At 36.3% G+C, this 72,089-nt stretch overlaps 1 protein-coding gene across 1 annotated transcript; it reads right to left on the reverse strand.

Annotated features, from left to right (window-relative positions):
- Positions 1–15,332: 15,332 nt before the first annotated feature.
- LOC145693741 (uncharacterized) lies at positions 15,333–50,298 on the reverse strand. Its single transcript, XM_081770038.1, is given in 4 exon segments — positions 15,333–16,751; positions 16,753–17,799; positions 42,507–43,060; positions 49,833–50,298. Coding segments are annotated over 3 exon segments (1,917 nt in total). The 5' UTR covers positions 42,995–43,060; positions 49,833–50,298; the 3' UTR covers positions 15,333–16,369.
- Positions 50,299–72,089: the final 21,791 nt, after the last annotated feature.

Here is a 72,089-nt window from a genome sequence, read left to right on the forward strand (position 1 = left end):
AAGAGGTGATATTTCCGATGTGGATATGTCCAAGGTTGACCCTATTGGAATGAGGTCATACGGGGAACCAGTGAAGACTTCAGGACAATTCCTTTTTAGTACGTTTCAATACACTGCGGGTGAAAAGTGATAATGCACAAATACTGACATCACACTCGGAAAAATAGGAGATATAACTTCTGGGGAAACATTACTAACTGCTCACTCTCTAAAACTTTCACTGCTTTGCAGGGGCGTAGACAAGGCTTTTTGAGGGCATGTTTTACTAAAATGTCTATCATCATCTCTAAAATTAGATATAATTTACAGAAAATAGTGATTTCGTGGGGCAGGAGCTCTGGATTGCAAAGGCCTTCATTCTGTGTATGTCCGTGCTGCTCTGAATTGTCATAAGCTCCTCTTCAAATGTAAGACGTAAAATGTAAATAAGAAACGTATAACATAGAATACAATATATATATAGAAAATATGTTATTATAAATAAGAAATATACAGTAGAAAATAATTATAAAACATAATGTTGAAGGACGAGCTTTTTATTTAACAATCATACTTGAATGTAAAATATATTTTTAAAACAATTTTCCATTTATGCAAGATTACAAACAAGTGAGGAGTGCCATCTGGTAGCCACTATTCATCTCTTCGAACCAGAAAATTATGAATTTCACGCCAATATTTTTCGTATTCTATTACTTTTCTTTATTTATAACCCCTTTCCCTCTCTGCAATGGTTTCAGTGTCTTAGCTCCCACAGTAGATTCTTGAGATGCTAATTTATACGTATAGTAAATTCATTTGAAATTCCTCCAAGAGTCAATGTTGCACTGTACGTTTTCTCCTGAGTCAAACTTTCTAATATATATACATACATTACAGTAACAACTGGATTTTGTATTAACGCCTGACTGTCGTCGTTGTGCAATTATTCATGATGATTTGCCGTAGGGAAGTGAGTTACATTAATGTTGTAAGATTTAATATCAAGTTTGAAACTCGCAAGTTAAAGAAACGCATGTAATAACAAATATCATATTTGAAAATAATTTCGAATTAAACTAGTTGTGACTACATTACTTGAAAATTGAACTTGTGGAATGCACAGTATGAGCGTAGCACAAAGAAAATAATCAATAAGAATGGTCTTGATTCGAAGCTCGGACCATACACGTAGGAGTAACTTACATTAACCATTCACCTAACAGACAATTGCGCACTACTTTATCACATGGTTCTGTCAAAGGTAACATAATTAACAGAATAGTAACAAAGTTTACTCCCCTAAAAAGTATTCTGAACAAGAAGAAGTCCATTATGCACATTGTAACTAAGTTACAAGAGGTTTATATCCTATCAGAACGGCGCATCCACCAAGTCAACTTTTGGAATATCCCATTAAGATAGCTTTCAACGTAGCTAAAGTAAACGTATGTGCATGAGTATAGAGTTCTCCGTAGCAGGATGGATAAAGTCATGGTTCGATAACTACAAGGTTCGCGGTTCGAAACCCGTGTCGGAAGCTGCAGATTTTTTAAATTCTTAATTCCTCAGCTCTCAAGATCTTTCTCTCCATTCGTAATCATCTTATGCTCTCAAAAGTGTTCTCCACCTTAATTCGACAACTGCCATTTTGATCCCGCAGTTCGAAACCTTCCCTTCTTCTGTTTAACAAAATCACAATTTTCGTCATAATACGAATGCTGTCCGATCATTTTCCCCCAGTTCTAAATCTGTGTATATAAATCATTCCTCTCTGTCTCCATATTAAATCTCTCTCTCCTGTGTGTCTCTCTCAATGTCGCCCAGGAACTCATATGGTTTGAGATCAAACCTTCGACGCTTGAAACCAAATGTATGCTCTCTAGCAATGTGCTATCGTAACTCTATAGGTTTGTTGCTAAAACCAGCGTCATTTTAGATTTTATTCGGGGGGGGGAGGGGGGAGTCTCCGCCGACAAAACTTTTCACTTTTTTATTAGTGTATTACTATGCATTTGCTAAAACAATATGTATTTATGAAGCTCAAGGGAGGGGAAATTACACCCTCCTGTCCTGCCCAAATGACGCTCTTGGAACATTTGCTTGCAATTACTGAAAAGAAATGAAATGAATCATTGAATAAAACTCATTTCTGTCAGTAGATATTCTCGAGCTCTGTGCTTGCATTACAGACTTTAGGAAGCACAAAACTTACTGCCGTTATTGGCAATTTCCAGAGATTTCTTAGGGAGCATCTTACTAGCTTGCAGTCTTTAAAGAAGGGAAAGAATGAAATTAAGGTATTAATGAAGCTATGCGAAGTTTGTGTGACTTTTTTTAAAAAAGAGTAGGCTTTTAAAAGATATTTCAGAACAAACGAATGAAAAAGACAATTTTATAGCTATAACATTATAACTCAATCCGTTTTTTTCGTCTGAATGGAGTGTACTACGTCACACACTGCTTTAGACAAGGAGAGGTGGAGGAGGAGAGGAGTTGAAGTTGGATCGTACTAGAAGCAACTAATCGATTGAGACATGTATTTCTGGATGCATAAGAAAACGGGGCAAGAGGTTCGTTATTAATTTGGACGTAGAAATTTGTAACAATTTTTATGCCGCGAAGTGTACCAACGGTGTCAAGTATGAGCCTCTGATCGATCTAGCCAAGGTGCTGCTCCACCTCTTCATATTAAGTTGGGCCTCATGAAGAATTTCGTAAAAGCAATGGACAAAGAAAGTGAAGAATTTAAGTATCTTAGACAATGTTTTCTAAAACTAAGTGATAGTAAATTAAAATGAGGAGTTTTAACAGGACCGGACATTCGCAACTTATCCATGACGAATTGTTTGAACAGAGTTTAAACCTCAAAGAGTTAAATGCTTGGCGTGCTTTTGTTCAAGTTGTAAAACGTTTTTTGGGTAATCTAAAGTTCATAATGACGAGGCACTGGTGCAGCAACTTCTGGTCGCATATAAAGCTCTGGGATGTCGCATGTCTTTGAAAATCCTCTTTCTGCACTCCCACCTTAACTTCTTTCCAGAAAATCTTGCAGATGTAAGCGACGAAATGGGAGAACGGTTTCACCAGGATTTAAGAACGATGGAAACTCGATATCAAGGACGTTGGGACCCTGCAATGATGGGGAACTATTGCTGGTGGGTGAAGAGAGAGGATCCAACATTTATTAAAAAAAAAGTAAAGCAGATGGTGTTATTTGCAGCTCTAAACACTAAGCTTTATAAATTACTCTGTGTATGTAAATAGCACTAACAGAATATATATATTTAGTGCTAATACATAAACAGAACATATAGTTTTTAACTGGTTTGATTCAACAAATTTTAAGAATTTTTAAAACTGAATGTCGTTCTTGACCAGCTGTCGAAATGAAGTTGATTCCCTTTTGGTGCGCAAACAGCTTATTGGCCGGTATATTTCATGATAGCTCATTTTCCCTATTATGATAAATCTGGAAACTATGCGTTACAAAAAATGCGAGCTAATGTAGTAAAATGGATATTATATTCATATTCAGAGACCTAAAATTAGTCAGATTCAGTAAGTTTTGTTTCTGTAACTTTTCAAAAGTTTAAAAATGCCGTCCTGTGTAATAGTTACCAGCGATGAAGGAAGATGGCACAACGCAAATCACCAGAGAGATATATTACTGTCCCACACCGCACATTTTCCCCCTATCTTTGTATTGGCTTACTGACACGGAATTTTATAAAAAATTCATTATCTGAAAGTGCCAACGGGGTACATATTTGGCAAGATTTTACTTTCGGTCTCACAGCGACTTCAGTCTTGTGATAAAGATATAAAACAACGAACTCTACGGGGCTTCAAGACATAAATTACCTATAAAACATCCCTTAGAAATAACATTATAAGTGAAATTATAACGCAAATGTATGGCACAAGTTTGTTTTAGCTAGCTGTTGCTAGCCACCCGCTCGAGGGTTACGCCATCCATGGGAGAAAGAGAAGTAAAGGTTAGTGCGAAAAAGGAGTTAGAGATGGTCTAAGGGATTTTCAACATTTTATTATAACTTTATGTCATAAATAACGTAAGTAAATAGGACATTACGGTCTTTACAATCGTAACCATAATCAGGTTGGAGAAAGGAAATTGTACAATGAATTATACACATCATGATGAAAGTATTTGGGTTTACATTTTAATATATTGTTGCAAACAGTGAAATATCGATGAGATGAGGTACACTTTGACGAGACAAACTATACGATTTTGTAAAATGACCGATGTAGGTTAATTTTCTTCCTTTGGGGCTGCTCCAAGCAATAATCAGAAAGAATGGTAAGCTCTGTTAGTGACAGAGGAAGTTTTGTGTAAAATATGAGGGTATAATGTTGGGCGGAGGATGATAGAAAAGAATCATTCTGCTGAGCAGATCTGGATAATTTGGTGATGAGGAATAATGTTACATTGTAAAGAGGAGGAAAAGATAGAATGACTGATGGGGTGAACGATATACAAATTGAAGTGGGCGTTGATGGAAACGGCGAGGAGGGGATGATTAGATTGGAGCGTTGCTGGAAGTATTTGAGGCAAACTTTTTCTACATGGAACCAAATGTATGGAAAAGTCACGCGAGCAAAAAACCTCTGGAGCAGAGCTCGGGAGTTTGATGTGGTATAGAATTCTGAGTGTGTGATGTTCGAGAACCTTAAGTTTTTTTTATACAAGGGATTAGCTGCCTAGACCTAACGGTATGGCCGTAACTAAGCGCAAGTCGAAAGAAGACCATATAAAAGTTTAAGAGTTGCTTTGCAGAAATACTTCAGGTTGTGCCAGTAAGTTGTTTTAATAGATTGAGTCGATTGTATGCCTTTTTGGCAATTTCCTGGACATAAGTCTTCCATCTAAGATGCCTATCTATCTAAGGCGAGTCCTAAGTATTAACGGTTTTGGAGATTTTAAGACGATTGTCGTAACAGTGATGGAAGTAAGCGTGAATGCTGTAGTTTGGGTTTTAGCAGCATTGAAATTCAGCGCCGAGCGTCATTTCAGATTTTGCTTGGGGGGGGGGAGGCAAGATCCCTTGATATAAGTAAAATTTCGCAGTTTTCACTGGTTTTCTACTATTTTATTGATATCATCTGTATAAATCTCAAACGCAAGAGGGCAATTGCCCCTGCCTTCCCTCTAAATGTTGCCCTTGGTTTATTGTACCACAGAACAAAAGTGTTTATTGTTGGTTGTAATGCGTTGTTGACTTAATGTATAATACTTAATATATAACATTTTGCGGGAGAAGAGGCATGTGAACAACATAAAGTAGATATAATAAGGGTGATAGTAAAGAGCCTTATATACGCCTGAGTGCATAAATATGGTTTAATATGACTGTTGATTAATGTATTCTTAAATACGGTGGCCAAACAAGAAATTGTAAATGAAACGGATATATGCGATAAGAAGGCAAACATTTAGCAGTTTTGAATGCAAATCCTAACGTCATACGTCATTAAATGCCTTCTCTAAATCAAAGAGTACGAGATAGGATGGCTTGGTGGTATTATACTGCATTATGGATGTAATTGAGGAGACGCAGAAGCTAATCGTTGATGCTAAATTGTAGGCGGTAGCCTGCTTGATGGTGTGGTAAATGATGGTAATGAGAAAGATGAACATGAAGTTATTTGACGATATTTTTTCTAGAATTTTGGTGGATTCTGATGAGCTGTATCGGATGGTATTCTTGATTTTAAGGAACAAGAGAAATTTGGATGTTTTTTAATGAGCTGGTAAATATTCACTCCGGGCAATAAATGTGTAAATATGACCAAGAAGATTGAGGAGTATTGGTGGATTGTCTTACATGTCGATAAATGTTATAGATTCCAGGGGCATTATAACTTTTATGATAGATGACATTAGTAATTTCTGTGGTAGAAATGAAGGTAGTGAGTGCTCTGTGAGTAGATATGTTGTGCGCCATGTTGCGTTGAAGATGAATATGTGGTGAATTGAAGTTGAAATGGTCTACAGGATGATAGTTAAAATGCTAACTGAATGATAGAGGTCTGAAAATCTCCTATAATTAGGAAGTAAAGGAGATAGCTTTTTCTTGGTCTCTGCGGAATGCGTGATCGAGATTTAAGAGAGGATGTTTTGGTAAATTTACCAACTAATGCGTTGAAACGCATCTAATATTGCGAAGGGTGTGACATGGCAGAAATTGTTTCAGGTTTTAATCCACTGTCGTAATTTGTATACTTTAAGATGATTACACACTGTTAGATAGAGGGCGCTATGATGTTGAAGAGTGTCGGTTGCCAGTGCCAACATATTTTGTATAGATTTGACGTGAGTGTTTAACCAGAGGAAGGTAGCGCGGAGGAATTTTAGGATGATGAGGGATGATCATTTTTGAGGGATGAATTGCTTGGTTGCGAGTTGAATGCTTGGTGATAGAGATTAGAGTGGATTAAAATTCATTTCAGTAAACGGGGGATAGGTCGCTGACAATGGTCGATGTATGAGTTTAGTAAATTTAGTAGCGAATTATTAGCCGAGGGAGGGATGAGACAGAGGAGGAAGTAGTGGAAACTTTTAGAGTGAGTGAGATGGGCACATGTTCACTACCCAGAGGATCTAGGGTGTAGATGAAAACATTGTGTGCGAGATGTGAAGTGATCACTGTGTCGGGAGTAGTGTTAGATCAGGGACGGGTTGGTTTTGGTAATGGGTGAATGAAGACTGCAGTTTCGGCAGTAATAAAATTGTTAAAAGCTGATTTCTCTCGGTCTGAGCGGCTATGGATGTTAATATTGGAAGAGATCAGGTAATGTCGGAAATTATTAGAAATATACTAGAAGAATGGGAAGGGAATAGGACGAGCTGGTCGAACATACATGGTTGCCATTGTGACATAAAGATTTGTAATAAAGAGTTATGATTAGATGTTTTGGAATATTAACGAATGATAGGGAGTGAAGACAATAGAATGTGTGAGGAGAAAATACTATTGTCACGCCGCCGGTGGTGCGTCGAGCCGGAAGCTTGTTATCGTGTCGAATGAGTTGTTTGCCGGGAAATTTCCAACTGAGTTTGGGAGTGAGATGCGTTTTACTGATACGTAATGTGTGAAATTGTTCCTCGTGTAATAGTTGTTCAAATGTGAGTTTATGAGGTAAGTACAAGAGAATGTTGAGTAATAGAAATAAAAGTCATAGTCAAATACCTAGGTACATGATCACTATGAAGTTAAATAGTTGTTGCGAGTTGTGTTGCATGAAAGTGCACGTACGAACCATTGTAAGTAACATGAAAATCGAGGTGAACAATGTTACGAGCTGCGTGCTGAACGTGTTGTAATATTAATGGTCGTGTATACAATGAACGTTTTGTAGAGTGCGGGTGACAAATGCTAAGAGTTTATGAATATAAACAAATAGATTAGTCTCTCGTGAACTCTCGTCTTTTCGATTTTAAACATAATGAGTTAATAGTGGTCTACAAGTTTCGGCTTCAGTTCTTCTGGAGCAAGCCAAGACTTACACTTCTAACTGTATGTCGGGTGCGGGAATTGATGCCAAGTGTTGTAGTTTGGAGCTTGTTGCAGATTCGGACAGCTTTTCATAGAATGAGAACAAGTGTGCACCTGTTAGCAAGCACTCAGGATCACTCACACATCACAATCAATGCTGGCCGTTTAATCTTCCCACCTGGTGTGTACTCGTGTGTGTTTTCGGCCATCCATCTCGAATACAGCTGGCGTGCATGACCCTTGAAAGGTTTGTTGACTGAAACGTCAAGGGGCTGCAACATTGATGCCAATCCCCCAGGAATCACAGCCATGTCTGTTTTCGCTTCTTCAAGGCGGGACTTTAATGTGTCAATAAGATGGCCCCGGAAACTATCCAGCACGAGAAGGGACTTTGGGCGAAGCAGTGCACCTGGTCGACGTTTCCAGACTTTTTCGACCCAATCCAACATGAGTTCGCTAGTCATCCACCCTTTCTTCTGTGCCAACATATATATACCAGCAGGGAACTTTAACCCTTTAGGTAAAGTTTTCCTTCGAAAAATCACATATGGCGGTAATTTACTTCCGTCAGCAGTAATAGCTAACATCACAGTGCACCGCTGTTTTTCTGCACCTGATGTTATTATCGGTACACTTGATGCTCCTTTCTCTTCTATTGTCGTATTACTCGGCATGTCGAAGTATACGGGTGTCTGATCTGCATTGCCAATTTGTGACAACAGATATCCATTCTGTTGACGTAGTCGAATTACGTACTTGTGAAATTCCACAACTTTGTCGGTATAATCACGTGGCAGTTTCTGGCATAAAGTTGTACGTCTTCTCAGGGACAAGTTCTTTCTTCTCATGAAGCGTGTAACCCATGCCCTACTCGCTTTGAAGTCACGGTGTGGAATTCCTTTTGAACGTGCGATTTCCCTTGCGCGACACTGGAGCATTTCGTGGCTGACTGCATTGCCATCATTACGCAATTCCTGCACATAACGCAAAAGCTTATCTTCCACTTCTGGATATTTTCCGTCTTTTGGACCTCGAAAACCACGGCAAGAACTTTTTGCGGTGGTTAATGACGCTTTTTGTTTCCTCCAATACCTCACGTGAGATTCGGAAATACCAAAATCCCTCTGAGCTGTTCGGTTCCCTTTCTCTTCGGCGAAATTAATAACGCGAAGTTTAAAGGCCGCAGTGTAGCTGTTGTACTTCTGCACTTTCGACATTTTTTTTCTCCACACACAAACACACGCTCTCTGATAAACACTACGCTTAACACGAGCTTGTAACTGGAAGTGGGATGAGGAAAAGATAAGACGCGCGAAACAAGCTCCTTCGCACAGCAAACGAAATGAAATGAAATCTTTAAGTTTTACGTCCCACGGTTATGCCGGTTAGGTGATGATGAGAGATGAGTGAAATGGTGGAATGAAGAAAGTGGGAGGAAACGGGAGAACCCCGAGAAAACCCACGAGCACGGTGTTTGTCCACCACAAAGTTCACTTGGCGGGGGATGGGATCGAACCCGGGATCCCAAGCACCAGAGGTGAACACTCTACCACTGAGCCACCGCGCCCCCCGCACAGCAGACGAGGGGTTGGGAAAGTGGAGGGGGTGAGTACGGAAGTTTTTGTTTTGTTGACAGGGCTCAATGGAATGCAACAATGGCTTTGCTGCGTTGCCAATTGTTCATTAGCTACCGTACAATTCCTGGAAAAATGCTTTTCACAAAAAGTTTCCGCGTGCGCAAATTACGCGAGGAAAATAAAATATACAGAAAATGCCCTTCAAAATTGGGATGCGAAAATTATGCGAGGGCGAAAATTACGCGCGTATTTACGGTACGTGTCTTTCAAGATTTTGCTCATCCACTTTCTTATTAAAAATAGTGATTTTCGTCCGAATTTCATTAGCCCATAACTCGAAGACAAGATTTTTTCTGGGAAAAACTTGTTTGCAGGTTTCATATCTCCAACAGGGTTACCAAATATGTTTTTTCAAAAAAATCAGAAATATTCACCTAGTCAATTTTAAATGTACCTACCTGAATTGAGGTGGAACGGGCCAGGGCGAAGCAAGAAGCACAAGTGGGAGGTTATAAAGTTTAAACGATAATGTTTAGAGCAATGGTTCCCAACCGTGTTTACCTTGCGCCTCCTTATTAAACACTGTATTTTCTCGCTAACCTCCCTCCTTCTCATTGGCCCTTTTTTGTCTGACTCATTTATGATTTCACATTCAGGATTGAAATCTCAAATCTTCAATATGATAATACAATAACCATATCTTCATCTTTAGTTCCCTCGTAGCTATATGATTAGCATAGACGTCTTCGGCATGGGAGACCTGAGGTCATGGGCGGAGTTAGGAATTGTCTGCTGGGGGGCAGCATTTAGGTCGGTCTCGGACCTGCGGAATATTTCCTACGCGAGTGTGGAGTTGATATGAATAACTCATTTTTGTCAAAAAGTTGGAGGGTAATGCTCCCATAGCTCCGCGCATGCCTGAGTTTAATTCCCGGCAAGAACTTACGTAGTTAGGATTTTACGTTAAGCTGATGTTATTAATCAGACCAAGACGTTTTTAATTTTGCATCAACGAGTGGAACCCAAGTTCTGTATGTAAATTTGAAATTAGAAGGTGTTCCATTGCAAAGTGCACAGTTTCTGCAAAAGCCAGTGCATTTATTGTATTGTGAGCACCATCAGCTAATATGTGATCTAACAAAAATATTAAAATATATTGTAGACAGCAATAACATTCATGTGTAGTGCGTTTTTTAAAACTTTTTAAGAACGAAGACTTATTTAACGATAGTATATTTGTATCGCGTAAAAAGTGAACATAAATAAAAAATTATAATGCAATGTATTTCACAAGTAAAAATATTGATAATCTTTTCTCTCTTTTTTTAAACACGCACACACAGAAAACGGAAAAACGAAAGCAACAAGCATAGTAGCAGGTTGAACTTGAAACTTTGTGACGTCATAGGCACGTAGCCAATAAGAGTGTTACTTCAGCCATGTATTCGACAAACCTCTTGGGATCGGCGAAAATGCATGCTGGACGGCACGTCTGAATGTTGAGGAATGCTGGGGGCAAGATGGAACTGGAGTGGAGATAATTTGGGCTATAATGTCCTTAAAGAAATTCCGTTTTCTTTCCCATTTTTTGCGATTTGATTACGTTGATACACATACGGAAAGAAAATACTTAGACAGATTAGCCACAATTCGTGACTTTTTTTAATTATATGTAAACAACTACAACAAGTTTTTAATTGGTATGTTAGCAACTTTGGATGAGTCACTTGTCGGTTTCCGGGGAAGATATGGATTCCGTATGTATATGTCCCAAAGACCTGCAAAATATGGAATTAAAATTTTTAGTCTTGTTGAGGAATCATTATACTACACAGCAAATATGGAAGTGTATGTGGGGACACAACCAGAAGGTCCGTTGCCGATAGATAACATACCTGAGGAAGTAGTGAAGAGATTGTGTCAACCGATTAATGGTTCATCTCGCAACGTGACCTTAGATAATTGGTTTACAAGCTGCAAATTAGTTAAAGGAATGGAATGGAACAATAAGTTAACAATTATAGGGACAATTCCTAAAAACAAGAAAGAATTGCCCCTCGCGTTTGTGAATGCCAAAAGGATGAAATAATGCAGTAGTGTATTTGGTTTTCAGGAGAACTACACCATTGTCATCTACGCATCTAAGAAAAATCGGTGTGTAGTGCTGATCTCAAGTATGCACAATCACAACAAATTAGATGAGAGTACCGGGGATAAGAGGAAGCCAGAGATCGTCACATTTTACAGTGATACTAAAGGTGGGGTGGACACAGTAGACCAGATGCTTACTGAATATGACGATGGCAGAAACACTAGACGATGGCCAATGGCGTTATTTTATCACTTCTTAAATGTAGAAGCGATCAATGGTAATGTTATACATTCAGTGAACACAGCGAATAGATTCCAACATCGAAAATACCTAAAGCAACTGGGAAAAGGTGGATTCAAACAGAGCACTGAATAAACGAAATCCCACAGAACTTCGAAAATCGGCGGCAAGGTTTTCTGGATTGATTCCAGAAAAAGATGTTCCTGTACCTCCTCAATGAGGAAAACGAGGACGGTGTTTCATGTGTAAACACAGTAAGAACAGATACATTTGCCAAAAGTGCTGTAACTGGTTTTGCCTAAGTCACGGATAAATGATGTGTGGAGACTGCTGCAAAATTGAAACGTGAATTTCCCTACATGTAAAACACAGCTATTAGGAGAAATACTGGTTTATTTCTGAGTGCCTGTATTTAAGCAATAAAATAATCACATTGGTATCGAACTTAATTGTAACAAGAAAGATATTGCTTCAATAAAAAGGAATTTACAATTTCGCTTAAAGTGTATTCACTGTCTGGTGTTGTTTGTATTTAGTATTGTAAATAAAGTTTTAAATCTTAGTTCACATGATCAGGAATAAATGTTTCTGGATCCAGGAGGCAAAATGTTACCACTCATGAGATTTTCTTTCACGTTACGACTGTAGGTTTAAGAACGACGAATCTTGCGACGGTAAAGTGTATTGATAGAGCATAAACATTAGGGAAAAGCGGTATGCTGATAGTGATTTGGTGTGGGGTGTAAAGTGAGGTACTAGACACTGCACGGACAAAGGGTGCTGAGTTTGGAAGGGTTTGTTGATATAGTTGAAATTTAGTTTTTCGATATAGTACTGTAATGTGGGGAAAGTTATGCGTTGGTATAGCTCCAGGGTGGGACTAGGTAATCGAACACGGAAAGCTATTTGGAAAACTTATTGTTAGAGGATCAAAAGCTTTTGATAGATTGTGGATGATGCGGCTATCCACACCGTAAATCTGTATGTTAAGTTTGGCCGTAACAAAACTTTGTATGTACTTAGGATCGTCTATGCATAAAGTTAGAAAAAAGAATTGCATTAAACCGTAGAAATGTGGAAGTTCATGCTCCTATTTCGGGAAGAATATTTGTGCTATATCTATGCTTAATCATTTCCATTGTGAACCCAGTAGTAAGGTTACGCCTAGAGTCTGCGTTTGGCAATGTATCGCACGATCTCTCCAGCTGGAAATGCAGTGAAATACCGTTATTTTTTGTTGTAACAGGACACTTCATTAATATATTTTAGAATGTTCAACACAGATGGTAAGAAAAGAGTGAGAGTGACTTGGACTCTGATCTCACGTTGCAGAAGTGTGCCAAATCAGGTACTCCATACTCTGTGTTTAATGTGGTGATGTACAGAAGAATGCTGGTCAAAAGTGCAGTGAACAGAAAACCATGTTTAAAGTATACTACCAAAATATACAAAGCATTAAAAACAATTTTACGGACTGTGCTATTAACATTAGTTTGTTGCTGCAATATGGGTCTTTAGTGGTGAGTGAAAAATGGCTGAAGAAAACGGTAAGGAACAGTGGAATGCCGTTTCTCTTCCAATTCTCTATATAGAGAAACGACCGCAAGACAATAGGGGCGAAATATATATTAAAATATATGGGGCAGTAGAGCACAGAATGATCTCGTACGTAAGTGTGAAATTATTTGAGTCGAGGTAAGTCTGTCCAAAAAACCCAAACTTCGTCGGGTGTTTCTGCAGACCACATAGAAACAGTCATCAAAATTTACTTGAAACATGCCACGAATCACTTCCAGATGCCGTCACAAGGTGACAAAATTTTCTCACTTTGGTGACTATAACTTGGCCTTAGATATGGATCGACAGTAAACATGGGATAACATCAGACACAAATGACACCCCTTTGTCGACTATTCTATTCAAGGACTAGGGATAGTACAATATTCATAACGCGCATAAAAGTAACAGCTTAGATTATGTCATCTCTATTTTTCCGACAGAATGTGACATCTCATATAAAACGTTGGTTCTCTCCATGAGTTCCCCGTTCCCTATGTTACTCCCAACCCCACCAGCCAGCAATCCAACTAAAAAAAAAAGCTTGTACCTGAATGGAGGAAGGCTCCTTTGGGTGAAATTTGTAAAGTATTACAGGTGTTACAGCGGACACTTTTACTAGATGGAACAGTAGGCGAGGCACTGGGTTCTTTCGCCGATGTTTTTAATGCAACAATAAAGATTTTGTACCGTTCAAAAAAGCAAATACAATGAAATTTTCAACATGACACGGCGAACAGAGTCGCCACACATTCCGAAAACAAGGCTTGGGAACTCTGACGTTCATATCCAAATGAATACATATCTTGAAACGAATTTCTGATATCGGACTTCGTATAAAAAAGCTATTGAGATGTAGTAAACACCTAGAGTATATTTCAAAAAAATCAGACACCAGCAACAACAACACTAAACAACTATGGTCTCTTATCAGATCTAGGTCTAAAATTTCTAGCATACCTCTTGTGACGTACAATGATGTATCAGGTGCAGAAGATGAAGAAAGAAGAGAAAATTTCCATGAATACTGTTGTAACAAATTCTCAAATGCATAATCAACGTACTTCCCTGTTCAATCCGATGGCTCGTCCACTTTATCTCATTTATCTTTCACTCCTCCAGAGGATGAGTTACTCTTATTTTCACTCCGGCATAAGAGCCTCTGGCCAGAACAATATAAGCTAGACCTTGCTGCGTTCGACATCATCCTTTTCCTTTCCCACTTTCGCTCATTTTTGATAGATGTTTCAAGGAAACCTATTTTCCCTGTTCTTCGAAAACAGCCCGTGTCTCCATTTATAAATCTGGATTACGAAATTATGTCATCCTAAGGCAATACTTCGCTAGTCTCAAACATATCAATCTTCTGCGAGAAAATTATCAAAGACATTAATTATTTCCGGTTCAGTAATTCCAAATTTGGTAGTGGAGGGTGGACAGGCGATCTGTCGTCAGAGCGAGCCAAAATCGTCGCTGGGAAGCGTCACTCAAACCTTTCTGGGCATCAGCCATCTTTTCACTGTGCAGCAACACCTGTGGAGGCAAAGCAAAAGCGCCGCTCGCAGAGTAGATGCGGAACGAATTTGCCCTAACATCTGCATCCAAATACGGACTTCACCAACTTTTCTTCTAAACCTACATTCCGCTACCAAGGGCAGGTACGTCATTTTAAGGACATAACGCCGTCTGATCCGTTTACTATTTAATACTATTGTAGACCTCTATTGCAGTATATATATATATATATATATATATATATATATATATATATATATATATATATATATATATCTCGTGCACTTAAGATTTCCTCCAAAACTTAACAACTTGTGAGTGCGTCAAATCCCTTTCCACATGCTATGTCTAGTAACATGCCTTGCCAAAGCGGAATACAAACTAAATCCTTTTGGACACTCTCACCTCTGTGTTTTAACATGCGATTTGCCAAATGTGAACTGCCAGTAAATATCTTTCTACACTCTCCGCACGTTTGAGATTTCTGTCCTGTCTGGATTAACATGTGATTTGCCATGTGTGGACTTTGAGCAAATGCCATGCTATGCTCTTCCCATGTTTTTTTCATTTATGTGTATTAAAATGTTTTGCAAGTTTTAGGCGTAAACTATACCCTTTTCCACATCTTTTGCCCGTGTGAGATTTGCTTCTGTTTGGATTAACATGTCCGTAGCCAAAATTAAACGTCAATTAAATGCCTTTCCACACTCTTGCCATGTGTAGTGCTTTTCTCCTGTGTGGATTAACATGTGTGTAGCCAAATTTGGACGTTGATTCAATGCCCTACCACACTCTTGGCATGTGTAATGTTTAGCTTTTGTGTGGATTAACATGTGAGTAGCCAAACTTGAACCTTAACAGGTTGACTGCCATGAGCATCATATGTGGTGCTCACCTTATTTTTATGTGGGACCCATGCTCGATATCCCAAATTACTAACTTATTTAGGTTCTTGAGTATCATATATGATGCTCATTGTCACAAATTACTGTGAAACCATGAGCATGACATATAGTGCTCGGATCCCATTAGTAAATTTTCGGGAGAAGCAAAATATCGCGAAAAAAATGTGACATGACTATCGATAATTGAGCAAACGTAAGAAGAAATTTATGGCCTCCAGGGACCAGTACCTTCAAATCACCTTGGCAGTCAACCCTTTTACATGTCTTACCACACTCTTGGCATGTTAGTAGCTTTGCTTCTTTATGGGTAAGATGTGTGTTGTGAGGTACGAACATAGACTAAATCCTTTACCAGACTTGGCATATGCAACGTTTTCTTCACTGTGGAGTAAATGGGTGTAGCCAAATTTGAGCGTAGATTAAATCCTTTCTCACACTATTGGCATGTGTAATGCTTTTCTCCTGTATGGACTAACCTGTGTGTAACCAAACTTGCATGTTGATTAAATGCCTATCCACAATCTTGACAAGTGTAATGTTTTTCACCTGTGTGGCTTTACGTGTCTAGCCAAACTTGAACGTCGATTAAATGCCCTACCACACTCTTGTTATGAATATCACTTTTCTCTTGTGTGGATTAACATATGTGGAGCCAAATTTGAACGTTGATTAAATGACTTAACACACTCTTCGCATTTATGTCTTTCTCCTATGTTAATTAACATGCGGTTAGCTAAACTTCAACGTTGAACAAATTCCTTAGAACACTCTTCGGATACGTAAGGTTTATCTCCTGTGGGGGTTAACATGTGCGTTATAGACTAAATCCCTTTCCACACTCTTGGCACGCATAACGATTTTCTCTTGTGTGGATTAGCATGTGTGTAGCCAAATTTGAACGGTGATTAAATCCCTTACCACACTCTTTGCATTTGTGGTGTTTTTCTCATGTGTGTAACCAAACTTGGACGTTCATTAAATGCGTTACCACAATCTTGGCAAGTGTAGTGCTTTTTCTCCTGTGTGGATTAACATGTGTGTAGCCAAAGTTGAACGTCGATTAAATGCCTTACCACACTCTTCGCATATGTGATGTTTTTCGCCTGTGTGAATTAACATGTGTCTAGCCAAATTTGAACGTTGATTAAATGTCTCACTACACTCTTCGCATTTATGATGTTTTTCGCCTGTGTGAATTAACATGTGTCTAGCCAAACTTGAACGTTGATTAAATGATTTACCACAACCTTGGCACGAGTAACGTTTTTCTCCTGTGTGAATTAACATGTGTCTAGCTAAATTTGAACGGTGATTAAATGCCTTACCACACTTTTCGCATATGTGATGTGTTTCTGCTGTGTGCAGCTAAACTTGAACGGTGACTAAATGCCTTACCACACTCTTCGCATTTATATTTTTCTCCTGTGTGAATTAACATGTGTGTAGCCAAATTTGAACGTTGATTAAATGTCTTACTACACTCTTCGCATTTATGATGTTTTTCGCCTGTGTGAATTAACATGTGTCTAGCCAAATTTGAACGTCGATTAAATGTCTTACCACACTTTTCGCATATGTGATGTGTTTCTTCTGTGTGGATTAACATGTGTCTAGCTAAACTTGAACGGTGATTAAATGCCTTACCACACTTTTCGCATATGTGATGTGTTTCTCCTGTGTGAATTAACATGTGTATAGCTAAACTTAAACGGTGATTAAATGCCTTACCACACTCTTCGCATTTATATTTTTCTCCTGTGTGAATTAACATGTGTGTAGCCAAATTTGAACGTTGATTAAATGCTTTACCACAACCTTGGCACGAGTAACGTTTTTCTCCTGTGTGAATTAACATGTGTGTAACCAAATTTGAACGTTGATGAAATGCTTTACCACAATCTTGGCATGAGTAACGCTTTTCTCGTGTGTGAATTAACATGTGTGTAACCAAATTTGAACGTTGATGAAATGCTTTATCACAATCTTGGCATGAGTAACGTTTTTCTCCTGCGTGAATTAACATGTGTGTAGCCAAATTTGAACGTTGACTAAATGCTTTACCACACTCTTGGCATGAGTAATGTTTTTCTCCTGTGTGGATTAACATGTACTTAGCTGAACATGAACACACACTAATTTCCTTTCCACACACCCCGCAGGTGCGGGCTTTCTCACCTGTTTGTACTGACTTACCGCTCGAAAAAGTTGAACTTTGACTAAACCGTTTATCACTCTTTTGGTACGTATGACGCTTTTCATTTGCCTGTGTTAGCGTATGTCTTGACAAACGTGATCGATTAAATCCTTTGCCAAACTGGTTCGAAGTATAAGATTCCTCATCTGAATAAGAAATGGGTTCTTTTAATGTAATAAGCGTATTCCCTTCTCCGTGAAAAGCAAATACGCTATCATGCCTGCAACAATTTCAACAAACAAGGAAATGTGAATGGAGATAATAATTAAGTACCAACATATATATGAAATCATTCGCTATATTTCATGATAAAATTAAGTTTCTTTTTGTTCAATTAAATGAAATATGTTAAAAATATGAAACGGAGTAAGATTGAGAAGTATCCATATATCTCTATTCTCAAATAAGAGGTTCACTCATCTCTCATAATCACCGTCTCCTTTAGCGTAACCGGCATAACAGTGGGACGTAAAACTTAAGGATTTCATTTTATTTCAAATAAGAGGATGTAATTTGTTTTACTATGTCAAATTGAACAATCATTTGTATAGGGGCGGACATAAGTCTTTGGCCAGGTAATGGCGACTGCTTCCAAACATGTGCAGAGTATGAGAATTAAATCTGTCATATCTGTAGTTTCGTGTGGAGAAGAAACACAATGCGAACCAAAGGTTTAAAAACAACTCAAGCTTTTAATATAAACTCTGCCGAAGATTACTCACTTATATCATTACAAAAGAAACACGAAAGACTATTTGAAACGAAGAAAAGTAACATATACCTTCCCAAGCGGAGGCAAAGAAACATAACGTAATCGACTAAGGACGAATCGTTTACCGCACATAGTGATGGTGGTTCTGTGGTCAAGGCGCTTGACCTGTAATTTGGATGTTCCTGGATCGAATCCACGTCGGGCATTATTTTTTACTTCAGGAATTTTGATGGCGGCGATGACACACGTTTTATTATCTTCAGAAATTTGAATACTCGGATGTTACAATACTTGAACTATCAAATCTACAGGAATAATAATACTAATAATAAGAATTATCTCGTAGAAGATTAAAAATTAGAAACTTATTATCGCCCAGGTCATACCATTACAAACAGAAACGTGACATTAAGGAGAAAAAGCATTTGGGTTTGGTTTAATGTTGATCATGACAAGAGGAATATCTCAACTCGATTCTAAAACAAACTAAACAATATCGGGATGAAACTTAACATTTTACATTCTAGACGGGAGAAGGCTATGTCAAATTATCGGCACGCTTTGGAAATGAGAATGGAGACGAGACAAAAAGAATCGTAAACATTTATCGTTTTATCTCGATTCTCGAAATTATGTATGCCACTTTTTAAGTAACAATTGCTCTCTTGACTCAATCTTATACGTTATTTTGTTACATTGTATTTCAGAGCTCATTGAATTATGGTCTGTGTATATATTTTTGTAGCAAACCTTTTATAATTACATGTGTAAACTCTAAAAGTTAGTACATTATATCACTTACTCTTCAAAGATATTCAGTTTTTTTATAGTTATTTTCCTTATAACGTACAGTGGAATGTTTTCTATATGAAACTTTACTGAAAAGCTTTCGTTTAAATTTGAGTAGCTGCAGAGGTATCTCATGAAGGTTGTAACTGTACGGTCTAGTTGATCGATTATTAATGAAAAAAATTTTTAACTTTTTAAATGAACCTCGCATTATAGTGCTCCCAAAAATTTTTCTCTCAGCCAACGAACGGATGTGCATATATGTATGTGCGTCTCGTTTGCGACGGAAATCGTAGAGTTCCTCTCTCCTTCCCAAATAAGGAGCTAAAATTCAGCACAAAGAACAATCGTCGTCTCAAAACATTCCTATCCATAAGCTGTCATAGCTATTTTTAGCTTCTGACATCACCAAACTGCGTAGCAAACCGATTTTTTGCCTAGCAACAGGAAGAGACGGGAAGAAAGGTAAAGTTAGTGTTAGAGACACACCCGGAGAAGCAACCATGTTGAGTCTGGTGCGCGCAACTAAAATGAAGAAACAATTTGAAATAACGTTTAATTTTCGTTAGTGCGAAACACAATAACTTTAGAACCAATGCCGTGATAATGACGATAATTAACAATTTTAAAATGTTCATTTACAAGTAAATGTAAAAGTCATTGCAGCGACATGGTGTAGGCAAGCAGCAAAGACCACCTGTTCATCAAAAAGAAGGTGAGAGGAAACCAACCCGCAAACTTCTAGACAGACCCTCTGGAGCCGCCAATAACAATTTCTCTTCGATTGTCACAGTGAGTAAAGAGTGCTAGTGAATAACAAAAATCAACCATGTGATGAAATATAACAAATAATTCGTGTCAACCGCGACATCCGCGCCTATCATATTAAATGGGCCTAAATTATTGGTTATCTAAAGTGAAGTGTTATTGTTAATGTAATATTTGTTCGTGAAGTTCAAGTGTTAATTAAACCTAAATTCGAAATTTGAGTATCCTTTCAAAATAACAATCATGGTCTAAATTCTTATATGTTAATTTTAAGAAATGACCTAATTCATTTTTCTTTACAGCACGAGTGACTAGCGCCTATGCAACTTAGTAATTCATACATTAATAAATTGCATTAGCGCTAAAGAATACAATCAGAGTTAGCTTTGTGCCGGTTTCCCGAAACGTTCTGACCGAACTCTGAACCTGTTGTCCAGCGGGTATATGGTCAGTTTTGATGGTCGATCTAACCCACTAGTTAATGCTAAAGAAGACGTTCGAACGGTGGAGAATCGAACCCAGACCATAGTAAAAGCGCAAGCCCACTTTGGGACTGTAGGACACGAACCATACAGTAATAAAAGGGTTTATCCCAATAGGGAGTGAGACGTACCTGGATCGAACCCTGATACTGTCATAATATGGCTTTCCCGAACAGGGACAAACGAGAATCGAACCCAGGACTGTCATAAGGTATGGAACCCCTTCCCCGAAATCCCTACATTTAAGTAAGGTTTGCAACTTTAAAACTTTTAGTACCATTATTATTATTGTCATTATTATTATTATTATTACTGACGTGTTGTCAATTTTATGGTTCACCCTGTTTCACCCAGCTCCCGGGTAGTGGATATTGTGCTGAACAAACAACGCGTGTATAGGTTTTCCCCGGGTTCCGCTTCCTCCTACTTTCTTTATTCCAATATTTCTTTCATTCTCATCTCCGACGTCTTCTGTAGCTTAGCCGGCATAACAATTAGTTAAAAACAAATTTTCTTACGGCTCTTTTCTGAGTTCAGGATCCCTGCCTTCTACACGGAATTTGCCTCGAAACTTTCGTTTTAATATTTAGATAGTTGTAGGGACGTATGCAGAGGGTATGTCCTGACACTTCTCTCCAATTTCGACTATTTTGTAACTTCTTCCTAACGATACGGCGATTTTACAGATTTTAATACAATGTGTCCTCATACCGAATTTGTCGTCTATATTATTACTATTATTACTGAATATTTCAGACCTAAATACTAAGTACTATTCCAGTGCAAATAAGCATACGGAAGATAAGGAAATGAAAATAATGTTTTTGGACCTTCTATCAGAATGAATTGTCTTATAAGAGATACTGTGGAAAGAAATCAGGAGGAAAAGGTGTCAGCTACTGGATAATATGAAAATCGAACCTTCGGAAGCCTTAACAAACTAAGTAGGATTTGTGTATCACGATACCCTTTCGATGTAACACCCATTCTTTAGGTAAGAGACATTAGATTATGTATGCTTTATATTGATATTTTAACATAATATACAAACAAATATAAAAAGAATAGTTCCCATTTATCAATTTATATTGAACGAATATATGGAACGTGTTGAAAATGGCGAACGAAAATATTATTATTTCTAACAAGAGTAGAAGAACACAGTAACAATTCCAGAATAACGTTTCATTCAAATTCATGACTCATACTAGCCCTAGTGGATTAGCCGTTTGTATCCATGAATTGTTTACGAAACACGTGAAGATTTCAAACAGTAGGAATCGAGATTGTAGACTGACGTCATGTTAGTTTTCCCTGTGAAGGAAGTCGTTTGAACTTTAACATTTAGGAACGAGAGAAATTGACTATTATTCATTTCATTATACATCAGAAATATCAACATTTAAATTATAATTTTTTTCTGAATATCCTTGGAGAGAATCGAACCGCGGACCCCTAACTCACGAAGCGAATGCTCAAGCCATTATCCTAAGACCGCTCTTTTTAAGTAACAGTCAAGAAACACTCGCCTATGTAGCAAATTGCTAACGTTTACGATTCCAATATTTTATTAACGATGAAACACTGATTTCGGTAATGATAAAATACTGTAGTCTAGAGAATTCAAGTTTAAATTTTTTAAAAAGGACCGAAAGTAGCTCCGTAATGTATCTCTTTATATTCGTTATTCTCGTTTTACAGGTATTTCCAGTTAACCTGAATGGCAGGGACACGAACAGAGATACATCGAAGAAATGTAACATTTCAAAGACTTTCCCACCGGGAATCGAAAACGCCAACTAAATTATCCGATGGTTGGTTCCCAAGGCAAGTAAGCTTGAGACGGACAACATCGAGTTCGTGGGTTTTCTCCGGCCACTCGCACAATTTCATTTCACCAATTCGTTCATCATAATTCACTTTCATCAATCATAGTCTTCCTTAACCTAAGAGGCATAACCGTCGGACATTAAACGTAACGATTCCATTTTCAAGTTGTTAACCCAAACCAATCCATATCGAAAAAAGTTGTATTTTATATTGCTCATTAACGTTTTTTAAAAAAAATATGTAGAAAAAATCATGGCGAAACGTAATTCCATTCAAAAGTAAAACAGCAGGCTCATAATACATTAATCTAAATTAAAACCATTACACATCGTTTGGAACTTTTCCAAAATATGTACGGTTATTCTGAAAAGTGCTAGAGTTGTTTTAAGTCAGTGAGTTGGCGGGTCAGTGGTCGTGGGTCAACAGCATGTGACCCACTGCGACCCATCACTCACCATGGCCCACTGCGGCCCACCACGCAGCGACCCACTCTGCTCACTATATTGTAGACAGCATCGTCTGAACAGCATGTTTCTTTTAACACTCGACTCTAACCATAGAAACTAAAAACACGTTTCTGATTCGTTGCAGTTTGTGATTCTCCAAACCAGGCCCGCAATCAGAGGGGGGAGAGGGGACGTGGGCCCCTAAATGTTTCGTGGCACCTGCAGACCTCAACACAGGAAACACAATTTAGATATGTGTAAGATAATTTTTAATCATTTGTTCCCCTCTTAACATATTCATGGACCCTATAAATCTCTGTGGCTGGTTGCGGGCCTGGTCCAAACCTTCTGGTGTATGTATTGTGTATTATAGTTGTAACAGAAGAAAATTGTCACCTTGTTGGGGTTGAAGAAAATCGAAGAAGCAGCTGAGGTAAAATTTATACCATGGCAGCCAAGGTGGAACAAAATGAACCCTGCGGGGCTTCTAATCCGTTCCTACTACTACTACTTATACAGTAGAATCGTATAGTAAAACTGCACGCATAACGTAAGTAAATCACAATTTGAGTATTATTTTATTTATAAAAATAGAAAAATTCTTGGCCCGGGTTTGAACCCACGCCAAAAGAAATTATAATTTCTAGCGCATTGCGCCAATACGCATAACTACGAAGACCGACAGTAACAGTTATTTTATTTCTGCTGTATCTATATACCCTACGTGGCGAGAAACTGATAACTGCAACTAACCACCTCCTATGACTAGGGTTGAGTGTGATTTAAAAATATGCTTCTGAATACGGGTGAATTTGTCTACGTTTTACTTTCAAGGTTTTCATTGCCCTTTTTCACTTGTTTCTGTTTACTTACCTGAGATGAGTATCTTTACATGAAAAAAGAGCTTGAGGTATTCTTGGATATTGATACTTGTAATTGTAATAATAGAAATAGGACTTATACTACTACTCGAACTACTTCGAAACTATGAGTTTTTAGAGGAAAAATACATTTTTGAATCACTGCGATATATAAATTAATATATAAGAAAAGGAGTAACTAGTGTGAGTAATTCTTACGGCCAAATTGAAGTCAAATGAAATGAATTTCGGTATATAGTTAGGCCTTGATTCAAACTAGGATGCTATCATATTGCTTTCATTATAATAATATCCTAAAGTATAGTGAGAATCCGAATTTTTGCGAAAAATAATTGAGTATCTTACAAGCCGTTCAACTTACGGAGCTGAAATTCACTATATTAACTCTTTATTGAAAATTAACAGAACGTCTCCTACCATTTTCTATTACTTCTCCTTTATGAAGTATTTTCTACTACTCTATTACTTCTCCTTATTACTTCGGCATTCTGAAAATATGGTAAATTGATACTGGGTTAGTTTGTAAAAATAATCGAAAACGATCGATATTAATTGAGGCACAAACAATACAGTGCATCATATATCCATATATGCTTACCATCAGGGCCGGATCCAGGGCGAACTTCTGCTGGGGCGGTGGGATGTAATACTGATACTTAGGGCTACATTTAAGAGCTCCAAACTCTGGGATTTATTTTTATATACAAAATAAGGAAATTTCTTGTTTTGAAGAGCTTTTTCTCTTCTGAGGGGCGTACTTCCCCCAGGATCCACCCCTGGTTACCATGCGGTTTATACTACAATAATTGCTGAAGCTTGTTTTTTTTATATGGAGCGCTTACAGCACAGGACAATCAACCCATAAAGCTGTGAGAAAAAACGACATAAAAGTTGTAATATAAGCTTCTGTGCGTTGGTCTACCGACCTTGATTTGGAACTTAAAAAATTTCACCAATTTTTCCACTGAAAAGTATCGATAATTCAACAAGGAAATAATTAGACCATGACAATTTAATTGAAATTCATCGTAATTTTATATCGTAAAGGTCAGATCCATCGTTATTGTAACAGAGTGGTGTTGAACGATTGACGGTAGAAATTCAAACACCGATTTGTTACAATTTCACAACTTGGTTTCGCAAGTGTAAACCCTTTAGTCGGTAAGGAAGCCGTGCATCATGTGTCAGAGTTGAGGATGATGCGTTTTGATGTCAGTGCTTCATGGTGATTGGTGGGTCGGAGTGGGTCAGAGAGGTTCACGGTGAGTGGTGGGTCGTGGGTCATGGCGGGTGCTGGGTCAATGGGTCATGGGTGAAGGTTTCATACACTAGCTTTGTTACTTTAAAAAATTGTCGCGTGCAGCAGTGTTTTCGGAAATACAACATTCAAGAGAGAGAAGACGAATAATCTGCATATTATACCTCAGTACAGAAATTTGACATCAACCTAATCTGGCATTAGCTAAAGAAATGGCTGAATCGATTGAAATTAAATTTTATACTGCATTTAGCCATTTACTGTATCTCATTTAGAAAACTTTTTTTCCTTTCTTACGTTACTGTCACTAGAATGAACATCCTACGAGTAACAGAACAGATTTAAATTTTACGCATCTGATGAGTGGCTCATGTTTAGGAGGTGAAATTTGTCATTAAAAAAAATCTTTACTCAATACCAGTGAGTAAGTGATCTACGCCTTACGAGACGAAAACGGGCAACTTCCGCAAATTTCTTAATACAAAAATTTACCATATGATATAAAATTAATATGCAATGTACAGAACTCGAAAACGCATTGTCTGATGCACTCAAGTGATCACAATTTTGCTAGCATACAAGAAATTTGAGGAAACCTACGTTTTCAAGTAGATAATGTGAAATTAAGCTGTAAACTTGAAATCAACTTATAGACATCTTTAGATGTTTTAACAAAAGCAACGTCAAAAACAGCAAAATAGCTTGTAGTATACGACTTAAAAACTACTTACTGGGAAACAAAGTATTTTCATCATTTTTCTTTCAAGCAACGCCTTTATCCTTTGCGAACGTGCTTCTTTACTTATATGGAGAAGTATATTCTCGTACTTTTTGGGAAAAAATATTGAAGAATCACTATTTATTCCTCCGTAATTCACATTAATATTACCTCTTTCATTCTCACGTTACTACAATACAATACTCACGGAACAACACTTACGGACACTCTTCACTAAGTATATCTACGTACTTTTGACGGCGTTAAACATAATATACCTTCTTTAAACACAAACTTGGAGGAATAAAATTACATAACACTATATGTCTAATGTCATGAACACTGGACATTTATAAACCCTTACAACGTAAAAATTACAAAATAATAATAATAATAATTATTATTATTTAAAATAAATTTTGAAGAAAATTTTTTCCCGATTTTACCATTGCATTTCGAAGAAAATATACATTTTATTTATACTATCTCAGTCAAGGTCTATTTTCTTCGCATAAATGCGTCTTGAAACTAGTCCACATCTCATTAAAGTACGAGTTAAGATCAAGATCCTGCACAAATCGTGAACCAGGGACAATAAGCATAAGCTTGCTCCCGGTTCAATTTACTGAACGATCTGTAAAAATTTCGAAGTTGAAGTTAAGCATTGGTTTTCTGCACATTCTGATGCAGAGGTAGCACCCTCGTGATCAGGTGTATGTTCCGCTGGTTACAAGCCGGTAGAGGATAGTGAGCACACGTTCGAGGAATTGTGAATGAGAAAGAGTCAATTTTTGCAAAAAACGTGACCATCATTTGAAGTTTTCATAGTAATTTTCACTGTGTAATTTTAGCAGCAAATATTAAAGGCTCAAGAAGTAAAATATTTACTTCCCTTTAAATTTTAGTATACATTTAAAAATATACGAAACTTATTCAATCAGTGATTAACCAAACCCGAAGTGCCACACATCATATATTTAACTTCTCAACTGGATACCATCCTGCATTAAACCATGCCAACTTGGATTAATATCAGCCATTCTTAGGGTATCGTATTGTATAATATTATCTTATCCTTTTTGACATACAAACCTTTCACAAACGTTTTACAGTTCACATGAACTGACGCAAGCGACGTGACTCGTCTATCGTAGACGTATCAATTTCGTTATTTGTGTAAAAATATGTGATGCCTTCCTATTGTAAATGTTAACCATATACATATAGCACGTAAACTTTCTTTCCGTTCATCTCACGCTAAATAAGTTATTCAAAATTTAACTTCTTTTTCCTGCTTGCTAATAGCTATCTTTAAGCCTTTCAGCCCTGACCTACACAATTGTGCAGATAGATAGAATAAAAAATATATACAATACCGGCCGAACATGCACAATTGTGCAATTTAATTTTTCCGAAAGCTACTACTTTCAAAAAAATCTAAATCATGTTTATGAGGATTAGTAGATCAAACTAAGTTATGAAAACCACTACTCTTTCTTTTTTTATGCCCATGATTATGCCCGTTAGGCTAAGGGAACTGAGGATTAAAGCAAGTGAATGATGATGGAATTGGTGGGAGGAAACGGAAGTACTCCGAAAAAAACATAGACACGATATTGTCCACCACAAATGAATTGTCTCTTTGTTAATTGATTTAAATTTATTTTCGGGAAAGAACCGCCTTGCTAGTGCTAGAGAAATTCCCGTAATTGAAAACGCAAAGTATCGGAAGTGAACTTCAACAATAAAACGATTTATTTTAAGTTTGGAAATATTTGCCATGTAAGACATTTCGAAACATTTATTTTATAATACATGAGTTACATCTTTGTTTTAAATAATTATACTTGATATTCATATTCGGCAAACGTTACTAAGGCTCCTGGAATGACTCGATCTACATTTGTTCGTTTGCCTATACCACATACACATTACAGGGAACAACTTTCGGTCTTTTAAGTTTAAATTTTCAGAGTAGAAGCACGAGACACTCTAAATTAGCTGTATATATATTTTGGCGGCGATCAAATGTAAAATTTCAAAATGGCGACCATTTTTCAATTAGTGGGCAGGTTGCAATTTTCGGACTTTTAAGTTGAAATTTTGAGGGTAGAAGCAGAGACATTCTAAATTTGCTGTATAGATTTTCTCAGCGATCCAATGTAAAATTTCAAAATGGCGGCCATTTTTTCAAAACAGTAGTGACCCCAAAGACATTGATATATTTCGAAAAAACCAACTAAACCTGAAAAATCTCAATCAAACCCGAAAAAACTTATATGGATCCAGGTGGGTTGGGTTTTTTCAAACCCTGATCACAACACGATTTGCATTGTTCACTTTGCCATAATTCACTGTCATGATTACTAGGGGTACGCGCGTTTATATTATCCTGACAAATGACCAGCTCTTCTCTACTTTTCGCGATAGCACTCCATGATCTGCTTCAACTCGGGTTAATTCTTGTTGCATAATTGTCATGTCATTGTTTCCCTTATCTTATCGAATATACTGGCAGAATGAATTCTGAAAGTGATTCCCTGGATAAGGAAGTTCCAAATTGCGACATACTAAAAAAAGCTTTTCATGCAGATGGCGAAGAATTTAAATCAAGGACTGGTAGAGCCTATGAGAAAAAGTAATGTGCAGGAGAGGAATCTCACAGAAGAAATGAGCACACCCAGGTAACATATCAGTAAAAAGCGATGCACAGGAGAGGAACCTCACTCAAAAAATAAACATGCAGGTAGATAACTTATCAGGAAAAGTACATGCGCAAAAGAAATAAATAAATATTCAGGTAAATGTCTTGGTAGGAAAGATAAACCAAGAGAAAGAAATGATAGAGCAGATAACAACAACGAGTGGTACTTGTTTCATCAACACGTTGGAATAATTGTTGGGTTACCTTACATACTTGTTTATTCATATTGCTTATATTCTTCAGTAACTCACTTTCTATACTCCAAACATGTTCTCACCTCTTGAATACATGTGGTCACTTCACCTTTTATTTCATCCACTCGTTTAGTTCCTTCTTACTTCTTTATCTACTTTATTATTTCTTCCTCTTGTTGGTTTGTCTTACCTGAATATGTATTTATTTCTTCTGCGCATTTACTTTTTCTGATAAGTTATACAACGAGATACTTTGTATCGATCGATAATTACCTGTATCTTGGGCAGAAAGTGCTTCTACACAAGCACTATACCTGATATAATGTTACTTAAAGATAACAAAAGAAGAATGTTTTTAAGATATAAGAAATATACATTATTATTGTATAGTTGGTTGCTATGTAGTTGTTTATGGATATATAATTAACATGTATGATTGCAAGACAGTTTGTGTGAATATACGTTAAAAGAGAATCAACGAATAAATTATCTAACACTTATCATGGACTTGTAATTTCCGTAGAAAAGGTGATAATACTAGTGAATATAATTACGGAAGATATTTTAAGGTGTAAACGATTACTGCCACTAAAGATTTACTTATATTATTAGCCGAACCAGGGTTGATGACTACCTTTGGTGCGTCGTTGTAAAATTTTTGGTTTACCTCACCCGGGATTCTTGTAAATTCATATCCCGAAGTCTAAAGTAAGGGTGAATTTACCTCTGTAAGAAGGTTCATGAATACGAACTCAACTATTCTCAGAAGTGGCAGAGTAAACACAAGAAAAATTATGATTGGTGAGATAGTAGAAAATGAAACTGTTGACAGTGTTAACAACGAGCAAAATATAGCTCCCATTACACCCGAAATGTTGACATTAGAAGACAAAATTTTAATGGCATTACAGCGACAGGAACAAAGCCGAAAAGACGATTTAGAAGCCATGAAGCAAAATTTGACTCAGATGTCCAACGAATTAAAACAGACGGTACAGCAGAAATCCGAAGAATCAAGTAGACAATATGAAGAATTAAGTAGACGATTGGAGCAAATAGATCAAAAATCAGAAGAGACGAAACAATCTGTTATCCAGGCTGTGAGAGACATCACATTACAGTTTGATGAAAAGCTAAAAAGATTATCTGAAGATTGCCAGGATAATTACAACCTTGTAATCCAAGAAGTCAATTGTGTAAAAAAGGATTTGGAAGTAATAGAATCTTCTGTTCGTCAGCAAAAGATTCAGGTCACAGATAATTCTAACCAAATACGTGCAAATACTCAATTGATATCTACCTTACAAGAGGAAATTAGGACGTTAGAGATTAAGGACAAAGCATATCACAACAACATGGTTAATGATCGTTTGGAGTTACCTTGCTCACAAGAGATGACCTCGCATTCACCTGCAGCAGATCAACGTGGACCTTACGTTATCTCTTCTTCAAGTAATCCATCCGATGAGGACATTATTTTGGAAAGAATTCATCCAAGGAATACAGATGGGCGTAAAAGAGATGGTGGAACCACGCATAACGCAGTAGGTAGAAATTGTCACTCAACACGAACACGAAATGGTGAAAGGAATGTAAAGTTAAGTGTAAAGATGAGCGAAATACGTGCTATGAGTAAGTTTAGTGGTAAATGTAATGAAAATGCTACTTCTTTCCTAGAAAAATTTCAGGATGAGTGCAGTATAATGTGTATAGATAAATCGCAATATATGAAACTAATCCCTCATTTATTACTCCCACCATGTTCTTTATGGTTTAAAGCAGTACGAGATCACGTCAATACATATGAGGAATTCAAAGCCGCGCTGATTGCAAATTACGAAAACGACTTTTTACTTGCAAACAGAGATGCCACGATTAGAAACCAACCTTTTAATCCTCGTTTGCACAAATCTGTTGTTGATTTTGTTGTAAATACGTATAACGAATTAAAAGTCGTAAATCCGTTGCAATCGGAATCTAGAGTGATTGCATCTATTCGAAATCTACTACCGTTTAAATTACAACAGATCCTGTTTTCTACGCAGTGCATGAGTTTTAATCACTTATTAATGCTTGTCCAATGTTATGAAACTCAATACCATGCACTGAATCATCAAGCGGGAATAGGTAAAATTAAAAACAATTCAGATCACCTTGTACCTGTTCGTAATCTAAATATCCGTAATGCAGACAATACGGAACATAACTTAATTCGAGCAAATTTAAACAATCAGAACGAGCAAAATAGGCAAAGATATGTTGGGAATCCACCTAACCTAACCAATCGTGACAATAATTATGTCAGATCACTTAATCGAAGTAGACTCAAAAACAGTCGAAATTCCAGAAATACAGTAAACTACATGGATAGACGTAATCGTAATTCAGGAGATGGCACTTCGTATCAAAACCAAGATAATGACACAATCCCTGTACAGAATAACAATGCGGGACATAATCATGATTGTGCGGTACAATGTACTTTATTGGAACCATATACGAGTATGAATTTAAACTGACTGCAGCTGATGTGGTAGGGGTTAAACCCATATCAGCTATAGATTCTCATGAACATTTATCTTCAAATTTATGCTATAATGTCAAACCCATATCAGCTATTGATTCTTATGAACATTTATCTTCAAATTTACGTGTTCATGTTAATGATGAGAACGACCTTTTACATGACGTATCTGTAAATAATGATTCGGAAATATCAGTCAATAGATGTCAGTATCAATTTATGCCTGTAGTAAATCGTTGTTGGTTCAAAGATGATAATGTCAATGATGGTTTTGGTGTTGAAGAAAACTTTGTATTTTTAAAATCATATAGTACTGCTAGAATACCCGTCAAAATAAATGGGTTAAGCACAGAAGCTTTATTGGATACAGGCGCAAATGCCTCTTTATTATCATATTCGTCATGGAAAGCAATTACTAGTGATTATTCGAATTCTAAATTGCAAAAAGCTGAGAATCTCATTATAGTCGATTTTACTGGTAAACATAAAAAGAGAGTAGCCGGAATTACTCGTGTGACAATAGCTATTCAAGATTTTGAAATGTCAATTCCTATTCTAGTGATAAAGGAACTGAATGAAAAACTAATTATTGGTTTAGATTTATTGTCTCAGTTGCGTGTCATGCTCGATTTCAGAAATCAAACGTTAACTATCCCCGGCATACCTCACGAAATCGTTCAGAAACTTCTTCCTAAATCTGATAATATTGCTTGTCAATATAATAATGTTCCTAATGTATTGAATAATGTTTCTGTAAGTTCAGAAAGTGATAAATTAAATGATCAACTAACGCAAGTCACACAAAATTTGATGAATTCAAAAGATGATGTATTGTTTTCTGAGTGTGTTAAGTCACTTGAAAGTAGTCTTGATTTTATAGATGATACAGTAAAAACTCACTTTAAGGATATATTATATAAACATAAAAATGTCTTTTCAGAACGTCCTGGATGTTGTAAGGATTTTGTTTATTCTTTTAAGGTTAAAACAGACAAACCTATAGTGACTAAGCCCTATATAATTCCCTACCGATACAGGGAAAATGTACGTCAGCAAATTACAGATATGTTAAGAGATGGGATCATTAGGCCTTTACGAAGCATTCACCTTAATCCATTACATGTAGTTCCTAAGAAAAATGGTTCTCTACGTGTGGTTTTGGATTTGAGACGCACGAATTGTCATATTGATTTGGAACAAGTGAGGTATCCTCCAGTGGAAGAAATATTAGCCTCTTTACAAGGGAATGCAGTATTCGGAAATTTAGATCTAGTACTGGCTTATAATCAGGTCGAATTGCATGAGGATTCGAAACCGTACACGGCATTTTGTTTTGAAGGTCACTTATATGAGTACAACCGTGTAGTCTTTGGGCTTATCAATGGTAGTGCGGCGTTAGCTTCTTGCTTAAATAAAGTCTTAGGTCAAGACTTACGCAGCAACGTGATAACCTACGCTGATGACATCTTGATAATGGGAAAAAATCCGCATGAATACTTGAAGTACTTAGATATAGTTTTAGATAGATTGGAAAGTTCGGGTCTTACTATCAACCTACAGAAATCCAAATTTCTACAAAATTCTATAGAATTCCTCGGCTACCAAATTGATGCATCTGGTTTACAGTTCAGTCAATCTAAAGTGCAAGCAATAGAAGATCTGCCTGCGCCGTTAAATGTGAAACAAACACGGCAAGTATTAGGGCTCTTCAATTGGTTTCGCAAAGCCATCCCGCGATTTGCTGAGATAGCCCAACCTTTATTTATGATTATAAAGAAAGGAGTACCATGGCAATGGGGTCCGATTCAAGAGCATAGTTTTAATAAGTTGAAGGAGAGCGTAAAGCGAAACATCCATTTGAATCACCCTCGATATGACGTTCCTTTCTATGTCCAGTGTGACGGTTCTCAACTTGGAATTTCTGCAGTACTCTGGCAACCAAATCCAACCATTAAGGAACAGGCCGTTATCCATTGCGCTAGCCGTACTTTAAAGAAAGCTGAGAAAGGATACACAACGACAGAAATCGAACTTTTGGCCGTACGTTTTGCGATACAAAAATTTGCTCCATATCTCAGTGGATGCCATTTCATAGTACTTACCGACCATAATTCATTACGATACCTTAACAGCATACAGGGATATAATAACAGACTACTTCGTTGGTCGTTAGAGCTTCAGTCTTATGACTTCGAAGTACAACACATTAAAGGAGTAGATAATGGACCCGTAGATACCTTATCACGTCTGTTTCCTGGAGAAGAACAACATATCTTGTCCATCAACGAATTTAAGGTCTTACAGGATGAAGTAGCTACCATTTCAATGGAAGATCTAAGAGAACATCAACTGAATCATCATGAATATAACCATATCATGAAACATTTGTCTTCATGCAGTGTGGAGTGTAATTGTCCCAAACAATGGAATTCCAGATTTAAATTATCCAACGGAATTCTACTTATTAAAGATTTTAAATTCAAGTCTAGAAACAAAATTTGCATTCCACCTACGTTGACAACCCGCATATTAAAAGCTTATCATGACGATTTCGGTCATCTTGGTTATGTAAAGGTATGTGCCTTGATTAATAAATCTTTTTATTGGAGAGGAATGAGAGCTCAAATCAAAAATCATATCAAGGATTGTATTGAATGTATGCGAATCAAACATAACTACCAGGCTGTACAAAAACCTATGCTCTCAATAACGCCAGAGACCACATTCGTTCTTATCTATCGATCTATATGGACCGTTACCACGAGCAGCTACCGGAGAAACTTATCTACTTACTACTATGGATATCTTTTCACGCTATGTAGTAGCTTATCCTCTGCGTAGAGCAACGTCCACTGCTATCATAAATAAAATCTTGAACGTATACATTCCACATTGTGGTCCTATCGAACACATATTATGTGATAATGGTTCACAGTTCAAAAGTGATGTGTTTATCAAAGCAATGAACAAGGCTAACATTAAAATCCATTTCGTAACTCCGTACCATCCTAGCAGCTCTGTTGTAGAAAATGTGCATCGTAATTTTGGTATGTTGTTTCGACACTTTTGCAAAGATAAGCATGTCAATCAAATCACGTATCTTTTGAATCATTCGATATCAGACACTTTGGGCGTATCTCCTGCTAATGTACATAGCAGTTCTGATTTGATTTTCCCTGTGGAACAACATTTTAATGTCAAGTTAGAAGATTCGACAATCGTAGATTCTTCGAGTTTAGTGAATATGGTAAAAATTCGAAGACACAACAAATTTTTGAAACGTAATTCTCAATTAGAGTCTTTACAAGAAGGAAAATATCGGATCAAGATCAATGACTTAGTTTTTGTTAAACAACATCCACAAAGTAATGCGTTGTTAAAGAAGATTTATAAATTTTGTGACATTTTCTCAGGTCCTTATTTATGTTTCAAGGAAATAAACCCTAAAGTTTTTGAATTGTTGAACGCTAGGACGGGTACGTCAATTGGATTTCGTAATATAGATGAGTTGAAGGTTTGGAGACCTACCCAATATACAAGAGAAAAATGGATGTGTCTAGTGAAAAGATTAGTTACACCTGACATCCTTGCTCAAATTAATAAGAATGAAGGAGACTAAAAGAAAAAAAAAAGGGGACTTCTGTTTGTGTAAAAATAAGTTTATTTTCTTCTATTTGCTCGTCCGAACGTAGGTTACATTTAATTTTTGATTTTTACTTAATTTAATTTTCTTTAATTCTCATTAACCAATGATAATTTCCAAATGATTTTTTTTTTAAATTCTGTCTTGTTGATGTGAAGAATTATAAGTCGATTCATAATTGATTAAACACAAAGGCTATTTTTATTATATTGATTTGTGTTGAAACTTTATTGTCAAAGGTAAATGACAATGGAATGATGAATGTTTTAATATAAATGTATCTATATAAAATAATTGAACAAAATGATATATGAGGTGCGATCAAAATGTAGAGAATAGCACTATTCTTATGCCATCATTATAAACGGACCAGTGGTTCTTAAATATAAAAGTCAAGCTACCTTGTAACTTTTATATTCAGTCCCATCATCGGGCGACATTTTATACAACGAGATACTTTGTATCGATCGATAATTACCTGTATCTTGGGCAGAAAGTGCTTCTACACAAGCAGTATACCTGATATAATGTTACTTAAAGATAACAAAAGAAGAATGTTTTTAAGATATAAGAAATATACATTATTATTGTATAGTTGGTTGCTATGTAGTTGTTTATGGATATATAATTAACATGTATGATTGCAAGACAGTTTGTGTGAATATACGTTAAAAGAGAATCAACGAATAAATTATCTAACACTTATCATGGACTTGTAATTTCCGTAGAAAAGGTGATAATACTAGTGAATATAATTACGGAAGATATTTTAAGGTGTAAACGATTACTGCCACTAAAGATTTACTTATATTATTAGCCGAACCAGGGTTGATGACTACCTTTGGTGAGTCGTTGTAGTTATCTACCTGCATGTTTATTTTTCGAGTGAGGTTCCTCTCCTGTGCATCGCTTTTTACTGATATGTTACCTGGCTGTGTGCTCATTCCTTCCGTGAGAATCCTCTCCTGCACATTACTTTTTCTGATAGGCTCTACCAGTCCTTGCTTTAAATTCTTTGCTATCTGCATGACATGCTTTTTTAGTATGTCGCGATTTGGAGCTTCATTATCCAGGGAATCACTTTCAGAATTCATTCTGGCAGTGTATAATGTTCCACTTTTATACAAAATTTAGGGTAAATATGCTTGTGTTGGCTTGTAAAGAAGGGTTGCCACCTGATATGGAGGTATCAAGGAAGCTTGTATACCACAGTAAGCTACCTACACTCGAGATCATCTGTAATCATTTTCAAATATTTTTTCGAATGTACTTCCGTACTTCGTATCCTGCTACTTTAAATATCCCATCTTGTGTTCATGAGTTATTTACAGTATGAGCCTCATAATCTTTCTTATGTATATATGTGACCAATTGTTTCTAAGACAATGTATGTACTACTGAAGTAAAGGTTATGTCTGTGAGCGAATGACTAATTATGCATTTAATAAGATCAACACAATATGCTGTAATGATCTTACTTTTATATTCTTTATTGACTATCAGGACTACTGAATTCTATTAGAAGTGATATAATATTTGTGTTATTTAGACTTTTACACTTATTAGTAAATAAGTACGTATTTACGACGTAGTGCTGAATCCGGTTATAAGAGTGTGATCACAACAAACGTCAAACACTTTTCTGGTATTAAGTAAAGAACCGATTTCATAACAGGCGTGTAAAATAAGTACACGGTAACGATTTGAGACCAGCATCATCATAACTATCGATTTAAGTAATACTACTACTACTTTTAATATTAATAGTAATACAGAGAAGTTGACTAAGTTAAAATGTATGACACAGGACTGAAAATAATCAAATGAACGAGAAAAGAACTAGATTAATGGGGGAGAAATTTGCATAGTAACGTTTACAGAACTTTGTATCATTAGAATTAATACTGAAGAAACTAAACATTTGAAAATCCATATTTCTTGAGTTATAAATATATTTTTAGAATCCAGAGTTAGTACTAGAGGCGCACAGTAGAGAAAAATATATCGCATAAAAATTGAAGCTTTCCTGGCGGGTAATATTATAAATATGTTCTCGGGATATCAACCAGGTGAATTGAGTGGAATTTGAGTTTAACGTCCCGTGTTATATGAGCTATATGAGACATGGACCTACCGTTTAAGGTGGAATCTAAACCACATGAGCTCCCGCCGGGAATCGAAACCGCGTCTCTCACGCCAAAGGCGCGTACGCTAACCGCTTAGCCACGGAGGAGCTCATCAGCCAGATGAAGTCCGACGATAGAGTCGACGTTTCAAGACTTCTCCGTTCTCGTCTTCAGGGCGATTATACTAACTACATATACTGTTTGTGTGTACTATATATAGGAGAGGTTTAAGAATCCGTGTCTTTGGTTGAATGGTCTATAGCTTGACGCTGATTGGTCGTATTCATATATGTTTTCTTTATACCTGGTTTCTATGCCTGGGTGAGTTGAAATCCTGTAACCCTGTTGATATTGTTGGTTTCTTGTACTATGGCAAGGGATTGTTTAATTATCCTATCCGAGTGGTTTGAGATATTCGAAATAATTTTAGTGTCTGAAAATAAAACTCTATGTCCTTCCGTTATACTGTATGTCCGCCTGGGCTGATATGTCGGGATGAAAAAGCTTCATGCATCTCTCATGCCCATGGTCCGAAATGGCTGTTGCTTGAAGTGCAAGCGTGCTGATGACTTTATTCTGCTGTGATCTATGGTGAAAGCTGTTTCCATTAAGACAAAGTTCAGTGTGGGTAAGTTTTCTGTAAACACTGTGGCCCAAACTTCCATCAGGTTTGCAACGAATGAGGATTTCTAGAAATTGTATGCAGCCTTCTGTATCTATTGCCATGGTAAACTTGATGTTGTTGAGTTGATTGTTGAGAAATTCAAGAAAAAACGATTCGAGTGGCCACATGAGAAAGGTATCATCAACATATCTCTAGAAACACGATCGGTTTAATGGGGCTAATTCTAGTGCTTTTTGCTCGAAGCTTTTGATGGAAAAGTTTGCCACTGCTGGTGAGGGAGATGACTCCACGGCAACGCCGTCTGTTTGTTCACAGTACTGTCTGTCGAAGAGGAAATATGTGGGAGTTACTGGGGTCTTGAATAAATCAACAGTCTCCGGCGGGAAATGCTCACTGAGTAAATGTAACGTGACTTGTACTGGGACTCTTGTATACACACAGACGAAATCAAAACTGAGTACGATGTCGTCTGGAGAAATGCGTATGGTGTTCAATATTTCCACGAACAAATGAGTTCTTAACGTGGTGTGCATACTGTTCTACTAGCGACCTAAGAAGACGGGTGCGATATTTAGCCAGACGGTTAGTTGACCCTCCAATCGCACTAGGAATGGTTGTCATTGGAATGTCAATCTTGTGTACTATCGGGAGTCCATACAGTCTTGGTGGTTGGCAATTATGTGGCATAATTTTCTTACAAGCAGTACAGCCTAGCGGTAAACCAAATGAAGCACAAGAAATGCGCCAGGACTTACGTTTGGCCCTGAAAAGGGCCAGATGGCCAAAACCCATGCCCTAAAAAGGGCCAGAATGCAAAAACCAATCATCACAAAAGAGAACAAAATTAATTAAGAAACTTCGTCAAGACGCTAGCAATACTGTACTGCGAGCGGACAAAAGCAACGCAACATTACTCATACCCACTGAAGTCTACAGGAAGATGTCGGATTTACTCAACGACTCGGATTATAGACAACTTAAGAAACAGCCCACATGCATTCATGAACGTAGAATTACCAACCTTCTGAAGAAAACCAATATACCAAAAGAAACACGCATGAAAATTACGCCACATAAATGCCAACCACCGAGACTGTATGGACTTCCGAAAGTACGCAAGATTGACATCCCAATTAGACACATTCTTTATGGGTTTGGAAACCCAACTTACTGTGCGGCTAAGTACCTGATTACTCTCCTTCAACCGCTGGTAGGACAGTGTGAAGAACACGTCAAGAACTCATATGAATTCGTGGAAATATTGAACACGATACGCATTTCTCCAGACGAAATCCTAGTCAGTTTTAATGTGGTCTCTCTGGTTGCCGGAGTCCCAGTATAAGACACGTTACATTTAATCAGTGAGCACTTTTCGCCAAGGACTGTTATTTATTCAAGATCACAACAACTTCCACATATTTCCTCTTTGACGTACAGTACTATGAACAAACGGACGACGTTGCCATGGGATCACCAGTGTCAAACTTTTTCATGGAAAGCTTCGAATAGAAAGCGCGAGAATCAGCACCATTAAAGACATCGTGTTTCTATAGATATGTTGAAGATACCTTTGTCATCTGGCCTCGTGGGAGAAATTCATTGCGATCGTTCCTTGAATTTCTCAACAATCAACGCAGCAACATCAAGTTTACCATGGGAATAGAAACAGAAAGCTGCATACAATTTCTAAACATCCTCATTCGTCGCAAACCTGATGGGAGTCTGGGCCACAGTGTTTACAGAAAACTTACCCAGACTGAATTTTATCTTAATGGAAACAGCTTTCACAATACACCAAAGCGCAATACAGTCATTAGCACGCTTGCGCTTAGAGCAAAATCATCTCGGACCAAGAAAACTTCTCCAGTTAACTTGCACATCTCACGAAGACCATACTGGAGAATGGATACAAGGAAGATGACATTCGATTGGTCCTAAAAAGGGCCTTTTCCAAGAAAGAAAACACTTCAGAATTTGAAGATCCAGTCAACATGGCAGTCCTGCAATACACTGGGAAACTATCTGGAAAAGTTGCAAGAAACGTGAAGAGACACATCAAAATCATACACAAACCGCCTAACCTAACCAAACATAACCTACTCCGTCCAGTTAAAGACGATTTGGGTCTTAAAACACCAGGAATATACTGCATTCCCTGCGAATACGGGAAATCTTACATAGTACAAAAAGGACGAACAATAGAATATCGATGCAAGGAGCGTGAGACACGCATCAAGCTGTTTCACACGGAGAAATCAGCCCTGGCGGAACACAGTACAACGGAAGTACAAAATTTTATTTTCAGACACGAAAATTATTTTAAAGAGCTGAAACCACTGGGATAGGATAATTAAATGATCTCTTGCTATAGTACAAGAACCAAACAATATCAACAGGGGTGCAGTATTTCAACTCACCCAGACATCGACACCAGTTATAAAGAAAGCATATATGAATACGATCAATCAGTCATGAATGCAAAATTGCAAAAAAAGTAAAATTTCAAATTCTAATCAATTTCTGCCATGAATAAAATAATAACCAATTGAACGTATAATACACATTCTAAATTTGGCACAATTAGCCGACATCCCACGTAGGAAGGCCAACTAATTTGGACACGAACAAAAGATTTTTCTTTTCATATCATATAAGTCGAAATGGAAGGGAAGAAAGAAGTAGAAACAAGAAGAACACAACGAATCGATGAGATTAAAATTATAATATTGGGAGTTAAAAGAGGAAACTGAACACCGAAAAACAGAAGAAAAATAGAGAAAAACATTTCATTTGTCATAGGATTGTTAGAAGATGGAATATTTAATACCTAATCGTAAGCGTTCCAGTCGAGAAGTTTTCTATCTATTCTTAGTAGTTATGAATCATCAGGGCTGGAACGCATAGGGTAATATTGTGTTAAATATAGGTGGGTTACACGTTCAATTAGTTATTAGAGAATCCACCGAAATGCCATCAATACAATGATAATAACCAACAAAGAGCTTAAAACATCCCAGTGTAAGGAGTTCGAGAATTCCATTCGAAACATTAGACATTACTCATCACTACTGTAACGTGTAATCTTAATATTATACTTCTATTGAACATTTTAATCCGACATAAAGAAAATATTAGAAAATAATCAAACATTTCATTACAATATATTTCAGATTTGAAAAGGTGATGTGGTATCGGAAAAGCATGAATCAATAAAAACTTCATCCATGTAACACTCACTACTTCACACCACGATCCACTAAGCCCACTATGTACCTTAACCTTAGTAAATTACTATGATCTACCACTCTTAGCAACCACTGTGGTCAACCGTCACCTATTATGTTCGACGTCTAAGAAACACTTGATGAAAATGAGCATTATATATTATCATTTCTTACCTGTATTTATTTAAATGTAATACATGATTGAATTAAATTTTACGTGGTGAGAAGGAAGAAAACACAAAGAACTTTCACATTTCGTTTCCAATCTGAATGTGAATCTATATGGCTAATTCCAAAACCTACCTTTCCTCTACAGTAACAGTACATCACGCCATTATGATATATGCAGGTTGAATATTGGTTATAGCTTGCCTAAAGGCAAGAGTCAAAACTGCATGAAACAAAGTTTCAGTGAGGGTCAAATGAAGTCATTTCCTACATCAGGCAGTTACTGTAGCTGAAAGCCTTAAATATTTTCGTTCTTCATTCTCTGGTTTATCTTGCACTTTCTATCAAAAGTAGTCTACTTGAAAATCTTAAAATTTTGAGTTAATAAATTTCTTACAGTCAATCACTGAAATAATTTAATGCTTACTTATTAAATAAACGTACAACAGCACACATTATATTAATAGGATGTTTGCCCCCCTTTTCATTAAAAAATTACAAAGTACCAGTTTCAATATTTCTCATTAAACGATTATGTGGCTAATTATTATTAAAATAGAAAGAAAAAGCCCTAAAGTTATAACTTGATAACATTTCGTTATAGAATAGGTATTGCTGTCTATACCTAAGCAAAATGAAGTATCGAAGTAATGTATTTCCTTGAAAAATTTGAGAGTAGTTAAGTATTTATAACTTCCTTCTCTTTGTAATGTTATCAAATCCTATCGATTTCAATTGAATTTTAATCCTCTTAGATTCTCTTACCTTGGGCTACTTAACTGTCAACATTTATTTGTAGAATGGTTATTTTAAGTTTAAACATCCTATGTTTATGAACCCAGGCTAACGGAAAAGATGAAACGCTTAACAATAGTGCAATGAGGAAAGTGAGAATCACATCAGAACTCCAAGAAATCGAAGGAATCTATCGCGATTTGGGACAGAAACAGTAGTCCCAATGCCGGAAGTGATCACACTTCCAGTGAGCAAACTTGACCCCGTAACATGGTCAGTGTTCAAAGAACAAATGAAAGCGCTTTTTAACAGATCACATTATTTTACCTGCAAATGTCATACAAAAGTAACAAGAAAAAACTTTCATCTATAAGCTTTACCGACGGTACAAGTGCATATTATGAGACACTCCATCCAAAGGTATAACCTTCTGAGAAAAGAACTTTTACCAGTTAAGTTAATGAGACATATAATAAAATAGGCTACTTGTAAAAGAGGAAAAGGTGAATTTATGGTTGGTCTAGTAAGAGTTCGTTTCTGATACATCAATATTAAAGCAATCACAATAAGTGTAAGGATTCTGTAACGTTAACAATCTTAGAAAAAAAAAACATGATAATTCCTTCCAGTGATCCACATTTGGTAGTTTTAATTACTAAGGTGTTTTGTATATAAATTAATGTTACAATTTCAAAACCGATATATAAATGAACATTAAAATATGATGTTTATATCATGAAAACTTTTTGAGTGAGAAGGGAAAGATATAAATAATTCAACGAGGTACTGTTCCCTGTAATAGGAAAAAAATTACCGAATATTGACATTACTCAGAAGCGTGTAAGTCTTCAATCCCAGCCCAGGTGCAAGGTGGTTTATAGCAATTTACCATTATCTTTGCATAATTATCTCAGTGCCGAACTGTCTTACCTCTTACAACGCTGCGCATTGGGTTGAATTATTTGTGTTCAAACGTTTGCGATTTCAATAACACAGTTTAAGGTAAAGGAAAAAGGAATACTTAACGAAGTTTTGCAAGTGTTGAAAAGAAATATTTATACACAACATATCCAAGGTGAAATAAACGCATTTAAACGTACCTCAGGGCCTGTGCATTGCTACCAAATTCTCGATTATTGTTTTCTTGAACATCCTTTTCGTCATCGTTCTTGTTTCCAATAGTGGCATACATGTGACTACTTGATCCTCCTGTGATGTTTGTAAGATCGGCAGATGTTGGCCTGATGTTACTGCGAAAACGTTCGGCACTTGCAAATACATCAGCCGTTGGTAAGCGCTTCACCAAACATATTGCTTTCGAAGTTAGTTTCCAATCTGATATCGTTTCATCTTCATTTCTTTCTAAAGCGATATTCTCTCCTTCCCATGCACTTTCTCGTTTCTTATACTCCACATGTACTGCAAGAGGGTCTTTATGGTCATTAGTGTTACTAGTACATAGCTTATAATTACATTCTTCAAATGACTCATTTTCTGTTTTCATTTCAACTTTAATACGATTGTTTTCTGTTTTTAATTCAATTTTATTACAGTCAAAGTTGAAATAATGTGAAGCCATTTCGGTCATACAAAACTGTTCACGTCGGAGATTTGAAACCTTCAGTAGTTAATGTTCGAGCAAAAACCAATAGATCTGAAACCAATAAGAAAAATATTATTCGCTTTAACAAAATTTATGAATCGGGACGGAAGAAAACAACGGTAACTGCCGCATCAGGTGAAATTTAGTAGTGGTTGGAATTGTTTTTGGTCTACTGTGTTTCAAAGCAGTACTTTAAAATATCCGAAATTTTGCTACTACTTATACCAAAATAATGATATAGGAGAGGGTAGTCCTCAGTGAGACATTTATGTTTTCTCTGTAGCTTTTCGAGTTTGACGCCAAATGTCTCACTCAGTTGAAACCCTATCAGTTCGCAGTCAGTTGCTTAGTCGGCTTGTGCATGGTGTGGACGAGTGAGGAAATACAGGTATTTTTTTTTATTTTTTCACTTCTAAAGTTACAACTATTGTTGATTTAAGGCAATTGTTGCAAAATGCCGTCACGTTCCATTATATTATTGTGATGGTACAATTCAAAAGAGGCATGATTTGTTTCGGTTCACAGCGGGTGAAAGCAGTCACTCGCTCTTGTTAAATGAGTCGACTTGTTTTGTTAACCTTCTGAAAAGTACACACTGAGACACAGTCAGACGGCGTCTCAGTGTGTACCATGCATGAATACGAAACTTGTCACTAAATATATTTGAGAGTAGGGCCTCCAGAAGTGTGCCTATTAAAGGAATAAAGCCTAGCCTATAGCTACAACCAGTATGCGAATTAACGGGAACTGTATAGGAGGATGAAGTGTACATATATTTCAGAAATTAATATAAAGAAAAACAAATTGTGGATATCCAATCCCTGTCAAGTTTTACAGGGGGTTCCGCCTCATCCTCGATAATTCGCACACCGGCTACATTCTAGTAAGTGCGTTAAAAGACATGCGCTTTTTAGTAGATTATTGGACTTTAAACCTATCTTTCTTTCCTATTGTTGAGTCCGTCCCCTTCTCTCCCTATTTTCTAGATGAGCAGTCGTTCAGGTTCATGAAGTTTGTCAACATAATCTTAATCACTTTATTAAAACAAATTGGCAACGTATGCAAACAAGTGGCTTGACAACCAACTGTTTTATATTTGTTCGAATGTAATCCAAAGCAATATTTTCGCTCACGGCGTCATTGTCACGTCTGTTTCAAACGTTTACGCACAAGTTCTGTGTTACTTTACGGGATAGTGGGTGCAGGGCAGTAATCAGAATACGTGGCGCCCAGGGCAAGCATTGTTTCCAGGTCACCATTAACATGGATTGAGTCAAAAACATTCGATGTAACGTTTGAAAAGTATCTACTTGAAGCCCTCCCAACAAGGCGCCATTACACATGCAACTATAGTTTTCCCTAGGTTTGGTGGTCTGGTGATAAAATGCTACTGTTCTCGTGGTTTCTTAACTTTGGAGAAGAAATCAAAGTCAAAGCCGTACAAGTACAGAGACCATTCCGAAGATTGCAATAAAATATCATCTTCGACAAAACATTCATTTCACAATATAGCTGAATCTCTATCTGTATCTACATTACACTAGCAACTACTCAGTGTTGAATAGCTTTTCCTTTCCACGAAAGGCTTACCTACTAGGAACAGCACGGGTGTGTTAAAGCACTACTCGAGTTCCTCTGTGATACGGTAACAAATCTTACATATCGGCCTAACTTTTCCCATCCTGTGCAGCCTTTTTTGTATGCTTAGTATGCTAATGTAGGAAACTTACCTCCTCGTTTTTTAACATGGTATCTTTATTTTTAGGTTCATTATGGTGAGGCGGTGAGGTATTCCAAGAAAGATAGGAAATAGTGATCCGCAACGAATGGAAGAAGCAGTGAAATTGGTACTGGAACAGAAATACTCATTACGAAAAGCAGCACTCCTTTCAAACACTATTTCAGTACGTCAAGAAGAAGAAGAGAAAAAATCTTGATGTTCCAATCAAGATGCAACCGAATTATAGTGTTCGCAAGATATTTTCTGAATTGGAAGAGAAGAGTCTAGCAGAGTACGCCGTTACGTGCAGCAAGTTAAGCTATGAATTGACAACAAGAGCACCACGTGAGTTGGCATACGAAATGGCCGTTAGAAATGAAGTCAAAACACCGGAAACATGGAAAGAACATTAATGTGCAGATCTAGAGTGGATGCGAGGGCTTTTGTACCGAAACCCAAACCTTAGCGTAAGACAACCAGAGCGCTGTAGTGTATTTAGATTAACAGCTTTCAGTGAGGGAAATGTCAATGCGTTTTGTGAAAACTTAAAAGGGGTGTATAGTCGTTTTCCCCAGTTTGCTGATGGATCGCGTGTTTTCAATTTGGTTGAAACAGGCGTAACAACAGTCCAAAAAAAAATCATAGCACAGAAAGGGACAAAACAAGTGAACAAATGTACTAGTGGAGAGAAGGGAGAATTAGTGACAGTGATAGCAATAGTCTCAGCAAGTGGAACGTTTCTTCCTCCTGTAATGCTCTTTCCTAGGAAAAACTTTAAACCGCACATGCTAAATAAAGCTCCTCCAGGAACCTTAGGATTACGAAATCCCTCATGATGGATGAAAGCAGACATATTTCCAGAAGTTCTTCAATACTTTATTCAATATTCACACAATTCTAAGGAAAATCCGTCTTTGTTAATTTTCGATAATCACAAAAGCCACTTTTCTCTCCGCATAATTGATATGGCAAAGAACGCTGGTGTTACCATACTTACGATACCTGCACATTGCAGAAACAAGTTACAGCCTCTAGATGTCTGCGTGTTTAGGCCTTTAAAACTGTACTACAACGCTGCAGTTGATTCTTGGTTGTTGAGAAATCCAGGTGTTCCCTTGCCTATTTACCGAATTGCAGCATGCGTTGGCGGAGCACTTACACCAACTAACATCGTTGCAGGCTTCAAAGACACAGGAATTTATCCCTTTAACCAGCACATCTTTGACCACTCAGATTGTTTTACCTTCAACAGTAACGACGACACCGGAAGCATCAACATCCTCCATATTCAGCACTCTAAGTGACACATCAGCGAAATCAACACCCCCCCAACCGTTCATCAACGACTCAATGTGATAAGGTTTCGAGCAGTGCAATATCTCCCAAACTTCAAAGGAGGGTTCCTCTGGAAAAACATTTGTTTCGCCAGCTGTTTCGTGGTTTTCCGAATGCAGAACGTAAGAAAAACAATACTGGAAAAAGTTCTATTTAGACACACACTTCGGAGTGAGCTCTACTCCCAAGCAAAATCCAGAAATCAAAATCAACAGGAAAGAGAAAAACATCACATTGCTTGTAACTTGCTTTACGAAACCGAAAGTGATCAACCTTCGATTAATGACAACATTGACACCATCCTGAGTGATTCGGATGATGATAATGACGCGTCAGATCTTCTTTCAGAAAACTACCTAAGTGAATTCGCCGATATAGATCGTGTGCCAGTTCCAGGTGATTTTGTTCTCGTGTGTTTCCCAAGGGATGTGTTCCATGTCGCCGAAATGTTAAATACATCAAGAAAAGGTGAATGTAGTTTCCTATTTAAGGAAAAGTGCCAAAGTGGATGCGTTTGTGAAGCCTATCGTAAAAGATATAGCAGCCGTTGGTCCATCTGATATTACTACGGTTCTGCCTAAACCGCTTCCAATGCAAACTAAGAGATTGGAAGGTTTCATCAAGTTCCCTTTTAGTTTTGGAAGTATAAATTTGCACTAAGACATTTTTTGCACATGTTTGCGAATTGTTGACGATGTCGATATCATATTACTCTTAAGCCTATGCTATAGTTTTTTCAGTAGAGTAGCTTAGTTTTCCCTGTTGTACCTTAACAGATCTAAATGCAAACTAAGAGACTGAAAGGTTTCATAGTTTCCTTTTAGATTTCCGTTAAGACATGTTGCAGATGATTGTTTGTAGTGCAATATCGATGTCACATTTCTTTTTACTTGAGTAGCATAGGCTTTGTGCACAAGGAAACATTTTTACTGTTAGGCTGCTTTATTAAAATTTTTCGTGTCTTCAGGCTCTTTCACAAGAAAATATCAGTGCATGCATTAGTTTGCTTTGAAAACGTACATCTTTTTCATTTCATTGGAAATCAATGTATGCACTGTTATGCGTTTGTAAAAAAGCAGGAAAACACGAAGAAAACTTGGAAAGCCTGAAAGTGGGAGTGTTCGCTTGTGTACATAAACTTCTATTTGCTGTTAGAATTAGTATAAACACAATATTTAGAAGCATAAATGTATTTACTAACTTGTGTCTCACTGTACACTACTATTGGTACAGAGTGAAACATTAGGGCCTAGGTCATATTTCGCTTCCTCCCAATATACAATTAAACCATTTTTTGATCAAATGTATCTAAAATTGTAGCTGAGATATCTTCTCAAAAAATGGCTACTTTATTTTTTTCATTCTTTTAATATTATAATAAATACACGCCAGAAAAGAAATTTTGTCTCACTGTGGACTACCCTCCCCTACCTAAAAGCCGAAAATACAGAACTATACAGAAATATACGATTTTTTAAATTTTACCCCATGTCAAAGAAAAACCTAACCTATTAATTTCTTCTACTTCATACGAGATATCATAGTCCTATATCTTCTTTCTTCCATATCATTATAATTGTCTTATATATTATTACATTTTATCGAGATACGATTCTTTTTTTTCTCTCTTTTCTTTAATACACTTATCAATACTCAACGTAGATAACTGTTGGATGAACACAGAAAATGCCACACTAAAACATTTTCTACTATATTACTACCTTATATTTTTTAAAATAAAACGTGACAGCAATATTATACAAATTTTAGCGTATCTGGAAAATAGATATAATCGAAAAAGTAGTCATTACGTCACTTCGCATAACTATGCGTTACGTTGAGAAACTATGCACACAATTTGTTTAAGAACAGAACGGAATGACCTTGAGATGTTTGGTTAGACTGGTTACCTTAGGTTAGGCGAAGCGGCACCAGCACCGGTAGCCAGTGGGATTATTTCCAGTGGGACGGAAAATAAAAGATGATGATATTTCAGGTTTTGTCCCCTGGCATATACCCAGGTAGATTGCTGGGACCTGGGAGGGAATTTATTTCCCTTTCTTTACTTTGTTTTCTAAATTATAAGAATCATTTAACTAATTACTTTGATTTATTATCATTTACTTCTAGATTATAAATTACTTGGGGGTTAAAAAATTAAAATTCGTTAACTGTACTTTATATAACAAATAATTAATATGATTCTTTAAGTTCCATTTCCGTTTGCACTAGAAAAAAGCAAGTAAGAACAGGTGGTGAAAAGGAATCAGTTTGTAAAGTAATGTAGAAATTCTGTAGAAACAGAAATGAAGTACCACGAACCAAGTTTAGTAACAGACGTCCCCAGGAGGAATATTTCTCAAGATATGCAATTACTAGGATCCACACCAGAGCACGAGATTCGCAGTGTTTGAATCACTTACAAGGCATTCGTGTTGTTTGGTGGCACCTTAGCACAAATTGGTTTCTTTTTTATTGTAGGTATTTTGTCGTACCGAGTATTTACACAAACCATAAAAAGAGATATGTTTTAAACAATTATTCGTGCAGTTTTACTATACAAATCCATTGTATAAGTAGTTATAGCAGTAGGAGTAGTAATAGGAACGGGTTAGAATCCCCACACGGTACTTTCTGTTCCCGACATAAAATGAGCAAATTTAAGAATTGGCCAAATGTTTCCGTTGGATGCATATAGTAAAATTGCACCAACATTATTTCTGGTGAATCCCGTGAATTCCATCTATGCTAAGTAGAATTTTGTGATGAGGGCGAAAAATTCTGGAGGATAATAAAATACCAAATTTTTACGTGAAATACTAACTCGGAGTAAACTTTAATATACTCGAGCCACCTACGCATCAACAACTAGGACGCTTCAGTATAGTAGTGTAAGATAGAAGTAAGTAACATAGAGGTAGGAACGGGTTAGCTTAACCTTAGGGTAGTTTTGACCGTTTTTTTTTTTCCTGAGTGAGTACACAAGCCGGTGCAGGCATTGTAAAGTTAACCCCTCAGTTGATTTATAAACATGTATAAATTCACGTTGCTACATTGTGAATTTTCTACCCTCACGTTGGTATATTTTCTTCTACAAACACACTAACAAATAAAAAAATAATGGCTCAGAGATACATCATTGTACACATTGGACATTACTGCTGTATCGCCGGACCAACTTCAAAATCGTAAAAATGGACCAAATTGTACTGCATTCAGTTACACTTGGTTGAAATGCATTAGGTTACGTTACATTACGTTATTAGGCACCCAGTTTTACTATACGGATAAACAGTATAAGTAGTAGTAATAGTAGTACGAGTTGGGGTAGAGTAGTGATGCGCAAATTCCCGGGAATATATTTTTCGAGAATATTCCCTGAGAATCTTCCCGGGAAGATTTTTAAAAGTTGGAATATTACGGGAATGTATGTACAAACAAAAAGAAAACTGCATTCTATTGCTATATTATGATTACTACCCTAAATAAAATTAGTTTTTTTTTTTTATCAGAGTATATTTGTCACTGTTATCTCCAGAAGATTCTTTAAAACGTATATTCTGAACGCTATTATGTTGTTTTATTATATTTAGAGGGTACGCATATATATATTTATTAGAAATATGTCCTATACGAGCAAATATGTTCAAAACACTTGGTATAGAAAGTCCACAAACTTTTACACCGCTGAACAGTTTAAACTTACATTTTAGTGAATTTTCAAAACGTGACCCTACTACTGATATTGTAAACACATTAATTACTTACGTTATAAAGAAATTAGGTTATGCAACTGCCCCAAGATATTTAGTCTGTCGAAAAATTCGTAAGGTTGCCAGGTGTAAATAATGGCATATGTACAGAATGTTGATTGAACTACACTGTGCTTTGTTACTGTGTACTATTAAATCACTAATTTAAGATTATTTACAATAATTACGGTGTTACAAAAATTCTGTAACAACGCTTGGCACATGTATACACAGGTAATGAAACCCAAAACAAATCCTAATTAACATAGGTCCGGAAACGCCAGAACTAACGAAACATCCTGAGATGCAACCCTAATTTTGATAACATTATATTTTAAATGTATATGTATTTACAGCTACAGAGATTCACTTATTCCATGTCTGATTCTTTCTCAGAGAGCGAAATTCGAGTGAAGGACGATGACATGTATTCCTAACGACCGGAATCGGGCTGACTTTAGAAACAGGCCGCTTGGGAGAGGGTCTCCTAGACGCAGAGTGCGAGTACCATCTAAATTATTTGAATGTGCAATGAAGTGGGCACTTTCAGAAATGGTTTGCGTCAAGACAACGCTAATCCTAACAATAATCTGCTACGCCGTTGGATGTCGCTACCATCCACATATACCGCGACTCAGCTAGACTTACACAGTGGGAACCGGTCAAAACCCCCACAGCCAAAACACCCGCACTCAAGAAATGTCAAAACGCCCACACAAACGGTCATAACCACCACACAAATGGACAAATCTCCCAAACACACGAACGGTCATAACCCCCACACTCAAGAAATGTCAAAACGCCCACACGATCGGTCATAACCCCCACACAAATGGACAAATCCCCCAAACGCACGAATGGTCAAAACCCCCACACTCAAGAAATGTCAAAACGCCCACACGATCGGTCATAACCCCCACACAAATGGACAAAACAGCCACACATAGCAACGGTCACAATCCCCACATAAATGGACAAAACCCCCACACAAATGGACAAAACTCCCACACAATCGGTCAAATCTCCCACACTCTGAAATGATCCTGGTTGTATGTCTTGCCCTTGTACTTTTTAATAACATTTTTTATTCTACTTAAACCGATGTTGCAACTATTCTTCTTGCACTGTTTTGTAATGACAGAAACACTAAAGTGGGCGTCGTAAAGAGCCGCAACAAAGACGTGCAATCACGGTATTTTCAGAGTGTGGGGGATTTGTCCGATTGTGTGGGGGTTTTGTCCATTTGTGTGGGGGTTTTGTCCATTTATGTGGAGATTGTGACCGTTGCTATTTGTGGGAGTTTTGTCCATTTGTGTGGGGGTTTTGGCTGTGGGGGTTTTGACCGTTCGTGCGTTTGGGGGATTTGTCCATTTGTGTGGGGGTTATGACCGATCGTGTGGGCGTTTTGACATTTCTTGAGTGTGAGTGTTTTGGCTGTGGGGGTTTTGACCGTTCGTGCGTTTGGGGGATTTGTCCATTTGTGTAGGAGTTATGACCGATCGTTTGGGCGTTTTGACATTTCTTGAGTGTGGGGGTTTTGGGTGTAGGGGTTTTGACCTAGACCCTACACTGTTCTAGTTTACCTACTTCTCATGAGATGTCGCCATGGTCTCTATTCCATAATTTTTGCCTTCAGTGTTGCTACTTCAGTGTTTGAAACACGTTCAGTTATTTAGTTCATCAGCATACGGGTATGTGAAATTGAACTAGATAGATATGTGAGGTGATTTTTTTTCCAAAGGTCGACCGGAACTCCTTCTACACGAATATATAATTGTTTAATTATTAGTAAACTATAATAACAAGTCAAGTAAATGCTTATGCGAAATTCTTGTTTGTACACAAATAGTTTCGATGCCAGTGCCAACAGAAAATTGCTTTCTTCTAAATCGTAGCAACCACCATCATATTCGATTAAACCATAAATTTCCCCATCGTTTGTTTAATTTATTCTGTATATAAATAATAATTTCATTTGTAATTTGGAAATGTTTCAATGGTTTGCACAGACTTCGATTAAGAAATAAATAAATAAATAAAAAGTTAGTTGTAAAATATGCTAGATTGTTTTCCTTTTTCCCTCTACTTTTATAAAGCTTAATAATTTATAGTATTGACACGGAATAGATAGTCATAATGTTCATTTTAGAAAAGCGTCTGATTTCAAATAATCAGCAAAGTTATTTTAAAATATTAATAATTCTGTAAATGAAAATGAAATGAAATCTTTAAGTTTTACTATTACTATATTATGGTTTCAAAGTTCGTTTTTTTTTTAAATCACAGTAGCTACCAGGCCCATATTCAGGGGGGTCTAGCCCCCCTAAATTCTGGCTGCCTAAACTTTGCTCCTAGTTTTTTGCGATATTCTATTCCGATGTTGTTGTTTTATGGTTTCATACATTAAATTACGTTACCAACATTAAATTTAGAGAGCATTGCCGAGTAAGCGTTAGCGAGTGAAGGCGGATATTAGCCCCGCAGGGCACGTTGTTTTCTATCTTTGTTACCAACAATTCACCTTCTTTTCTCACATAAATCACTTCGACTTACCTTTACGGTTTGTACAAATCCCCTAGTGCCCTAAAAAAAAAACGTGTTCGATACTTTCTTGACTACTTGAACACTACTTTCAACTCATTTCTTCAGTAAATCATCCTACTTTCGGCTATTTTTGGCCCCCCAATACTAAACTATCACTTTACTTTTTAGTGCAAATGGAAATTGAACTTAAAAAATCATATTATTACTTATATAAAGTACTGTCAAAGAATTTTAAATTTTTTAACCTTCAAATTCTTTAAAACCTAGAAGTAAATCATAAAATATTAAAATAATGTAATTAGTCATACGGTTCTTATAATTTGGAAGATGAAGTAAAGAAATGGAAATATATTCCTACCCGGGAATATTCCCATTTTTTAAATTCCTTCCCACCGGGAATATTCCCACTGCTCATCACTAAATAAGCTAACATGGCGCAATCTGTGATCGAACCATTTACTCCTTGCACCAGAGACAAACGCTCTACCACTGACCTTGTTTTTAAAGGATTTAAAATATGGAGTAGGTTCATTAAAATGAGGGATGAAAATGTACACATAGGGTGAATTTTGTTATTCCATACTGCAAAATATCTAAAAAAAAAAAAAAAAAAAAAAAAACGCATCAGACGAAAAATGTACGAAATAAAATTTATATTTTGCAGGCAGAAATTTCTCTATGCTAAAATTCCCTTCCCCCTTAGAGGTGTACGGCGAAACTGAAAAACTGTTTACAAACCCCGTCATTTTAATTGATGATTCGATACGTAAATTTTATTGGAAACATTTTTCGAATGCTGATAGGCTGGTGTAATCGGTTAAATCTAAGTTCACTAAGGTATCTTCAAGTAGGTAGGTTAGATAGGCCTTTCTCATCACCGAAGCTATATAAAATACAGAGAGACCATTTAACTTGGAATTCGAACCACTGTAGTTGGTTCAAATGTCAATATTTTCCACCGGGAATCGAATATTTCGTATGTAGACGTTACTTTATTTGTTAGTTACAAATTTTACTTTAAATAAGTTTTATATATATATATATGCCATATATAGGCCTATATATGGGGTCCAACTCAAATTGGAAATCCCATAAGGTACGTCGAATGGCATTGTCGCTGTGCCGCCCAGGGTCGCCCTTCATGGGGGCTCAGGGCCCAACTTTAAAAATTTAAATGTAAATATATATCCAGTAATATCTCGTTCGTTAGTTTTTAAAAAAAACTAAAGAGCACTGTTGCAAGAGATTTTTCATATCAGTCACCGTTTTCAAAATGGCCGCCAAGACATGGTGCCTGTATCAGATAAAACGTCAAGTACCACTAATATGAAAACTAGGGACGGGCACGAGTCGAGCTAAAACTCGACTCTACTCGAAACTCGAGTCGAATAAATATATAATTACTGTAGTTCTTACCATCTAGGCTGAGACTTGCACGGTCGAATTTTTGAATTGAGTTGATTTTGATTTTAACGTCCCTTTCAGCAGCGAGGCTATATGAGACGGGACCTACTGATTAACGTGGAGTCCTAACCACAAGAGTTCCCGTCGAGAATCGAACCCGCTTAGCCACGAAGGAGCTCTGGTTGAATTTTTTTGCCCAATTAGAAGAAGAACCCGGATAGTGATGTCAACCGGCTCGGCTCGGTGCAAGTGAGTGAACAACTTGAGCCGGCTTGGTTAGGATTAGCACTGGCTCGGTAGAAGCGAGTCAATCGGCTCTGTTCGACCCGGCTCAACTCAGCAGCCAATGGCTCGAGCCGGCTCTGTTGGGATGAGTCATTAGCTCGGTTCGGTTCTGCTCAAGTGAGCCATCGGCTCGATCCGGCCAACTCGGTAGACGTGACATGTGAGCGGTCCTTCTGAGCTTGGCTCTGTGGTGAACAAGCCGTGAGTCGACGCATTTAAACCAATTGCACCATTAGAGTAGGTAAAGTAGGCTCAGGTCATTTAACCTGATCAAATGTTCGAGTTGGTTCGCTACAGGTCAGATGTGGCTTTTATGGAAGTGACTGTATATTCGGCTCAATGAGTCTTCTTGTATCTGGGGTCTAGTTTAAAGAAATCCTTGATTTGGCTGTGAAGAAGACTATTACGAATCTAAGTTCTTGTACAGTCAGGTATAAATTTCCAACTTGATAAATTTCCTGTATATCTATCTTGATGAATTAATGGATTGAAGCTGTGTTTAGTAGCTTCCATTGGTTTAGGTGGTTGGGATCATGGGTCCCTTGCGCCTCCTTTGGGTATGACATTGGTGTTCTAAATGATCTCTTTCTGCGCATACCGTTTGTTGGAACCGAGGAAACAAACTTGCTGAGAATAGACAAACTTGATGCAAGGTAATGCTTTGGAATTTAAAAGTAACTTAATCAATATTGAACTCACTTTAGACAAGACATTTCATGTTTCTGTCAAATTATCTTTTGATATCTAGCAAAGTATATTGGGGAGAGGGGGGTACATTTGAACAGGGGGTACCTTTGAACATTTAAGATAACAGGCTAGAAATAATAGCATATCTGGTGGTTTCAAAATTTTTAGTTTGGCAAAACTGCGTTGCATGACGGTCAACTGTTATCTGCAATTTTAATGTAACTGTTGATGAACAGCAGTACTTTGTTACATTTGTGGGGTGAAAAGTTGGAATTTTTGTGAAGTTTTGTAAGATTTTTGACAGAAGCCTGTGTTTTGATATTATCTGCCACTCATTGCAGAAGCAAGTACATTAATTTACTTATCCAATGTTGCCCTTTGTATTTCACAATAGTTTGTACTATCTGGGTATTATCAAATTCTGCTTGATCATGCCGGTTGGGGCAGCTTTGAACAAAAATTAGGGGGCACATTTGAACATTGTTCTACCTATACTTTTCTGAAAGTTATAAGTACCAGCAACATGTTTGTGTTCTCAGACAATGAAGACAAATGTTCAGTGCCAACTGCTGATATTGTGTGTGGACTTTCTAATTCTTGTCTGTCGTTTTCGATTACTTTTAAACTTTCGCCCGCCTCACTTGGGAGTTGAGTATAACCTTGAACTTGAATTGGATTATAACTGTCACTATTCATCTCAGTGACCCCAAAAACTATGAATTCAACTCAATTCAGATGTGTTTCCGAAGGGGAAGCAAATTATTTAAAGCACAGAGGCGCACAATATACAAATACGGGCCTCCATATATGTTTCAGCAATTATTACTATTATTATTATTATTTCCTTGCCATACGCGATTGGATAATTCTTGTGCCTTAAACTGTTAATACTGCTTTGTTACATTAGCCTTGTTGTTCGTAAACGAATTAATCCTGAAAATAACGATTATTGTAGTAAAATAATGGTTTGTTCAAAACTGCCCCACGTATGTTCAAATCTACCCCATGCTTGTTTCAATCTACCCCCCAAGGGGGTACATTTGAACGACACCCCCTGCGCCCTTGCACAGAATGACAAGATCAAACAAAGTACTCGATTTTATGGCAAATATAATGTATATTATATTTAGCTTTTGCTACAGTTCTATAAGGACATTTACTGGGTGTTTGGAAGCAAAAACGAATATTCGAAAACAGATGTTCAAATCTACCCCCCTCTCCCCCTTCATGTTTTGTTTCAATGTCGTAAACCAAGCGATTCCTAGATATGTTTTTTATTTTATTTTCGAGTTTTCAAGAAGAGCTTCAAAATTCGACGGAATTTGAACTTGATTTTCTGGACAAAGTTACTTTTGGATATGGGTACCTTTTGCATAAATATCACAGCAATCGGTGTAAGAGCAGTTTTAAGACCCTTATCCGTCTATACCTTTTTCTATTGTCAATCGCTCAAACACTGCTCTCTTACAATAAGGGTTAATCTGACCTTTCAGATATAAAATTAAAAAGTGCTGGTCGTGGACCAAAATAACGATGAATTTCAAGTGTTATGGTTTAAGTGTTATGTTATTCCCTTCATTAACCTCTCGTTAAGCTGAAGGATTATGATAACTTATACATGAAATTAAGACTATTGAGTTTCGTTAAACAGGATTAAACTACTAAAGACTTTCAAATCAACCTAATACAATACTCAAAACTTCTAAATAGTAGGCTACATTTACACCTACTGTTTGTAATCGAGGAATAAAATCAAATAAAGAGCCTGTGCCAGAGTCTGTACAAGAAAAAAAAAAAAAAAAAAAAGATACACGGAGAAAAATGGCATGTAAATCCATCCAGTCGGCATGTAAATGCTGTTTTTACCAGGTTACGCGTGTCACCACATTAAGTAATGTTGTTTCATCAGTAGTACGATCTACACCACCGTCCAGCGAAAATTTTGTATTGTGGGATTGTATTTCAAATCTAGAATTAACGCCATACCCATTCCGACGGTGTTAACTTAGGTATATAATGTTGTTCCTACCTCCCTACGAGTGTCCCCTCTTGGTTCTTTCTAAATCTGTGACTCCCTATCTTACGAGAGTAATAGTTTTTAACATGAAATCAATCATGTGAATAAAATTATCCAATCACAGCGAGTCTAGTTCGACGCCGAACTCCAGACTTGGCATGGTGTTCCCACCTGCTGTAATTTTATACATGAAATTACATTACTTAAGGAGCGCACCCGCGTAAATACGATGTATCCACACGGAAATCCTAGTCCTTTTTTTCTCACTGTACCTGTTCCTTACTTTTTTCTGCTATGAGGATGAAGGTCCAAGTCGGTCTGAATAGAAGGTTTAGGGATGGTATAGAACCTATCCTTGGTATGCTGAATAGATTGCAAAAAACTTCTATATATTTTTTATAGTTCTCGCTCCATGAAAATAAATATTGACAGCAGAAATACTAGTAAATTAAACCACTTACGGTTTCGATAACCGATTACAGAAAAAAGTTTGTCGTCATCTATTATTAATATGGTTCAATAATGAGAAATATTCAAACTGGAAGTGGTTAATTTTAACCACTTCTGGTTTGAACATAAAGTTAATGGAGAATTTATAACCTGTTTCTGAAACGCATAATCGATTGTGAAATACCTCATGGCGATATCTCTTACCTGCTTTGCTCTGAAACATAACGACAGACGAACGGACGGGCAAAGTTTTCTATAAGACTTCCTACCTTTACGCATAGCGTAGTTTGAAAGAATAAAAAATCAGGTTCTAAATTTGGTCTCAATTTACAAAATGAAACGGGATGAGTACCTCTTTTTTATAATCGAATCGAGAGAAAGAAGTTCAATAACCGAGACAAGGTGTGACTTTAAAATAAAACCAGGATAGGTAAGGAAACCTTATTTCTAGTCTTCATCAAAATTTTAAACGGCGTCTATTAAATGCATTTCTCTTGTTTTGCTATGGTCAATAGTTACTATTAATATAGCGCTGATTATTCCATTGCTATAGTAATCAATCATTGTTCAGTGGAGCGGTAAATATGTTTACTATACCTGACTTACGCAAAATTCAATGAAAAATGTGTTCTAAAAATTATTCTAAAAAACTGAGAAAAAAATAGTCACTGACCATCTGACAATTTGGAAAGATAGATGGCAACGACATACGAGAAATGACGTATGGGTTTTCACAGCGGGACAGTTGTCTGTTGGTGTTATTTAGTTTTGTTTTCTGGTTTCGTGGAAGACAGGAACCGAGCCTGTGGGTTTCTGAAACTGTATAAGCAAACAAAGAGGCGTGTCTCCCGTTTGAGTGACCGCATGTTGCATGTAACCCAGTCAATTGGCACGTATCAACAATTAAGGGCTGTGCTGGTAAAGTTGGTGTAAAAAAAAAAAAAAAAAAAAAAAAAAAAAAAAAAAAAGACGCGCAATAAAAAGAACGAGGTTTCCAACTTTTGCCTCAATTCACATACCATAATGGACCTGTATTATTTGGCCTTTCTTTGATTTTTCATTCTTTTTTCATCTTTTTCTTAAAGTAAAACCCGGTTACTGTGTCCCACGATTACGCTGACTACGTTAAAGGAGACGGGTATGAGAAATGTAGGAGATGGAGGAATAAAACAATTGGGAGGAAGCGGAACAATTCACAGAAAACGCACCTTAACATTATTTGTCCACCACATAGTTCACTTGGCTTAGGCGGGTATCTAACCAAGGATCACATGCAGCAGAGGTGAACGCTCTACCACTGAGCTGCTACTGCCTCTGTTATCATGTTTAAATTTAAATATTAATACATAACTGAATCAGTAAACAATAATATTTAACAATAAGGCATGGCTAACTTACAATATAATATTGGTAGTTTGTTACGTAATTATTTTTTTCGGCACCATGATAATATTTTTATATCAGTGACGGAAAGAGTTACTAACTTTCACTCATGTCCCCGAAGCTTTCAAGCCAACAGATATACTGGGTGACAAACACGGTATGACAGTCTACGAAACATTGACACGCATATGCAAAGTATGTTTCAGGATTATTAATCCAAGGAGCATAATTTACAGTTATATTTTTCTCTCTTCTTACTATAATCATCTCTGTTGTTGTTATGGTTGTCAAAATATTATAATCAACTATAAATTGCAATGTATGTCAATCTATAAAGCGCTTGAGAATAACATTTTTTTTTTTTTTTGGAAAAAGGAAACTTTCCTTTTTTTCATGACGTAGAACTTTAATCGAAAGTATGTATGCTAAAACTAAAGTCGACCATGAGGGTTGACGTCAAATTTTCATAACTACGAATCAGAGATGAAAGAAAGAAAAACTACATGGCAAGATGCAATCTAGAATTTTATATAATTGCCGCTAGAGTGGGGTGTTCGTTTAGAGGTCATCCGCCCTTTACCCCGAATTTCAGGTTTTGGGGACATAGAAACCTTTGGCTGAGCAAAGTCCAACATAAAAAATTGGAAGTCCTTACACCGAATAAATACGGATTTTGATCAGTTATAATCCATTTCCATTGGCCGTAAGAAGCTATAGGCCTATATTGCTCTCTTGTATACTTTTTGCCCAAGGATTAGAAAGGGCCTGCTTAACATTTGGTAATTGGGCTTGAGCAACTATACAGTTTTAATTATCTGTGTGTTCTCCGTATTTATTCGGTTTAAGGACCTCAAGCTTGTTTTGTTGGACTTTGCTTATCAAGAGACTTCTAAAACTTCCTTACTGAGCCCAAAATCTTAAATCCAGAGTGGGGATGGGGGCGGTTGCCCTCATGTCCCACTGACGCCACTGTCCAGCGATTGTCACATGAAACTACCCCACGCCATTTCGCATGGTTCGAGACAACGAGCTTGATCATAACATCCATGAGGTCAAAAATGTTTCGGTAGCTTAAAAAGTTGTATTCCATCTTCCTATATTTTCGTCTAGTCTCATGTACCTTTTCACAATACACTACAGCGTCTGAGTTATGGTTTGCAAAGAGTCGAAATTTGTTCATTAATTTTCCGTCATACAGTCTATCTTACGAAAAGCTAGCAGCATTTCCTCGTTTAAGTATTTGCAGCAGTCAAGAATAACCTTCATTACTTCTCGATGATGATTTATAAGTTGATTACTTTGCACCAAAACACTTGAATCAATTCGATTTCCTGCTAACAATTGTATTCTTGCAATTTGATATTTGAAATACCATTTTTATATTTCGGTGACCTCTCTATCTCTAGAAGCATTTAAAAAAAAAGAAATCCACCCTTTGTATCTCGTTGAAGATCATACGGACATAACATAACTTGGTTAGGCATAGCATGCAATGCACGCAGAAAGTCGCATCTTTAGATTTGCTATAGGCTAACCATTTTCGCTTTTTGGGTACAATAATGTAGTAATTGACTTGGTAACTAGATTTTACGTTTCATTTTGTCTTTGCGTGAAAAGAGGAAATTTCCAAAATTGTAATGACACTATTGAGGTCATGTTCCCCTCGTGCGAACATCCCTGACTGTAGATATTTCCGTTAATTTCCATTAAATCTTTCGCCGCCAGAAAAAAAATATATATTTCTTTAAAACAGCTGCCATATTCAAAGATTCTGAATAATCATGATTTTAGCGCATGCTAAGTTTGATTTAGTTAATAACTAGCAGAATACCCGTTCTTCGCATGGGGAGAATAGTTTCAGTTTTGACATAAAAGGGCACCAAAATTATCACCAATCAACTTATGGACCCGAAAAACGATTAATTAGAAACTAATATCGGTAACTTACAATGAATTTTACCTGTCATCATCCGCCTTCAGGAGTAGTAATGGCGTATGAATTAGAATTTAAAGGGCATTGCAAGTATCATTGTGCATCTCAGCGACCCCGAAAACTATGGATTGGACATTAATATTCGTCATATTCTTTGTATATCTCCTCCTCCCTCTGCCCCAACTTGCGGGGGTGAATTGGGATTTAAACGACGACGGAATTGTCACCGTTCATCTCGGCGATCCCGAAAACTATGGATTCGACACTAATATTGATTATTTATGATCATTTTTAAATAGCCCCAAGTCGCGTCTTCGAAGTTAAATGATGAAAACCATCCCAGGGCCGAAACTAATTCATGTTGAAAATGTGATCGAGATCAGTCTTTAACTTACAAACATAGCCACTTTCATTTGTATATAGGTTCCTATATACATTGCAGAATAGGTTAATAATTGCAAGAATTATGATTTTTTGCAAAGTTCATAATTCCATACGATTATGCATTTTGAAATTTATCATGCGATCTCACTGGCTAACAATCATATTTTCTAGAGGATGACGAAGAAAAAATGCATACAATTTGTCACTAAATATCTTATATGAGGGTTTCTGCAATAAAGTAGCGTTGTAAAGAAATGTTCATTATACCGATATAAAATGCACGTTATATTTAATAAATAGCTGCAATATATGCATGGAATTTTTTAAAGATGTTATTTTCTGATGTATTCTCTAAGAAATGAACTGAAAATTTAACTTCTTCGTACACTTTTTTCGGGTTCACCCTTTTATCTACTGTAGTAGGTGCTGGTAGAAAGGGTCGTTTATTTTACTAAATTGTTAATTAAAGCAAGATTAAGTTAAAAATTATCAGTTTTTCTGGTTAGTCCACTACAGTGAGGATTAATATTATGCATTAGAAAAAGTTTATATTTCATTCTTCTGAGATAAATTTTATGCCTCTGAAGAACCTTTCAAGTTCATGACTTGTAGCTGGCAATCATAACAATATTTTTAACCACACAATCCTTTTATCTTGTCAAGAAGTACCGAAATTAGATCGAATAATAAATAAATTATTGGGCCCCCTCTCTTTTCTGGCAGTCATAAATACATTTAGTTAGGAATAGTTAGTATTGTTACCTCAATCAACCCTAGGCCTACATGAACGTGTCGCCACGTTTGGCCTAATCCTCGTTTCGCCTTTCCAATTATCTGACACTTTTATGACAGATAAATGATAAGATTTGTGTCCGCCATTATAGGCGAAAAAAAGGATCCTCGTTTTGTCTAATCCATGTTACGCCTAAAATGGCGGACAATAAGAAAAAACCGTGGAAATTCAACTAAAGGGAAATTATATAAGAGAAAATTCCCTAGTATATAAAGAATTAAGAAATGCAAAGTATATAGATTAACTATTAACTATTTTCGAGGAGTTAGGATTACCAAAACTCCTTTATGTATTTACTAGGACCATGGATATATACGAATATATATGAGTAAGCGAATAGCAAAACCCGTTAAATCACATTTTAAAATTTGTGACAAATGGAGAAAAACTGTTTAAACACGTCATAATTGTAAAATAACATTAGAAACTAGAGAACATTAAAGAATTAAGAATAATGTGAGTGTTGGTCTGTCGAAAGCTGTATAATCACACTAGTCTGTAAATTGCGTTATTGAAGAAAATAGTTTGGATTTAACAGCTTTTGCGTATGTAAATGGAAATAACAGCTTTCGCATCTGGACGAGCGGCCATTTTTTTAGGCTCAAGACACAAAACCTATCAAAAAGAAAGGGAGTCAGAGTCAGAAATCAGTATTATGCCTACTAAAATTATCAGTTTATATTGGGGGAGGGAGGGGGGAATGTATTATCAACTATACATTGCACAAGATTGGCACAAATGAATATTTATACACAAATGCTACATTAATTTTGTTCTAAATGGAAAACAATGGATCCAAATATGCAAAAAATTGAGTTATGTAACCTCCTCTCCATCATCTACTAAATGGAAATCCACATCGTCGTCGTCCTCTGGTGCATCACCATTTTCTCGGTTTTCTATTCCTCAAAAACCTCTTTGTAAAACGTGAGCTTTGAGCTTCTTTAAATCGTCAAACCCTTCGTAACTACAAGCGGAGTTAATTATAGGCCTACCTATCCGTATACATTTCTAAACTGAATGAATATATTTTGGAAGAGTTTGTAACCTTTTATGGACTAACATAGGGTGAATATTAATTTGCCAATTATCCCAATATATGAATTTGAAATATAGCAAAACAAAATGTGCAAATGTTGAGTTTGAGCAAAACAGTGGCAGAAAGAGACTCAGAAATGGTAAATAAGTGGCAAAGTTTTTTTAACATGTTGTACTAGAAGCATGTTATAATTTTGAATGATAATTGACACGAGACATTTTAAGAAAGAGGTTCTGCTGAAGCTGAAGAGACTGTTTAGAGAAGAACTTAATCCAACAATGTTCTGTTCAAAGTAAAGAGTTACCCTGAAATATAAAACAAATGACTTTTAAGCATAGGATAGTCCACTCATCATGTCTTTTAGGCTACATTTCGTTTCCAGTTTTTCATGTGTCTTGTACGTTTTCTAGACAATTTTGGTGTTGTCTGATAATAAAATTATGATCATCGCTGCCTAGAATATCGTTTTCTTTCGATTTTTCGTGCATTTGTCTAGTAATTATTAAAGAAAAGCAAATAAGCACAGAAAAGTTTCACGAACAGTTAGGTTAAGACATATAGTGTCTCCATTTTCAGTCCAGGGTGCGCGGTGACTCAGTAGTAGAGCGTTCACCTCCGGTGCTTGGGGTCCCTGGTTCGATCCCAGCTCGCGCCGTGTGGACTTTGTGGTGGACAAACACCGTGCTCGTGGGTTTTCTCGGGGTTCTCCCGTTTTTTCCCACTTTCTTCATTCCATCATTTCATTCATTTCTCATAATCACCGTCTCCTTTAGCCTAACCGGCATAATCGTGGGACGTAAAACTAAATATTTTATTTTCATTTTTTTTAAATTTTCAGTCCAGAAATAAAAAAAAATGAAAGCACACACTTTAAATTCTGCCAAATAAAATTTCGAATGATTTCGGAAGAGTTGCAATAAATATTCAGATTACTAAACTTATCCTATACAGTACGAAACCTCAAATTGTTTGAAATATGGAATTAACCGGATTTGATTCTGCTTTTCTCATAAGGTTATTTGCAGGTTTGGGATTTAACAGTTTATGAAACTGAATATGGAAGAGGAATTTAACTGGTTTTGCATCTGTTGCCATGATGGATTTAACAAGTTTTGGTAATTGGCACATATTTCAATCTCAATTTTCAACTAGTTAAAATGGCTTTTTCTACTATTTGGAAATAATAGCTTTACAACAAAGGTTTCCAGAGCAACCACTATCTCGTTTTCTTTCTTTCTTTCTTTCTTTCTTTTTTGCTTTTTCTTTTTTTTAAGTGAATTTAACGGGTTTTGCCATTGGCCTACTCATATATCGTATATATATCGACACGTTCTCTAACGATCCAAACGATTATGGTATGGATTCCAAATCTTAAGAATAGATTTCATCTCAGCTTTAGTCTTCTATTAAAGTAAGAACTAGTACCTACAACTTTCGGTTTCAATATTGATTCCTAAATATTTAAAATCGTAAGAGATAATGAGAAATCAGCTTCCGATAAACAGGTTGCATCTCTCACACTATCACTCTATTCCTGCCGTGTGTTATAGGTATATTTCCGGTTTCAATATTGAATCTGCATAATTTGAAAATCTACAGTAATTTAACAATGTAAAAAGAAACTCACATGTAAGAGAACAAGGTATAAATGTTTTCATAACTTTGCTTACTGCACCGAACACCAGTAAACCTTAGCCAAGACGGACACCCAACTGAATAAGGGGTTTAGCCGGATAGTTAGTAGACAATGTTTGCTTCATCATATGCACTTCAGAAGCCGATAACCCACGAGGTTACTACTTGTCATTATATGTCACAACGGTTAATGTTTTACACTGGCAACAGAATGCCGTGACTGGACCATAGAAACGAGTAGCATGGTGCGATGCAGGGTTGGCAAAAAACATGTTTAAAAAAAATAAAAACAATAAACCCGTTTTTTTGTTTAAATCCGGTATTTTTTGGGTCTAAACAAGTTTTTTTGTTTAAAAAATTTGCTGTATGTATTTATATCACATGTGGAGAGAAATAAATTTGTTTCATCTTGGTGTTATTGTGCAACAACCGGGTTATGCTGGAAGAGGTCACATAAGCTTAAAGAGGAATCAAACCGCTTCTCGGCTTACATCCGAGAGAAATTGTCCTTCATTTGAACTCGAAACCGGGACTAATTGACCACAAATGCGATATGTCTGCCGACTCACTCATGAAGGACTCCTGGTAAAAATACGTTGTCCTGATCTTTAGGTACTTGTTAATGTAACTGTCAAGAGTCATTTCAGGACAAAAAGATAACCAGTTGCGCAAGTGAAACCATTATACAGAATTACATATGGACAATTTCAAAATGCTGCAGAGTACAGAAGAACTAATTCAGTCCAAGTTAGTTCATTATAACTTTTATTAGTCCAAGTTAGAAATACAACGAGAAGAAGAAGAAATAGGCTTAATTTGCATATCTGTAAGAAAAGTGAATAAAGATACGAATTATTTGAGTCCAGTTTGGCTCTGACCCATTTATACATAAATAAATACCAAAGATACTTCTGATTTCAATAAATGCCTCTCGTGGAATTTGTATGAACCCTCGTCCCCCCAAAAAACTACAGCATTTCGATGTATTTTATCAACAGTAAACATTATTAAAACGAAACAATATTTAGAATTTTCTTTGATTGAAATTGCATAACAAAAATAACAAAATATAAAAAAAATCACAAAAGAAGCATTCATAAACTTATAAAAAAAATACAACAGTTGCTTTTGTAGTATAATCTTTTTGAGTAATGAATGGGGAATTTAGATCTGAATATAATACGAATAATATACGGGAGTGAAACGTGATAAACCCATAAATGTGTGTTCATCAAGATTGTACGGACATTTACACTTTTACGAACATTTTTCGTGTTTTGGTTTAAACCATTTTTTTAAACAGCTGGTTTTGACCAGCAAACCGTGGTGCGATCAGTCTCGATTTCAATCTCATCACGCCCATTGTTGTGTGATTAAATTTATTTGTTCGGGAAAAAAAAGTAAAGAAGCTCCAACAGAAGTAAGCCTCTGAGATAGGTAACTATCCTAGAAGCTTACGAGTTGGCTATCTTGTGTCATGACTGTTTTGTGGAAGGTGCTGCCCTCTACGAGTTTTCGTGGTTGTGCAGCTAACCTCCCCTCTTCAGTTATGAACACTGGGTACGTATCGTTACACCTACTTTTTCTTTTGTAGGCAATTTTTCTTTTATAAGCATGTTATTAGCTAAATTAGTATTATTTTTGGTATTCAGTGACAACCTAAAAGTGAATAGAAATTTATATTTATTAATTGTGAATTACACATATGTTGAGTTGTGAAAAAAGTGCATTTAAAAAGGAAAATAGTGTGGTTATCCTGTTTGACAAACAAAAAATCTATATTGAATTGGACGATTAGATGTTACCACAAGAAGACATTTGGTATGTATTAATTACTTTTCTATTTTTGGCATGCAGACTGAAAAGAAACATTCATTTGGAAATTATCTTGTATAAAGAAATAACATGCTTCATATTTAATTATTTCTTAAATTGTTGTTTCAACGAGTTTGCGGATAGTCATTATTATTTGACATTTAACCTAAATTTGTTTGAGTTAATAATATCATTTTTGAGAAGTTTCCTTTACGTTTGTTTTCGATTTTGGCATTCTAATAAAATTTGTTATATTCGTTTTGTTGAAAATATCATCTTTAATTCTATTTATAACCTGAAAAACACCACAAAACTTACTATCCGAGCGGTTTAGTATTAATTTACTTAGATACCGCAACAAGACAAAAATACCCAGTGTTCATAACTCAGGTGTTTCTCATTAGGTCAGAGCTTTATGCTCAAGAGAAAATTTATATTTGTTTGGACTGTGAAACCTATTAGGAAAATTTGTAACCTGCCAAATTCAACCTGTAAATTGAAGTTTAGATTTGTAACAGAGAAACATGTTAAACTATACATAAGTCAATATGAATTTCATGTACGCTGCAGAGGCATATGATAATTATAACCAATTTAAAGGGGGGAGTTATATTACTAACCGCTATCAAGAAACTTCCCATTTAAATAGCAGTGATTATAATGCTAATGTGGGAAATTTGTGTTCGTCTGGGCATGTAGAACCGGGCAGAAGTAGTCAGATGTGACCCGTTGGGGATCTGATTGATTTTGCGGGGGCTACAATCCCTCACGACACCGTAAGTCATGCTCCTAATATGGGACAGAATACAGGTATCAGATGCGATTTCAGTAAATTTAAAAATATAAGTGCATTTAAAGCAGTAGAATGTTTGGTTAATAATATACCCATATTAAATTCCGTAGATGGCTACCAAATCTGTCATTTCTTAATGCAGGCTAATAGTTTGATAAAACAGAATGTAGCACCTTCAGATATCATATTAGTGCTTTTATTAGGTAGAATTACAGGTCCACTATTTCTAGATTTCCAACAGTTCATAAATGAAAACGCTAATTGGGCTATAGTGTGTAATAGAATCGTAGAAAAATATGAAGCAGCATTATAAAAACAGAAATTATAAAGGGAAAGCTGTATAGAGTAATGCGTCCAGAAGAAACATTTAAGGAATTTATTCTAGAAAAAGAAAACATTTTAGAAATATTTAACATGTATATGGGTGACGTAGAATTTTGTAACATGATAGTAAATCTTATCACACCTGAGATTCGTAACATATTTCTGTTAACTTCAACTCCCAATCAAAAACATGTATTATTGTCCTTTGCTGAAACGTATGATTCTAACCGGAAGTATAATGTAGATTATGCTAATGCGACCTTGCAGTCACAAGTACCTAGTGGTTTAAATGTACCTAATATTAGAGTCAATCAGAGTCAAAATAGACAGTGTTATTCTTGTGGAATGAGAAATCATTTTTGGCGTCAGTGTGGTTTGAGAAAAGAAAATTTGGTAGAAAATAGAAAATGCTACAATATTTCGGACAAAAAGCAAGATTATATGGTTCAACTTATGGTTTCCGTGTGTCACATTCCTGTGCGTTGTTACATAGATACGGGCAGTAGTACAAACTATATCGGTAAAACATTACTTGAACAGATAAAGTTAAAGTGTACCCCCAAAAGAAAGACAGTAAATCATGTAGTTACTTCCATGAGTCAAGAACCTATTACAGTTAAAGAAGCAGTGGAAATTCATTTCTTTATTAACAATAGGAAATTTACAGACTGGTTTCTTGTGATAGACTCTCCGGACATTTCGTTGTTAATTGGAGGACAATTTTTACAAAAACACGAAGCATGTATTCAGTATAAACAACAAAAATTATTATTGGGTAAGGATGGTATTACTGTGAACTTTAAACTGGAAGAAAACAGTGTTTCAACAACGGAAAACTACTCGTTTCGGAATTCTCGTTCCAGGGTTGCCAATCCAACAGCCATGTCGACAGGCGCACTAGGGATTGCTGGGGAGAGGACAAACAACCTTGGACTTTTGAATCAACAACCATCTACTAGTCGAACTAATCTCCAGCATCCACAGGAGAGGAAAGGTGGCATAGGAGAGCGAAAAATGGAGGCTACCGATTTTTCCCCTGCTGCAGGACAGCCCGTATTCAATCCAGTATACCACACAATTCATGACAATGAGTTGGATGAAGTCCTGAATGAAACCCAAGTTAATAACGATATTCAAACTGATATTTTTGATGAAAGTTTATGTAATTATGTCAAAGAGATCTTAACGAAGTACAAAGATGTCATTTCAGATCAATTAGGTACAATCAAAAATTTTAAGTATGAAATTTTGTTAAAAGTCGATAAACCTAGCATTCAGCAGCCTTATGCTTTACCTAAACATAAGATGAAAGAATTGAATAACTACGTAGACGAATTAATAAAACAGGGAGTTGTAGAAGAGATTAGGAGTTCACCCTATATCTCACCGTGTTTTTTGGTCAATAATCGTGATAATAGCAAGAGACTCGTAGTCAACTACTCTTCTGTGAATGAAAAAGTAATTATGCAGGCTTTTCCAGCTTCTAATTGTGAAAGTATCATAGGAAACATAAGTAAACATCGTATTTTTAGTATCCTGGACGGCAAATCCGCTTTTTACCAGTGCCTGTTAGATGAAAAATCTAAATTGTATACTGCTTTTGCTACTCCTAATAGACTTCTAGCTTTTCGAAGACTTCCTATGGGTCTCTGTGTTTCACCTTTTGTATTAGCAAATCTGTTTTATAACATATTTAAAGATCTATTAGGCGACCAGTTAGATATTTTATGGGACGACTTTATTATACACAGTCCAGATATAGAATCACATAAAAAAAACTTTAGAAAAATTCTTAGAAAGATGTAGAGAATGGGGAATAACTGTCTCTCCCAAGAAAAGTAAACTGTGTAAGAAAAAGGTAAAATTCATGGGTTACGAATTTAGTAATGGTAACATGTGTATAGATGAAAACAGAGTAAGGGTGTTAAGAAATTTACCTGCGCCGAAGAACAGGCGTGGTTTACATAAACTTATAGGATTCTTAGGATATTACTTGCGATATCTACCTAATTATTCAGAATTGCTTGGACCTTTACATAAATTAAGATCCGAAAAAACACCATTCAAGTGGGGTGAAGCAGAAAATCAGATTTTAGATAAAATTAAAGAAGAAATAGAAAGACATGTAATTTTGAAAGTACCGGACTTTGATTCACCTTTTGTAATTCATGTAGATGCCAGCACAAAAAAAACTATAGCGGTATTTTAAGTCAATATGACGAAAATGGTAACCTTAGACCAGTCTATTTTGATTCAAAAGTTGTACCAGAGACAGACTGGAGTAAGAATGTGTTTGAATTAGAATTAAAATCGTTAGCTTTAGCACTTTCAAAATTCGAGCCTTACTTACATAGAAAGTTCACAATCTTTACAGATTCAAAAGCCTTAAGCTGGATATTAAAAAATCATGGTAGATAGAGAAAGTATGGTACTCTTATAGAAAAAATCAGTAGATTTAAGTTCGATATAGTACATTTAAAGGGATCCCACAATAGCCAAGCAGATTTTATCAGTAGATTATACGATACTACCTATTTTCATTCTCCATCCCCTGAAATAGAAGAAATTTCAGAATATAAAGGAAAAACAGTAACTCTATCATTTATTAATTTTTGGAAGCTTCCTTCTTTAAACATTTCTTTGCAGGAGTTACAGCGCCAAGATCCTGAATTGAATGGCATAATTTCACAAATAGAGAAAGGTAAAACAGTACCAAATTATTTAATCAAAGATAGTGTATTAATTAAAGAAACCAAAGGAAAAATAAACTAAGGTTACAGAGCAGTCGTTCCGAAAAATATGATTAACACTATTTTGCAATACCATCATGATTTTCTAGGATCAGGATCGCATCAAGGGATAAAAAGAACTATAGGGCGTATAGCAGGAAAATTTACATGGTCAGGAATGTTTAAAGATATTAGAGATTACGTGCAGAGCTGTAAAATTTGCCAAGAAAACAAACCGAAAAATACGAAAATGGTAGGAACTTATTATTCTAAAACTGTTACTATGCCTAACCATACTTTTTATATTAATGTACAAGGACCACTTCCTAGTAGTTCTGGTTTTAAGTATATTCTAATACTTACAGATAGTGCAAGTAGATATTCATTTCTAGAACCTTTACGTCAGTTAAATTCCAGAGTAATAATAAGTAAATTAGAGAAAATCTTGTGTCATTATGGGTGGATAAATAATTTAGTATCGGATCGAGCTTCTTAGTTCGTAAGCGATGCCTTTGAAACATACTTATTTAGCCAAGGTATAAAACATATTACCACTAGTCCTTATAATCCTTCACCTAATTTAGTGGAAAAAGTGAATGCAATAGTTAAACAAATTTTACGTTGTTATGTAAATAATAATCAGAGTAGTTGGTCAAAACTTCTCGACAAAATTCAATTCACTTTAAATTCTAGTATTATAAGCGAACTTGGGGTTTCTCCAGCAGAAGTTTATTTTGGGAGAAAACTTTCTAGTCCATTAGATTGTAAATGGTCTTTAAACGTAAATCCTTTTGAAAACGGTAAAAACAAAGAGCAAATGTTAGAAATAATATCAGATAACATCAGTAAGTGATGGAAAAGGAAAGAACAAAACTATACGAGAAAAAGAATCCCTGCTGAGTTTGCTGTAGGACAAAAGGTACTTATTAAGAATATAACAAAAGCATCGTTGTTAAAGAAATACAATCCCAAACTAGATAAAATCTATAAAGGCCCATATGAAATCCTGGATTTACCGACTAAGAACACAGTCTGGGCTAGGTTAGTAGAAAATCCAGATGTCAAGGTTAAGAGACATGTAAATTTCCTTAAGAAAATATTATGAAAGAAGAAACTCTGTAAATGCCAATGCAGCAGCAATATCAAATAATGATAGCAGCTAAAAATGTAATCATTACTTTAGTTTATTTTAGAATTCTTGTAAATATTGTAAATATTGTAGAAGAAAAAAAAGGCATGCCATATTTAGAAATATTTCGAGGTAAAATTGTCAGATGTACATCTTCATAGCTTTAAGGAAATGTTTATATAAGAAAGATACTGTTTTGTGTTTATTATTTCACAGCTTTTGTAACCTGGGGTGTCGCCAAACAGACATGAGAGACTTTTCGATCCAGATTTAGGAGGAAGTGGTACCACCTTCTAAATGTTGTCATCTAGATTTTTTGGATGGAGGACTTTCTTCAAACGATCATCTTTGTATTTCTACGTAAAAAGGGCCCTTGGAATTCATATGGAATACAGATTGGAACTGTCCAAGAATCTGAACTTAGTGATGAAGAAGATCTAGTGGAAGTGATTGGTGAACAAATAAATTTTTCAGTGAAGTGTTCAAGAATAGTTTGTGCGCCCCCCGAGATATTTTGTTGTGTGATTAAATTTATTTGTTCGGGAAAAAAAGTAAAGAAGCTCCAACAGAAGTAAGCCTCTGAGATAGGTAACTATCCTAGAAGCTTACGAGTTGGCTATCTTGTGTCATGACTGTTTTGTGGAAGGTGCTGCCCTCTACGAGTTTTCGTGGTTGTGCAGCTAACCTCCCCTCTTCAGTTATGAACACTGGGTACGTATCGTTACACCTACTTTTTTCTTTTGTAGGCAATTTTTCTTTTATAAGCATGTTATTAGCTAAATTAGTATTATTTTTGGTATTCAGTGACAACCTAAAAGTGAATAGAAATTTATATTTATTAATTGTGAATTACACATATGTTGAGTTGTGAAAAAAGTGCATTTAAAAAGGAAAATAGTGTGGTTATCCTGTTTGACAAACAAAAAATC

This window comes from Thermobia domestica, chromosome 8 (assembly GCF_964235325.1).
Source record: "Thermobia domestica chromosome 8, izTheDome1.hap1.1, whole genome shotgun sequence".
NCBI lineage: Eukaryota > Metazoa > Arthropoda > Insecta > Zygentoma > Lepismatidae > Thermobia > Thermobia domestica.